Raw genomic sequence first — 72,089 nt, 5'->3', positions numbered from 1 at the left:
TTTCTCATACGACCTTTTTTTGGGCGTCCTTAATATCCATGAAGTCAAGGGAACATAACATATTCAAATATTTTATCCATAACTCTCATATATAATTAATGCAAAAAATTTATTTTTAACATCACCAATATATTTAATTTGTGTTTGTTTTTTATTCAATCTTCAACGGTAGACGGTTTGAGCAGTTTGGGATGTTCTAAAGAAAATTATAAATATAATATAATTAATATACATTATAAACATCAAGTTACATACAATTGGTCATTAATACCTAGCTGTTTGTGGTAGTTTGACCGTCGGGCCGTGATCAATTTTTACCAGTCTTACATTATTCCCCGATTGAGAGGAATTTTGTCCTAAAATTCAACGTGTAGGTAAAATTTTATAAAAAAATTGGTGGGGATTTCGTTTTGCTTGATCCATACATGGTCTTTCTAAAGTAGATTTAAGTCGCCTAACTCAAGATCAGATAATCGACCTAATAGGTGGCTTTACTATAAGACTGTATCCAAACACAAAATAGGGAAATGAGGTCAAATCAAGTATTTTTAAATTATCGAATTTTATACATAATTCTATCATGTGTACTTTCACAAACCAGAAACTTTATCATTATTTCTTATTACATCTAATTGAAAGATAAAACAAGTTTGTCACCAGGTCGACATTCCTTGAGATTTGGCGTATGAAAAGCGTTGTGCACGTCATTTAGTTTTCAAGATAAATTGATATAAATAACAGGACCAAATTTTATCTAGAATTTCTAAGTTCTTTTGAGTTGTGGTTCAACTTGCCTTGTTCTCTAAGCCGAATCATTTCTTTAAAAGAGTAGGCATTTAAAAAGCTACATAGTCTCCGACTTGGAAGTCGAAAGTCTTGCATTTTTTTTCTTTTCACATAATCCCATTGTCGTTCGTGTATGGTGTGTAATCATTCTCGGATTATGCAGTCTTTTCTTTAATCCCATGAGTGATTATTCAATTATAATGCAACATATCACTTGCATCCTCTTTGTTCAGTTTTGCATCTTCAATCAGTACTCCACATATCGATTATTGGTGCGTTCATTCGGTCTAACCGCTGGGGATATTAAGTTATACTTTTGTCTAAGAATATACTCATGGATTTTAATGACTGACTACTAAGTGAATCTACTATCTTGAAGAAAGATGATAGGGGTTTGCACCTCGTAGTTTGAATATATTCTCGGTTTAAGCTTGATAATTTTTGACTTAGGTGGCAATCTCTGTTTTCATACATGTTCATAAAGTATTGCATCCCGCCATTCCGGAGCTTAACTTGTTTTATACTGTCTTCACAAAGCTTCACTTGTGAATCTTTTCTTTCTCAGAGTCTCGAGTTAAACTTTTTGGATTTGAGTTGTAGGAATGGATATTCGTAGTTAATTTTTGTACTCAGAGGGGTTCGGTACATCCTTTTCGGCTCAATATATTTGCTACAATGTCAATCTCATTACCATGTTAACGAAACTCTCGCATCATGATGATAGTAAATTTCTCATTTATGTCATTCGATCAAAAACATTAGCAAAAACCACCTCAATTTATCCATGTGCACCTCAATCCTTTATGTACATGTCATTGTATATAAACAAGTTCTCTGTTCTTTTAGAAAGTTAGGACTGGTGTGTTACACCATAGTTTCTCTAACTTCTGGAATACAATCTATTGCTTATCCTTCTAGTTGGACTTTGTTTCCTTTTGATCTTAACACATTTGGCAGTTGGTCTATAGTAGAGGAGTTCATAATGGATCATTAGTAGTGGTCAACATAAACTCTTTTGTAGTTAAAATTCCAACGCTCATTTCTTGGGAATACGTTTTTACTTAAACTTCTACATTTGATTAAATCCTTCACAAGGTTGTTTGAATCACGGTGAGCCGAGAAGTGCACAACAGTCCATTGTTCGATTTTTAGGGTGGGAAGGAAACTTTAGGGTTTTCTCCGACTTGTCATCATAGATGACCATGGCTTTCTTGTGGGAACATTTGTTACGACTTTCTTGTAGTACAAATCTAGACACAATAGGGAAGTAGTCGATTCATACCAATGGTAATGTCTAAGCTTCCACTCATAATTGGTATGAATCCTATGAGTAAAGGTCAATCATTCATGGTTACTTATCAGTTAAAGGGGGGTAGTATGATAACTTGGCATGATACAAACAAAATTGTGTCATACAGACAATGATATCAAACTTTCGGTGACATACTCACGATATTGACGTGACGAACATGATTCGGTAAGTGCTAGAATGAAATTTATTAAAATTTTGTGATTCGGTTTTCGACAGAGAAACGTGCCAATTACTACTGATGGTTATGGATTCTATTCCTTGTTCTGATCACGATTGCTCTGAATTGAGTTGTCACTTCCTGGTTCTTAAGTCTTGGGCAGTTTCACCATCTCAAGTCGTGGCTTAAGCAGGACCGATGTCCATGATTTACGCATAATAGTTCTTCTTGGTAAAATTTGTGTTCTTAAAAGTGTAGGTGCCCTTCTTTTGTACTTGAATGGTTCAAACATAAGTCGGATAGTTCACAGCAGGAAGTAATAGATTGATTGAATACCTAAGCTAAATTCGAAATGATTTATGAAGGTGCGTATTTTACAAGGTATTCATGAAATGTATAACATAAGTATTCGTACATTATCCTAGCCAAGAAATTAGTATTCATAGATAAATATCAGACATGGTTTCTATTTATGATACTTATAGTTTCATGCATATTTGAGGTAAATATTTTCCAAATATTCGTAAGTGTTCACTAAAATTTATGAGAGTTCTTAAGCTTTTTCGAACTGTGATTTTCTTTAAATATTCTGGATTCCAAGCCTTTAAGTCTGCCAACAACTGAATCCTAGCTTGATTGTGCATGGGTCTAACCATAATTAAACATAGGTGATCAGTCTACGTCTAGTTGTGGTTTGGCCCACATACAATCAATTTAGCTAAGGTGTTTGACCTAAAACCTTACATTATATTGGCATTTGAGGGTTTGAGTTTATATAATATGTATGTATATATCTGCAATTCTATACTTATGGATTAAGGAATATACCTAACCTAAGAGAGTAAGCCCTAGGATATAGAAGCAATTTCCTAAGAAAGTACTAGTTCGCTATACCCAATAGCTCTGATACCAATCTGTCACACCCACGGCCACTGGCGGAAGCGCTGAGGTGCGCGATGTCAATCAGTAATCACAGTTGTTGAAAATCCATGGAATAGTAAAAGTATAATCTTCAATTATTAACAAAATAGAAATTACATTAACAATGACTATTACTAATTTATGACACAAGTCTCTCATTTGACGTTTACAAAGGTGTAGTATAATTAACATAGAGTCTTCTGAATAAACACTTCTGACCTGTTAAATAGCATGAAAATAAATGCATTAAGATACGTCAACAAAATTGTTGGTGAGTTCTATAGGTTTTGACATATATTACTTTTATAATCAAAAGTGTTTTTGTAACGATTCTCTGGTTAACCAATTTATATATATATATATATATATATATATATATATATAGACACACACACACACACGTCTTTTGATTAAAAGTATAAAAACAAAAGAGTTTTAAAAGTGTATTTGTACTCATTTATAAATATTGTTGCTCAAATCTAAATATAACCATTTGTTGAATATATATATATATATATATATATATATATATATATACATACATATATATATATATATATATATATATATATATATATATATATATATATATATATATATATATATATATATATGCGTCGGGGCCAACCTCTACTCTGGCAACTGTAACACAATCTCAAGCTATCATCGCCTAGCTGCCTCCTGTAACTCCAACAATGTATCACAACGCTGGGTAGCAACAAACTGTTGGATATTGGTCTTGAGCATGCTCAGATAACGTGTCAGATGAACTTGCTCGGAAGCAAACACTAGGAAAAAAATCTCCCTCTCATTGAACATGCGGGTGATCTCCGTCACCGACTTCGTAACCTGCCTCAAAACCAAAAACTCATGTGCCAGCCGCTTGCGCTCCTCTAGCTAAATGTAGCATGCGCAGAACATCTCCCTGAAATGATCCCTAGTGTCTGCAACTCTCTGATCATCAGTATACGACCCGGTTATCAAGCTCCACCAGTCCTTTGCTCCGGACCTCAACAGGTTTAGACCACACGTGACCTTCTGGTCAATAGGACATGAGCATGTTAAGAAGCGTCCATCCACGTCAGATAGGCACCTTATGGATATGATTGGGGTCCTGAACCCCATTAAAAGTCAGGGGCTTCGTGTTATCGAAGTCTCGATATTGAATAGCCCGACAGTTCCCACCACCAATGGTTGCTACAGCGGCAGAGGCTGCAGCGGCAGCCGTCTCAGCAATGGTTGCATAGCGCTCATAAAAGTACTCAACCATGGAGGTATTGATAAACCCAAACATCTCCAATAATTGTGCCCGAACCAGTATAGCAACCTCATCCTGTAGGATCTCCTGAATCTTGGCGTCCAACTCATCCGACCTCATCTGGCCAATGGTCTCAGGCACTACTGGTCCACCCTAACTGTCAGCTCATGATCCTGACCCAGATCCAGTTACAAAGCACCTCGTAACCACCATATTGAAAATATACCAAAATAATATAAAAACTCCCATATAATAACGGGGAACCAACTCCCAACAAATCCCTAGGGGTTGTGACTTCCTTGCTACGCGTATGGGTCATGTGCTTTCAGTAGTACGGGCCCACACTACTTTCCACACCTACCCATATTTTTCTCAAGTATCATAACAACACCCTAACAATATACATAAGCATAGGAGAGCACTTAATCCTCACTCCTAGAGGAAGGCTAAATATATCATAACTGGCTGTCTGACCCCGCACAACTTATCCATGAAACTTCCACCAACCCTGCAACACTTGTGTATGCTAGTCATACATAACGATGAAACTTATAGACTTTTAAGTATCTGATCCTACCCTAAGCCCTTCATCAAACAAGAACACGAAATAAGGCCAAACCAAACATTCTCAGGCTATATGATCTTAATTATGTACAACTATGGTTCATACACTAAGCAACTACAGTAATGATGTCAATTTCATATAAGGAAAACCCTAGGCTATCAAGCATCATATAATCAGGAAATTCCATCATGCAATTCCCGAAGATCCCTAGCCTATCACTAGCATGTTGTTATAACATATCACGTTATCAAATATCCGTATGGTATTTTGCGATCTACTTACTGGCTCCGACTGATCGTACACTCTGCATCCTCCTTTAGTATTTTGAAAACCATTTGAAAATCATTTTAGAAATCTTTTCCTTAGTTAGATATTGGATTCACACGAGTGTACCACCAATTCACTCAAACCAAGGCTATGATACCAACTTGTAACATCCATAAAATTCATAAAAATTTAAAAGTTTTTAAAGCATTCAAAAACCAATATTTATTACAAAATGTTTTTAAGATAGTATCATATCATAGTATCCCATAGTCAAAATCAAAAAAATGCGAGGAGGTGCATAATCACCCTTCGCCTTCCCGCAATCATTTGAAGTACCTGAAACCAAATCCAAAACTGGAAGCCCGATGCTTAGTGAGTTCCCCCAAAATACCAGCGTCATACAAATCATAACCATATCATAGCAAGTAACAACATGCATATAGAGTCTACATTAAGACCGTATTGCCCCTACTGGGCCTGTAGTCTATCTGGTCTACTCTTAGAACCTTTAGCATGTCTGATCTACCCACCCGGGCCTTCAGCCTGTCTGGACCGTTCTCCGAGCCTTTGGCCTAACAGATATGCCCTCATGGGTCTTTAGTCTATCTGGTCTACCCTAGGTTTGTTGGCCTTCAGCACAAAGCAAGTCCGCCTTATCCTGACCCCACATACACAATCAACACATAGATATCATAAGCTAGCTAGCTTGTACAAACAGTCAGACCGATCTAACAGCTCACTAATCATAACATCATCCCATATACCAGGATACCAACCTAACAGGTTACTAACATATCATCCTATCTACAAGGATACCGACCTAACAGGTCATTAAGCATATCATCATGCAATAACCAGGATAACAATCCAATAAGAGCTAACATTGGTGCCTTCGACCCTATTAGTATAGTGAGGACAACTCACCTTACAATGTCGAACTATACTAAACTAAAAAGATCAACTCCTGAAGGAGGTATCCAAACTCAAACACCTACAACCACCATTGATACAATTCCATATATTCCTAAATTACCAAAATATCCTCAGAAGTTAAACTTGGTCAACCCCTGGTCAAAGTCAAGGTCAACAATCCATGTTGACACAACTCGTCAAGTGCAGCTTATAGACTCGTCGAGTTCCTTCATAACTCATAAAGTCAGGAAAACCCCAGTTAACTCACCGAGTTACCGAGTAACTCGTTGAGTCCATGCAACATCCAGAATGTCGAGAAAACCCTAACCAACTCGTCGAGTCACCTTGCTAACTCGCCGAGTTCATGCAATATCCAGAAAGCGGGAAACCCTCATCCAACTCGTCAAGTTGACTATGCAACTCATTGATCTCCTTCATCAATTTCGCATTCAGCTCATTTCATTCGAGTTCATGACTCCAAACTCCAGATTTAGCTTTCTAGGGTGAAGTTACCATGTAAAGTTGCCAACTTTACATGCATGCAAGGTCTCAAAAGGCTTAAAACACCAAAACTAATTCTAAGGAGAAGTTTAGGGCATGAAGAAGGGCCAAATCTTAATAAATCTTGAGGCTTTATGTCAAAGAGATCCTAGAGGAGTCTTGGTCTGAATCCATGTCCTTGTTACAAGATCAAACCCGAGAATGACCCCTATTTTGCACCCAAATGCCCATAAACTTGTATAAGAATAGATCTAAGGAATGGAAGGCCAAGGTAAAGAGTTTTTACCTCCAAATTGATGCCAACACGATGTAGATGCTGGATCTTCAAGCTTCCTCTCATTCCAAGCCTCTAAATCTTCAAGCCTTTTTCAAGAAATGCACCCAACACACACTTTAGCCTCACACACACTCAAATAGGGTTTAGTTTGCTTAGGTTTGCTCTATGGATGTGAAAGGTGGTAAAGAGGCTGAAGGAGAGGGCTTAAGGTTTTCATGAGTTTTTTTAAGTCCAAATACTTTATAAAATATTTAGGATTTTCTTGGGGTATTGAAGTAATTGATAAACAAGATGGACTATGTTTAACTTATAGAAAATATTCTTTAGCGTGGCTTCATGAGTTTAAAATGTTATCCTCCACACCTGTTTGTAAAACCTTCCATCTTGGTATCAATCCAAATCACGAGATTGGTGCGGAATCCCAATCAAGTGAACGCCACAAAAAGTAAATATGAGTTAAGAACACAATGATGAATCTTCAATGCACACTATATTAATCAATAGTCTATTACATAAGACTATATGTCTCTCGGTTCTCTCTATCTGTCTGTCTATCTCTCTCTCTCTCTCTCTCTCTCTCTCTCTCTCTCTCTCTCTCTTCTCCAAATCAACAATTAGAATGACCAACCTTGAACACGATTGAATCAATACTATATATATATATATATACCTAGACCTAAATACATGAGGCCAATCTAAAGCTCAACTGAAATCACTTAAGGATTTTGGTCCAAACACCACCGAATTCAAGGTGTTTTCGGTCCTAGACTGAGATCTCTAAAAGCTATGTAAAGTAAATTATAAACCACAAATCATGTCCCACCAATCTTCCCTTTGGTTTATAGATTTCTTTTCTTTTCAATCTTTTTATTGTACTTGGATTTCAACTTTTATCTTTGATTTCTTCACGACTTCAATGAACATATGAATATCTACATGAATGACTTCATGTTGAATAGTTAGACTTCCTTTAAAATTTGACTTTGAATGCACATTGGGTATAGAGGCTTCTTGTATAGATTCTTGAAAATTAGCACTTTCAGCTTTGAAATACTTTAGAGAGAATTACGAAGAGACCAATTCTTCTGTATCACTTCAGCAGGTTCATAGATAGCAACAAATTGATTGAGGGGCTTCAATGCAATTTGTCGCATAACTTTAAATACACTTTCACCTTGCTTCTGGGGAGTAAGAATTAGTAGTCTTATTGAGACTAGAACTCATAGGGAATCAAATCGATTTATGGATGGAATCAGGTATGCAGTATTTACAGACAAAAGTATTCAGTTATTGGGGAAAAATCGTTGTTTGTTGAAAAATAATATTCACTTCTTGTTCCTTCGAATGAATATTCTTCATCGATCACATTTGTGTCTTGAAAAGTAACCATGACTAAAAGTCCCTATGGATCACAGAGTCATAAAGATCCATCTCACCACAGTTGTTTAAGGACCTAGCCTTGTCTCAAATGGAGACTACTCGCATTATCTATGTGAACATGGAGGAACACACTGCGATTTGTTGAGTATCAGAGAACTACTCGTGGCTATTTTTGATGTTAGCTCCTGCATATCCTTGATCAAAGATCTCAATACAGTTTTTCAAGTTAACAAGTTAACCTGGCCCTTTGCGAGAAGTTCAATGGTTTCTGAATCTCAGCTGAGTGTACCATTCTAGTGCCAGTGAGAGTTAATGAGGAATAACTCACAAAACCATTCCAGCGACAAATGTATTTGAAGACATATTTACACAGTTTAGCATGACACGAGGTCAAGGCCCTTGGCAGGACATTTAGCGATAATCGTGCCTTGTGAGGTTTATCACCCTGGTGCCAATGTCGTTAATTCCTTACCTACAGAGAATGTATCGAAGAATACATTTGAGTCTCCGTAGTTTTGCATGACAAAAATAATGCCAAGACCCTAGGCAGGATGTTCAGTGGTATTTATTTCCCGGTTGGGTGAATCGGCCTAGTTTCATGATAGTTCTTAGCTAAAGATAACCAACAAGACCAAATTTGACAATTTGTACAATTTCAAACTTTCAATTCCTTAAATATGACAGTTCTTATGAAGATACTGCCTAACTGACAGTTTGTACAGTTTCATGCGTTCAATTCCTTGTAAAAGTAGTGTGAAGTGTAATGACCGTCAATTCCTTTCAGGTATCTTCTCCTTGCTAAGAAAATTTCAACATAGTCTCCTTGGGTCTTTTCTTCTTTTGAGTTTGTGTTCTTAAGACAAATGAAAATTTTGAGATAAAAATAAAAATAAAATAAAATTAGCACACAGTAAAATAACTAAGAATAAAAATAAAATTAAAATACGCTAAAAAAACTATAAAATATTTGTGAGTTTTTGATTTTTCTTAAAAAGAAATAAAAACAGAAATAAACATATTTTTGGAATTTTGAATTTTATGATTTTTGTTTGATTTTAATTCTCCCCCTAATTTTATGCATAAAGGAGAAAAAAATATATGAACAAATTTAAGAAAAACAAAAATAAAATACAAAATGTACAAAAAATTTGTCAGTCTTCCAAACGAATCATTTTAAGAAAACTCACAAGCACATCAAAACGAGCTCTACCAAAAGGTTTTGTACAAACCGGCCACATTATATCATTGTGGATTTGTTCCAAATGAACAAGTTTACGCTCAAAACAATCTCGTATAAAATGAACTTTAATGTTTATGTGCTTGGTTTAGGAATGTTGAACTGGATTTTTAACAATTTGAATAGCAACATCATTATCACAGAAGATATGAGTGCCAAGAAAATTCAAACCATAATCCATCAGTTGATATTGCATCCAGATGACCTGAGAATAAAAAGCAGATGCAAAATTGTATTCAGCCTTAGTTGTAGAAGTGAATACAGTTTGTTGTTTCTTGCATTGGCACGAGATTAGTCTGTCTCCCAAAAATTGACATCCAACACGTGTAGATTTTATGCCAATGTCACAACCCCCATAGTTACTGATAGCAAAAGCATAAAGATCAAATTCATGATTTTTATGATAACAAATACCCAATTTAGGTCTCCTTTTAAGATACCTAAAAATTTGTTTGATAGAAATTAAATGAGAAAGTTTAGGATTAGCCTGATGGCGCGTGCATTGACAGACTGCAAAGAGTATATCCGGTATGCTAGCGGTCAGATACATTAGAGAACCAATCATGGATCTATATAGAGTTTGATTAACTGATGCTCCATCCGGATCTGATGTCAACAGTGGGCGTTCAACCATGGGAATAAAAGCAATTTTAGCATCCTTGAACACGAATGTCTCCAAAATGTCATCAACATATTTTCCTTGATGCATCAGAATGCCCGAAGAATCCTGACACACTTGCAATCCTAACAACATTGTCATTTCACCTAGAGAACTCATCTCAAACCTCATCTTCATGACCTTTTCAAAATCTTTGCATAGTTCATCATTTGTTAACCCAAAAATGATATCATCCACATAGATTTGAACAACAATAAGGTCTTTCGTCATTCTTTTGATGAACAACGTCTGATTAATCGTGCCTCTTGTGTACCCATGAGTTAACAAATGCTCGGTTAACGTAGCGTACCAAGCTCGAGGGGCTTGATGAAGATCATAGAGTGCCTTGTCCAGCTTGTACACATGATTTGGAAATTTTGAGTTAACAAAACATGGAGGTTGATCAACGTAGATTTCCTCTTTTACTTCTCTGTACAAGAAGGATGTTTTGACATCCATCTGATATACAGTGAAACCTATGTAGGAGGCGTATGCTAAAAAGATATGAATTGATTCCAGTCGAGCCACGGGAGCATATACCTCTGTGTAATCAAGACCTTCTATTTTCCTGAAACCACGAACAACCAACACGCCCTATTTCGCACAATCACCCTGCTATCATCTTGCTTATTGCGAAAAACCCGTCTTGTGTCAAGAGACTTCTTTCCTTCAGGAAGTTTTACCAGTTGCCAAACCTTCAGCTTCCCAAATTGATTCAACTCTTCATGCATGGCATCCACCCAAATTGGTTCATTAAGAGCCATCTCAATGTTCATTGGCTCGATTTTGGGATATGAACCACAAATATAGACATTCGTTGATACATACGCTCTGGCTTCTGGTTTTGACTGCATCTGTCCAGGAACCTATAACATTTTTAATGGGTGGTCGCGCTGAACCCTTGAAGAAATCTCATGATTTCTATCTTGCATGTGGCTGAATCACTTATATCCGATGATTGAAAGTCGTATGAAGTAGTCGCCACATACTCATCAAGAATTCTCTCAGGAAAGAGAAAATCCATAAAAGTAGAATCAAAAGTTTCTGCAAAGTTATAGGTTACATTTTTAGTTGAGGTAACATTTCCTTCCAGAACTAGTGAATCGTCAGTCCCTTTTGAAGTCTCAGCAGGTGTGTCATCATCTGTTGGTTGGGGATCCGAAGTGCCATCATTCAAGCTTGTAGATTCATCCTGCAGTATCAATGGTTTGATAGGTTCAGTAATGATCACTTCTTCTTCATCATCCCTACTTGATCCACACGATTTTGGATAAGTACCTAAAACATTATCAGAAAACACATAAAATGCTTTAAACAATTCAGCAAAATCAAATAACCAATCAGGACCGACTCGAGCATATGTTTCATTTTCTTCTAGCCAACAGACATCAAAGGACTGCACGATCTACTTAGTAGCTTTATTGTAGACCTGATAAGCAGTGCGTCCAACATAACCGACGAAGTTGCGGTGGTCAGCCATTGAATTGAACTTTGGAGTGGCTTTGAGATGAAGAAGAGTGCATGGGCATCTAAAAGTGTGGAAATGAGCAACAGTTGGTTTATGGTCATAGAGAATTTCATACAGAGTCTTCATGTGATTTTTGTTGATTAGGATCCGGTTTTGAACATAACATGTCGTATTGATAACCTCATCTTAGAAGAACATCGATAATTTTGAGTCACACATCATTGTTCTAGCAGTGTTAATTGGGGTTCTATTCCTTCTCTCAGCAACACCGTTTTGTTGTGGTTAGCGAGTAGCACTTTATTGATGTTGCACCTCCTTTTCAGCACAAAAATGGTCCAGAATAGCATTCTTGAATTATATCCCATTTTCACATTGGATGCCTTTAACCTTCTTATTTGTCTGGTTCTCAATTAGGACGATGAACCTCTTTATCAAATCTATTGTCTCATTCTTATTCTTTAGAAAGAATACCCAGGTAAACTGTGAGTGATCATCTATTATAACCAGACATTATGAGCTTTTGTTAATTCTAAAAACATTGACAGGTCCAAAGAGATCCATGTGAAGAAATTGAAGAAGTGTATCGATTATGTTCACCAGTTTTGGATTGTGTGGTTTTTGTTGATGCTTTTCCCATGCACATGCCACACACTTCCCGAAGGTGACAAAATATTTGATAGGAAACCCTTGAACAGGATCATTTTTGGCAAGACGATTTAGATTCTTTGCGTTTGCGTGATTGAGGCGACGATGCTAGAGTATATCATTTTGTTCAGAAGTCTTTAAGAACAGGCAAGTAACATTCTCCGAAATGTTGTGATTCATGTCAATGATATAGGAGTTTTTTGACATTAGGATCTCACCAAGATCCATTCTTCTAGTATGAACAAACTATGTTTTAATTTAGGAATGAAGTTGACGTTCTCAAAATTCAACACACCATTTGTAACGGTCCCCATTTGTGTGCTATTTCCCTTTCTCCTCCGCAAAGTACACATAACCACCATTAATGTTTTGAATGATGTTAGCATATCTTCTAAGGTTTGGATGGTCCTCTCACTCTGCCCATATATCTGGGGATGCTAGGCAGTGCTCATATCGAGCTGGTCCCTAGTGACCTCTGAAGCAACTGCCAAAAACCAAGAGGTAAATCTACTATCTCTATCTGAGATAATAGATATTGGCATGCTGTGTAATCTCACAACCTCCTTTATGTAGATAATGGTTAACCTTTCCATTTTATCAGTTTCCCTTATTGGCAGGAAGTGAGCGGATTTGGTCAATCGATCCACGATGACCTAAATGGTGTCAAGTCCGCCCGTTGTCTTGGTAAATTTGGTTATGAAGCCATTGTTATCCATTCCCACTTCCAATCGGGTATTTCTGGCTCTTTTCGTATACCTGAGGGCTTCTGATACTCTACATTTACTTTAGCGCAAGTCAGGCACTTGCTCACGTAGGTCGCTATATCAACTTTCATATTCGGCCACCAATAATGTTGTTTGAGATGCAGGTACATTTTTTCAGAATCTGGATGAACGAAGTACTTTGTTTTATGGGCTTCGTTCATGACCATGTCTCTGAAACCACCAAACATAGGGGTCCAGATCTAGTCCATGAGGTAGTAGCCTTCGTTATCCTTGATTGTGTGGTTCATCCCATGCAAGGCATCGTTCGTGATGTTTTTCGGTTTCAAGGCTTCCAGTTGAGCCTGCTTGATTTATGAAGACAAATGGGAAAGGATGGTAATTGTTAGCATTCTTACTTGGCGACCCGAGTATTCCTTTCTGATTAGGGCGTCTGCCACCACGTTGGCTTTGCCCGGGTGGTAACGGATCTCGGACTCATTATCGTTCAACAAATTAACCCATCGTCGCTGCCTCATGTTAAGTTCTTTCTAGTTCAAGATGTGTTGGAGGATTTCGTGGTCCATGAAGATAGTGCACTTCGTCTCGTAAAGGTAGTGCCTCCAAAATTTTAAAGCGAAGACCACAGCTCCCAACTCCATATCGTGAGTGGTATAGTTAACCTCACGGGTCTTCAGTTGTCTTGACGCATAGGCTATAACCTTTCCGCGCAGCATAAGTACACAACATAACCCATGATTGGAAGCATCACAATATACCATGAAATCCTTTATTCCCTCTGGGGGAGATAGTATCAGAGCATTGTAGAGAGCTTGTTTCAAAGTTTATAAAGCAGCCTCTTGTTTCTTCTCCCAGATGAAAGGTACACCCTTCTGAGTTAATGTAGTGAGTGGCTTGGCTATCTTGGAGAGTGTTGAGAGAAAACCTTTTGAGAAACACTTGAACAAACGTTAGTACAAGTAATATATTGTGGAAATTAGTTAATATCAAAGGATCATAAAGCTCAACAATAATAAGAAGTTAGAGTTCTTAGATGGTTAGATGCGGAAATGCAAGTGCAGAAAAGTAAAGGAAATGTAAATGATAACAAATTATATATCAAGTAAACACTAAGTTGCTTCTTAACAAGGTTTGCAATCAAAACGAGTTAGTTCACGTGATCAGCTTAAAGTGAATGAAGTCACAAGGACTTGCTCCGAAGGAGATATGAGAGTTTGATCTAAATATATTTGAGAGTAAGTTTAGTAAGATCTTAGAAGATGAGAAGATATGAATTCAGAGAAATTCAAATATAGAGAGAATGGAGATGTGTATTTTTTTCATGAGGTTCAGTACTTTATTTATAGAGACTCGAGAAGTTACATAGAGAATAAACAAAGACTAAAAGTCCTACTTTCAGTGACTACGAATGTTCATTGGGTAATATAATGTAAACAAATAAGTCAAAAACATATTAACTAGTCTTTGTTGCGGATGAGGGCATTGTGGATGACTTCTCTCTCTCTCTCTCTCTCTCTCTCTCTCTCTCTCTCTAGGGACATTGGTTTTCATCTCTTCTTTCCCTATCGTTTTCATCCTCTCGAACCTCTATTTTCCCACCATATCAAAAATCAAATCGCTTATGAATCTTCCTTAGGCATCCACTACAATTAAATCGACATAAAAAGGGGGATCATTTCTTCGTAGGCATCATTTGATTTGGTTATTCCCCAATTTGTTAGGGTTTTTCTGAGTTATCGAAACCTCAATCGATAAATCCTTATTAGGTCATCTTTGTTATATAATAAAGATCATCAGACGACGTGCTTTTAGTTTTGGTTTGAGTTTGGGTTCCGTCTCCGTTTTGGTAAAGGAGTGAAGCAAGAATGGTGATGACATCTATGGCTCAAGTTTCCAGTAAGACGATGGTTGCTCCGGTGAAACTGGCTTTGGAAACCCTCGGGGGGGGGGGGGGGGGGGGGGGGTGGTTTGATGCATTTCCGATCTTCGACTTCAAAAACCATTTTCCCAAATCCATAAAACCTTCTAGTTTGTGATCACCACCTTCGAAAGCCCTCCCCGCCGCTACAAACCCTAGCAGCTCGACGAAGATGATGGTTGAGCCGCTGCAAACCCTAGCGACCATTTTCCTAGATCCATTTAACCGGTTCTTTCGAATAAATATATTTTCGAAAGAACTTGTTAAATGTAAAGGTTTTTTCAGATAAAATTAAAAGTAAAAGGTTTTTTTTTTCTAAAATATAAAAAAGGTTTAATATGGAAAAATATAATGTTTTATGTTTGCGTATGTATAACCTTTATCACCTATTAGGTGACCCATATGAAAAAAGTTCAATACTATGTTACAAATAATAAAGAGTAAAAATAAAAAATAAAAAACTCTTAATTATTTAGCAAAGGTTCCCCTTTCACATGTTGCCATTGATTCACTCTATTTCTTGCTTGGTCCACCTGTAAATTTTATAAACACGGTTACAATATTCACAATAAACAAAGAAAATAACATAAATAATCCAGAACTTTATATTCTTAAATATTTCACCTCTTTATACCAATCCGTTCGAAAAGTAACCCACAGTAAAATAGTTGTTTGCATTGTCATACCACCCACCAGGCCCGACCATATTCCCTACATTTTATATATATATATATATATATATATATATATATATATATATATATATATATATATATATATATATATATATATATATATATATATATATATATATATATATATATATATATATATATATATATATATATATATAAACACATTATCCAAATGATTGATATTTACTCTTATATGAATAACAATTTTTTGTATACCTTAGCACCAAAATTAAACTTGAATGCCAACAAAACACCAAGTGGAACTCCAACCACATAATAACATCCAACATTCACATATGCTACAAATGCTTGCCATCCACATCCAACCGCAACCCCTATATATATTTTCATTTTCACTTTAATTTGTCATTTACACTGCATTTGTTACGGGACGATACTACACCTGACCAGACAAGCTTTCTAGAGCTATTTTTTTTTTATTATCAGTTTGAGAAGAATTTTCATATCGTTTCCACATAAATATCGAGTGAGTCTCTGTCTCATCTTGTTCCACCTTTTTGGTGGGACAAAAATTGACATCAGTCACAATGTTCAATTCAAACACAAACACAGCACAGTCTGTTCAGACGTGTAAATTACCTGAAAGGACAGGTTGAATGCCATTTAGGAGGATAGAAACCGCAAGGAGAGGAGTAAGTTCAGAGACAGCATTTGCAACAGCTTCTCCTTCGGTAAAAGCATAACTTATGACATGCCGCGTAGCTAAGAGAATGATAGCGCATATCAAAGCCACCACAAAAGAGCTCAGTGTCACCACTACAACAGCAAATGCTGCTGATTTTGGATGTCCTGCACCTAATTCGTTGCTAACTCTCACACTGTCATATATATACATATTTTAGGTAAGACAGAGAATATACGCGTAACAAAAAACAACAATAAGAACCTTCCGATAAAGTATGGACCAAACATGTAAATTAACCTATACCATAAGGATCATTCGTGTAATTTACTCTAAATTAATTAAACGAACACTCACAGCATCGGTCCAATAATTCAAATCCTCCCAACTTTGTGGACACGGTTTAAGACCAAACCGGCGGTCCAACCCGGTCCATATATGAATAATTTGAACTTTGAAGTTTGGATCATAATCAAACAATCATAGTATCATACCTTGCAGCAGCATTAAACCCGATTGAAATCATCAAAACCCATCCAAGAATCGTTCCACAAACAGCCAACGAATCCAATGCAATTTCCGGGTTCGGAAGCAAACCGGCGATCAAAATCAGAATCTGAAAATACCACGTCTCCAGACACAACATCACCGCTGACGCCGTCGACAGCTTCAGAAACGCCCAAAGTCCCGAAAACGCCTGCACACTAAACCCAGTCCAAGTCTCCTTAGTCCGATCACTCTTCACGATGTACACAAATTGCGCCACCACAATCGCCCACCATGAAAAACTCAAAACCAGAGAGGCGCCCAATAACCCCCAACCCCATATGTACAGTGCGACATAGGAGAAGATAACGTGAACGACGAGCATTGCTGCGGCGATGTAGGCGCTAGGGTTGACGATGCTTTGGGCTTGGAGGAATTTTTGGATTGGGAAATTGGCGGCGTAGGCGAAGATCTGGGGGATGAGGCCGTAGATGAAGAGGGAGGCTGCGGCGGCGATTTCTTTGGATTGGCCGATTAGGAGGAGGAGGGGCTTGGAGAAGATGTAGAGAAACATGAGGGGAATGGCTGTCGCCATTAAAAGGATTGTGGATCTTTGGAGGTAAATGCCGAGCATTTCGAATTGTTGAGCTCCGTATGCTTGGCCGCAGAGTGTCTCCACTGCACTTCCCATTCCAAGCTACACAAAATAATTACAAAGAATTAGCATTTGTTTAGGAGAAATTAAATATCTTCCTCAATAATAATAAAAAAACTATGATATTTTATTATTTTTTATAGTTTAACCGTCAAAATTTTATTTGTGCTAAAAATTCATTCTATTTGTGAAAAAAAAAATCTACCGCAACCACTATGACCTGTATTTATATTAAAAAAACAACCAATTTTTATTTTGTGTTTTTAAACTGAATTTTCGGAAATATAGTTTTTTTTCTAAATTAAAACTGCTTCTAATATATAGGGTTAATATCATAAAAACTCTCAAGTTTACAGGATTTTATCGGTTTTGCCCAAAGTTGAATTTTATGTTCGTTTTTATCCTAACATTTTCGAAAAAATGTTCGATTTTACCATTTCACCGGTAATAACAGGTTTTCCAGGTTACCATTATTTAAATTCGTAGAAAAACCCTTAAGTTTACCTTTTTTTTACGTTTTTACTCTTAAGTTTATAATTTTTTTACACTTTTACCCTAAGTATTTTTTTCATAATATACGTATTCATGTAAAAAAATCGTATTTATACATGAAAAAATGTTTAATTAAATATTGTATTTATATTTTTTTAATGTTATATATATATATATATATATATATATATATATATATATATATATATATATATATATATATATATATATATATATATGTTTGTTTGTGTTTGCAAGGTTATACCATTTAAAAAGATAAATAATATTTTTAGAATTATGAATATGTGTTTTATAGATATAGTTTTTAGAAGTATAAATACATATTTTTACATTATTATATATAAATATCTATATATACTTCTAAAAATATACTTATATTTAAAAAAAAACATATATCAAAATACATATTTACACTTCTAAGATTATATGTATCTACATATATAAACATGTTTATGATTCAACAAGTTTTTTTTATTGACATGTATATTTTTAAATGAATAAAAATATGTACTTGTAGTTCTAAAAACATATTAATTTGCGTTTTTTTACATCTTAAATGGTTTATAACGATGTTTTAAAAAATCAATTTTTTAATTGAATTTGTTTAATGATCCGTTTCTAACATCTAGCGGTGAGGTCCTCTTCAAATTATGTACACTCCCAAAGTGTTCATTTTGTTTTGGAAATAGTTTTTTTTAACTGTTTAAGTGAAATCAAAATATACAATTCAAATAAACTAGTTCAAATGGGTTTACTGATTTTATAATACCGATTCAACTCAGTTTTTAAAGAAACTGTTCGGTTCAAGCTGGTTTAGAAATTAATATAAAACCTGACGTTATTGAGCCGCTCTTGTTCCTAGTTCCTAGTTGGACCGGTTCCACTGACCGGTTCGAACCGGTTTTTAAAATATTGGTTTATAAATTATGATTATGTTTCAAAATAAATCTATTATTGTTTTAGTTGTTTTAAGAATATATACATATATTGAGAAATATTTATGAATTCATGTTAAAAGATATAACACTTGAAAATAACAACATAAAATATGCAGATGTTGAAATAGAATTCTAAATTGTTTTGCTATAGATCATATTACATCTAAGACCTATAGATAGTTTATAACCATCCAAGGTCATCATTGTTATTGACATGTTTACTTTTCCACAACCTAAATTTTCCATAAACTTGTATACCAATTTCCTCCCCTTCTTAGAAAAATATAAAATGAAGAAGACTATGAAAATATAATTAAATAACTAAAAATCATCCCATTGGCTGATATTTAAAAACACTAACAATAATTTAATTTAATTATTTATAATAAAATACTAATTAATGTTCTTTTTTGAAAAAACAAAAACCTATTTGATACTTTTGGACTTCTTGCATCTAAAACGGTGAAGCTCCTCAACAGAGTCCAACAGACCATGCATTCTAATGTTATATGTTTAAGATTCACCGATATTGTTTTCAAAACAATTAATTTTGTCATCAAGAAAGGACTAGGGCCGCAACTTGTTATCCGTTTCATGGATGTGTATTGAACTATATTTGATTTTTATGCAGTTCTGTTTCTTGGTTTAAAAAAAAATTTAAAAATTGAAAAAAAAATCACAAAAAGATAAATATGTAGAACGTTGATATATATTTTTTTTGTTTGAACCCGGTTTCAAGTTGTACAAAACTAGATTCAGAACACATGGTCCGGACCGATCTATCCCTGGATTTTTTTTTTTTTCACAGGCAGTTTTAGTCTTTGAGACCATGTTGGATACCAAGTAAAAACAAAACACTTTTTTTTTTTTTTTTAAAAAAAACGTATGATTAATTTTTTACCGAAAAAAAAAAGTATTATTGAAAAAGCAAATAAGTATCAGATTAATTTAAAATTTTCTCATTATTATGAAAAAATAAATAGAATGAGATTCTTAAAATTTTCTAAATCAGGTGTTCCTTTTCGGATATTTGTGGCCACAATAAATTTTAAAAGGAATATTAATTACTAAAAGCAATTGTTACCATAACACCATAGGCAAAAAGTTGGACGCCATTGTTGCCGAGGGACGCCGCCGCCAGCTGAAGGTTACCAAGGTGGCCGCAGAAGATTTGGGTGGACATCGACGTCACGTTGTTCAGCAAATAAACTATGATCGCCGGACCTGCTAGCCGGAATAAACTATACAGTTCGATGGCCACAGCCTTCTGTTGTCGCCGGAAGAAACTTAAACTCGTGTCAGATAGTATCTCCTCCAGCTCCGAGCTCACTGCGTCCCCCGGCGGCAGCTGAACCGCCGGTGAGCTCCGGTGATTTGACAAGATGGGGTGGGTCAGCTCACCTTCTTGGGCGGAGCTTGAATCCATGGCCAAGGCTGAGCCCTGTCTAGAATATGGTAAAATGCTTTCACGGGAGCTCATGATTACATTACTGTCACCATTATATATTATTTAAATTTACATAAAAGGATATGTTGTTTTTGTTAATTACAGTACCAACCCCTAAATATTTGTAGTAAGTTAAACTTATTATTATGTTTGTTAAACAAAGAAAATGTTACACTACTATAAATAAGCCTTGAATGACATGGAGCACACACTAGTTTTATGACACGTAAAAGCATATTTCAAATATGTCAATTTTTTGTTATAATTGAAGGATTACGACATGCGGATTACGTCATATCTTTTAGTCAAATACCTAAAAATCCTCAATTAAAGAACCGCACCCAATCCTATTTTATCCCACACCAGCATCACACCGCTACTCAACCTTTGATCTCGCACAACCAATTGTCTAACTGTTGTCTACACCCATTCTTTGTTGTTGCACAACTGTGACAATGAAACTCCCATCATGATCTATCATAATTCTAATTTTGATATTCCAATTTTCATGGAAGTCGAGGAGCCAACTAGGAAAATTAAAGTGAATAGAGGAAAAGTTTGAATTAGAAGAAGAGAAAAAGACGAGGATAAGCATTACGTTGTTAACAGTAATCAAAATCCTTGGAAATTGAATTCATCTTTCACAAAATCTCTCTCACTATAAATTGATTCTCTTTATCATCTACCCCTCTATCATTTCCTGATGCTCCACCCAATTATTGCCCCTAATCACTGCCTCACCCGTGTCTTCCACTGATAATGCCCTTATACATTTCTTCTTGCTAAATAAGATATCCTTCTCTTTCAAGTCCTCCGCTTCTATTGATTGTTTCCAGATTTAAGGGTTGATAGTGGTATTGTGGTACCAATTGAATAACTAAATCTCTTTCTAATTCTGATGAAGAAGATTAGTTTATTTTAATATGCTTTGAGAATTCATTGTTTATGTAATGTCCCAAAAATACCGAATAAAAATTTCATTTTAAATAAGTTAAAGCCATTCATCAATTGTTCCAAAGACGTTCAGAGTCAAAGTATTCTTAAAATATCAATGTAATTTGTAAACATTCAGTACAGAGTAAACTCCAGGGGATGTAGTGCGATCAAGTCGGGTCCTTCGTTTTGAAAACAAAAGTACCTGAAACCATAAACATAAATTGTAAGCACAAAGCTTAATGAGTTCCCCAAAGTACTACATATCAAACATACAAATATGGGCCCCACCCTGGGGTATATTTCAACCCAATAAACAAATATGGGCCCCGCCTTAGGGTATGTTTCAACCCAATAAAAAAAAATATGTGCCCTGGCCTGGGGTATGTTTCAACCCGATAACATGATACTTGTAATGCTGAGGGCCAAATCTTGGTCTTACATACAAGTTCAATGGACTACCCCCATGGTCTTTCCTTGTAATGTCCAAGGCCAAATCCAAGTCTTACATATAAGGGCCATGGGACACCCCCATGGTCTTTCATGCAAGTATCACAAAGATAACTAGTATTCTACAATATAATTTCTAGTAGGACGAAATTGGTGCCTTGGACCCACGGGTATAGTGAGGAAACTCACCTGAACTACTCAACAGAAGCCCAACAGCTACCTAAGCATCAGAACAACCAATTTAACCTTCCTAAAACCAAATCGAGACCAATCCTTAGCCAAATACTCCATTCTACCCAAGTTTGACCAAAAGTCAAATTGGTCAAAAAGTCAACGTTCAAAGTCAATCCAGTTGGCACCCACATCGTGGCCAACCCATGGCCACCCAATGCAGTCCTGACAAAATTTGCTACCATGTTATGGCATACATGCCACCATGTTGTTGTCATGTCCAGATAAAACAAACGTGATACGTCCTGCAACCATGTCGTGGCCTTTCTTGGCCACATCGTGGTCCTTACTATAAAAGGCTTTCCTTCAAAAAGAGCTTAATTCATACGGACCAAAGTTAATGTAACATCCATAAACTTCATAAAAAAAATTAAAGCTTTTTCAAGCATTCAAAAACCAATATTTATTACAAAATTTTTTCAAAATAGTTTTATATCAGAGTATCCCAGAGAAAAAATCATAAAAATGCAAGGAGATGCATGATCACGCCTTCACCTTCCCATACATCCGAAGTACCTGAAACAAAATCTGAAACTGTAAGCCCAAAGCTTAGTGGGTTCCCCCAAAATACCAACGCCATACAAATCATAACCATATCATAGCAAGTAAACAAGATGCATATAGAGTCTACAGTAAGACCGGATTGCCCCTACTGGGCCTGCAGTCTAACTAGCCCACTCTCAGAACCTTTAGAATGTCTGGTCCGCCCACCCGGGCCTTCAGCATATCTGGACCGTTCTCCGAGCCTTCATCCTAACTGATATGCCCTAGGTTTGTTGGCCTTCAGCACAAAGCAAGTCCGCCTCAACCCAACCCTACATACACAATCAACACATAATATCATAGGCTAGCTAGCATATAAAAATAGTCAGACCGATCTAACAGATCACTAAACATAACACCATCCTATATACCAGGATACCGACCTAACAGGTCACTAAAATATCATCCTATATACCAGGATACCGACCTAATAGTTCACTAAGCATATCATCATACGATAACCAGGATAACAATCTAATAAGGGTCGGCATTGGTGCCTTCGACCCTGTTAGTATAGTGAAGACAACTCACCTCACAATGTCGAACTGTACTGAACAAAAAAGATCAATTGCCGAAGCACGACTCCAAACTCAAACACCGACAACCACCAATGATCCACTTCCATTAATACCAAAGTTACCAAAATACCCTTAAAAGTCAAACTGATCAACCCTTGGTTAATGTCAAAGTCAACGGTCAAGGGTAACAGTCCATGTTGACCCAACTTGTCGAGTGCAGCTTACAGACTCGACGAGTTTCCTTCAAAACTCAGAAAATCTCAAAAACCCCCAGTCAACTTATCAAGTTATCAAGTAACTCGTCGAGTCCATGCAACATCCCAAATATGGGGAAAACCCTAACCAACTCTTCGATTCGCCTTGCTAACTCACCGAGTTCATGCACAATCCAAAAAAAGTAATCCATAACCAATTCGTCGAGTTCCTTCAGTCATTTCACATTCAGCTCATTCCAGTCAAGTTCATAGCTCCAAACTCCAGATCTGGCTTTCTAGGGTGAACTTACCATGTAAAGTTGCCAACTTTACGTGCATGTAAGGTCTCAAAAGGCTTAAAACACCAAAACTAAGTCTAAGAAGAAGCTTACGGCATGAAGAAGGGCCAAAGCTTCATAAAGCTTGAGGTTTTATATCAAATAGGGCCTAGAGGAGTCTAGATCTGAAGCCATGTCCTTTCGACAAGCTCAAACCCAAGAATAATCCCCATTTTGCACCAAAATGCCTGTATAAGAAGATATTTAAGGAATGAAAAGTCAAGGTATTAGCTTTATACCTCAGTTTGGTTGCCAACACCAAGTAGATAATGGATCTACAGCCTTCTTCTTGATCCAAGCTCCACAACCTTCAAGCTTCTTCAAGAAATGCACCAAAAACACACTATTAGCGTCACACACACACTTAAAATATAGATTTGTTTTCTTAGGGTTTGCTCTCTGGAAATGAAAGTGGAAAGGGTGGATGGGGGAAGGACTTAAGGTACTTTAAATAAGGTGTAAACCCTAAAAATTAGGGTTTCCATGCAAAGTCTCGACTCATCGAGTTGGTTCCTCCAACTTGTCGAGTAGATTCTAGAATCCACACCACTTTATCAATTTCTACACGACGAGTTGGGGCAACAAACTCGTCGAGCAGGTCCAAAATTTTGAATATGAAAGCATTAAATAAATACTTGGGAGTCAGGATGCTATAATTCACCCGCCACTTGAACTAGACTTTGTCCTCGAAGTCCGCTGCAACAAACCAATCTGAGTATTGCTCCCGTATCTCAGCCTTCGGCTCCTAAGTCCACTCAGATCCCCACCTGTGCTCCCACTGTACCTTTACCACATGTACCTCCTTGTTTCGTAGAACGTTCACTTTCGTATCTAGAATTGCCACATGCCTCTCCACGTAATTCAGGCCCTCATCGACCTGAATATCGTCTAATGACACTACCGCCCCTCATCAAGTATGCACTTTCTTAACTGGGAGAAGTGAAAAGTGATGTCAATTTGACTGAGCTCCTCCGGGAGATCCAGTCTATATGCCACTTTGCCAACCCTGTAAATAACCCGAAAGGGACCAATGTATCGGGGACCCAACTTTCCCCTCTTCCTAAAGCAAATCACACCCTTCCAGGGTGAGACCTTCAGCAATACCATGTCGTGAACGTGGAACTCCAACTCGGATCGGCGTCGGTCGGCATTCCTCTTCTGCTGACTCTGAGCAGTCTGCAACCGCTGCCTGACCAGCTGAATCTTTTTGGTAGTTTGCAGAACTACCTCGGTCTGACCCATCACCCTGTGGCTAACCTCACCCCAACAGACCATGGTACGACATCTCCCCCCGTACAACAACTCGAAATGTGGAGCACCAATATTGGAATGATAGTTGTTGTAGGAGAACTCCACGAGGGGTAGGTGGGAATCCCAGCTCCCACAAAAGTCAATGACACAGACCCTCAACATGTCTTCGAGGGTCTGTATGGTCCGCTCACTCTCATCCGTCTGTGGATGATAAGATGTCCTAAAATGCAGCCGCGCGCCCATCTCTTCGTGGAACTTATACCAGAATCAGGAGGTGAACCTAACATCACGGTTGCAAAACAATAGAGACCGGAACTCCATGACGAGCAACAATTTCACAGACATACACATCGGTCAGCTTCTCTGTGACATCCCCATATTTTCTGGCCAGAAAAGACCGATTTAGTTTATTCTTTTAAAATAAAATAAGAGTAATCTTACAAAAGTTGTTGCGGAATTTGTTCCCCAAACAAAATATAATAAAATTTATCAAAGCATTTCTTAAAGAAATATATTTTCATTATATAACAAAAACCACGGGATGTCAGGTTCCGATACAGACCAAAAGCATAAAAAGTAAATTATAATTCTTACAACAGTTATTTACAACTACTGGCTTATAATCCAAAAATCCCTCTTCAACCTCCAAACTATGCTCTAGATCCACTACCTATAATAAATAAAATAAAATAAAAAAAACTGAGTGGGTCAGACTTGGGAGCCTGGTGAGCATATAGGGTTTTCAATCCACGAATAATAAATAATAAATATACACATAGCATGTATTTTATAGAAAATACTTCATATCTATGTGTAAGATGAAAGTGACTACACATTCACTTGATTTAATGATAATCGGGCAGCACCTCGTTTCTTAAAACGATTGTTCCTGATAAAACGTGATGTTTTCTAAAAAACCGGACTTCACATAGGCAGAGTTTCGGCTCGAAAACTATTTTTCTCTAGATCTCCGGGCTCTCCGGGGCTTGCTTACGATGCTAGGATCATTTAATGGTCTGGGGGGGGGGGTAATTGTTTCAATATTGAAGAAAGTATAGGGGTGAGAGGATGAAAGTTGTAACCTAAAATCGGATGCCATCGATCACTATTTATAGGGGTTGAAAACTCGAGTTACGATGGGTGTAAGTGTAGAATACGATGGACGTACTCCTTCTTTAACCAGTACGGTGGACGTTCATCAAGTACGTTAGGCATACGAAGGTATCATCCTGGTCACGTCAAGGCTACGACAAATGTCCATCATGCAAAAGAGTAGGGCTACATGTCCAATCTTGGACCATGAACACGAGTACGTTGGGCGTACTCCGAATTTTCAAATTTAAAAAATTAATAACTTTCACATATGAGCTCTATTTTTGACATTCTTTACATCCACGCGTAGGTGAGACCGTGCTCTACAACTTTCATTTTAACTCTATCAGCTAACTTTGACTTTATTTTTAAAGTTATATTTTTAATAGACCGGGACTGAAAAAGTCTGTTAAAAATTCATAACTTCTTCATCCGACGTCCGGTTTTGTCTAACGTTTTACTGTTGAACTACTATTAACAAAATCTTCGATTCTCGTTTAGGTTGTTTTAGCTAAAATTCACTCGATCTAAAATTCGAGTTTTGGGCTGCATTCTGCTATGTCAAATCTTAGAAAATTCATAACTTTCTCATACGAAGTCAGATTTGGACTTTCTTTTTGTGAACGCTCTCGGTTTAATGAACACCACGACTTTCATTTAGATCGCTAAGCCTAAAAAGCACTTTATCATAAATTTACTTTTTACGTCACACAGCGTGGTGCCGGTTCTGTCGCGAAACTTCGACAGGTCATAAATTTTTCGTTATAAGTCGGATTTCGGTATTATTTATATCTACGACATCCTTGTTTCAACCGCTACAACTTTCTTCATAGATATCGGGTTTATCTAACGTTTATTTTCGACGCTTATTTTTATTCTTAACTTATTAAATCATAATAATTAAGCAATAAACACATAATAATCAAATAATACATCCTTATTATTTCGAAACAAATTACAAAGGTTGACATAGACTATTACATCATCATTAATTCTTAACCTAGAAACAGGGGTGTTTCAATCCCCCCCCCCCCCCCTTATGATGATTTCGTCCCCGGAATCATACATCAGCAAACAAATGTGGGTAGCGACTCATAATGTCACTCTCCATTTCCCATGTAAGATTTGACCCATTCGCATGTTTCTATCGTACAAGCACTAAATCGACCATCTTACATCACAACTTCTTAGTCGTATGGTCAACGATTGCCTCTGGTTCTTCGATTAACCTCTTGCTTTCATCCAACCCTAATTCAGAAATTGGAATTATATCGGGAACTTCTCCCGTGAACTTTCTCAAATAACACACGTGGAAAGTGTTATGAATACCATCTAGTTCTTCTGGTAGTTCTAGCTTGTAAGCTTGATTCTCAATCTTCTGAAGAACTTTAAATGGTCCAATAAACCTTGGACTCAACTTTCCCCTTTTACCAAATCTTATAAGTCCCTTCCACGGTGAGAATTTAAGTAAAACTGAATCTCCAACTTCGAATGATATCGGTTGTCTTTTCTTGTCAGCATAACTCTTTTGACGATCCTGAGCTGCTAAAATCATTTCCCTAATTACTTTCAGTTTTTCAGCAGTCTGATGGACTATCTCAGGTCGCATAAACTACTTTTCTCCAGCTTCAAGCCAGCATGATGGCGTTCGACACTTTTGTCCATACAAAGCTTGATAAGATACCATCTTAATTCTTGAGTGGAAACTATTATTATAGGAAAATTATAACGAAGGTAAATGTTCATCCAAATTACCTTGGAATTCTAAGGTACATGCTCTCAACACATCCTCCAATGTTTGAATTGTTCGTTCGCTCTGACCATCGGTTTGTGGATGGTAAGCTGTACTTAGACACAATTTCGTACCCAATTCCTCTTGTAGACTTCTCCAAAACCTCGACGTAAAACGACTATCATGATCTGATACAATCATTAGAGGATCACCATGAAGTCTCACTGTCTCCTTCACGTAAGCATTTGCAAGCTTATCCATAGACTATTTTTCATTGGCTCCTATGAAGTGTGCACTTTTAGTAAACCGATCAATGACCACCCAAATCATATCGTGACCGCGTTTCGTTATGGGCAGTTTAGTCACAAAATACATGGTGATGTCTTCCTATTTACCCATGGGTACTAGGAATTGCAACGGGGCGGGTTCGGGGCGGGGCATGGTTTCCCAAACCCGAACCCGATATCTACATATGTGCCCGAACCCGACCCGATACCCGACGGGTTTCTTATCGGGGCGCCCCGTCGGGGCTAAAACTCTCCCCGAACCCGACCCTAAACCCGAAACTCGATAATTACCCGAAAACCCGACCCTAAAACCCGAAATATGGCAGAAAAAAAAAGAAGGAAAAACTATAAATACAGAATGATAAATTAAGACGATGCATAAACTTAAAATACCAAATAAGTTCTTAAATCATTTAACCAAATAGAAATTACTAATAGTCTAATATTGTAACATCAACCAATCAACCAAAACACCCAAGTACACAACATTAAAAACTAATTTATCACAATAATACATTACCACTTAACATTAAAACAAAGTTACAAACTCAAAATCAAACAAAATCATCCAAACTTGTTGTCCCGCTTTCTTTAGTGTTTTCCTACAAAATATTAAACAAACTCAAAATCAAACCAAATCATGGAAACTATATAAAATTAATATTTTTAGGAGTTTTGTTTGACCTCTTCCACATCATAATCAAATTCAACAGAACGACAATATGCCTCCGTCTCTTCAGAACAAGTTGCTGTGTAAAATTAATATTATTAATATGCAAAAAAAATTCACAATTTCATATAATTAATATAAAATAGTATACTACCTCGAATTTCATTCAACAACCAACTTTGAGCACACATTAAAGCCTCCAATGTCTTTGGATGAAGTCGACTACGATGAGGACTTACGAATCTTCCACTTGTGCTGAAAGCTGATTCCGAGGCAACAGTGGAAACAGGAACAACTAATATATCTTTAGCTATCCTTTGTAGTGTCGGGTACTTAATCCCATTTGTTTTCCACCATGCCAACAAATCAAGTTCCATGTCTTTAGGCAACAATTTCTCCTTCAAGTAGTTATCCAACTCACTCATACCTCCTGATTCATCATCATCTCTAGTAATAGAAGTAATATCCGATAAGAGCTTTTTGAATCCAACACGATGACCAGAAGAGATACTAGAACCAAATGAAGATGAACCAGGAACTGAACCACCACAAACACGTAATGTTTAGTATAAAAATGTTAATAATTTAAGATAATGTTCTATTTATTATATAAACAATAAGAAGAATACAATACCTTCACTCTTCCTTTTTTTAGATGCATTACTTGACTCATACTCTTGAAACAAAGTTGTGACAAACCCCTCTAAAATTTGAAATTCAATCTTTGCCTTTTCTTCTCCATAAAGCACAGGCAAAAGTAACTCCACAAACTTTAACTTGTATCGTGGATCTAAAACTGCTGCCATTCCCATTATCCCATGAATTACAGACGAATACTTATTGAACTTAGAAAGCATTTGGTTAGCCATCACCTTAATCTCCTCAATAGGAGATTTCGTCCACTCACGCAAAGAATATCCAATCTCACATATCAAAGGAAAAAAAACATTAGCTGTAGGATACTTTGAACCAGAGAACATATCAGTCACCTCATAAAAAAGCTGTAATCTTTCACAAATCTCACTAGCCAACTCCCAATCCTGGTCTGTAGGAAAACATATATACTTGGGGTCTCTTGTCTTCACGCGATCGAAAGCCTCTTTGTAGCTTATAGCAACACTCAACATCAAGAATGTAGAGTTCCATCGTGTCTTGCAGTCAAGTATCAACTTCTTTGAGTATGGTATTCCCAACTGCTCTGCTGTTGTCACAAAATTTTGCTCCCTCTTTGGTGATGCAGACCAAAATGCAACACTCTCTCTGATTCTCTCAATCTCAAATTTAATGAGAGATAAGCCATCTTGGACAATAAGATTGAGAATATGTGCGCAGCAACGCATATGAAACAAATCACCATTCATCATTAGTGATTTTAGAGGAAGTTTCTCTAATAATATCCTAATAATTGCATCATTTGTGGTGCAATTATCCACAGTAAGAGTTGACACTTTCCTATCAAGATTCCAATCACACAAAGTAGCATAAAGTATGTCGGCAAGAACATCAGATGTATGCGGACAAGGCACGTAAATAAACCTGTTTAAAAATATATAAATATATATATATATATATATATGTTAATATTAACATATAAATAATAAGTACGTATAAATTGTAGTTAAATAAGTATAATATACCTCATAATTCTGCTTTGCAAGTTCCAGTTTTGATCTACAAAATGTGTTGTGATTGCCATAAACCCTTTTTTTTTTGATGATTAGATGTCCACATATCAGTAGTAACTGCAATTCTGCTTTTGTTCTTTGCTAACAAACTCATAGTTTTATCCCTTTCATAATCATAAATTCTTTTGATGTCCTCCTTGATGGTGTTTCGACAAGGAACCTTAAACAAAGGTTGAAGACCTCCCACAAACTTCCTAAATCCATGATGTTCTACAATTGAAAGCGGATACTCATGCAAAATAATCATTTCAGCCAAATCCTTCCTAGAAGTATCAGCATTAAATGTATAATTTGAAACATGCATTGTAGTACCATCTACTTTCTTTTTTTCTTGCACCAAGATAGATTGACGGATATCTGTAAAAGGTTTGTGTATACAATGCTTATGATGTGCAAGTAAATGTTTTGTGCCATTCTTGCTATCTGCACCCAACACTTTAGAGCAATATTTACATCTTGCTTTAACTTCACCATTCAAATTAAATTTTATAAAATGTTTCCATGTCGGTGAACGCGTTGCCCTTTTCGAACCAACAACTTCATCTCCATCTTCATCAAAAACTGTATCATTAATATTTGTCCCATCTTGTTGATCCACAGAATCGGTAATTTGTTGATTAGAACCCGAACCTCCCACATCTTGACTACTTGCAGTTGGAGCATGATTTTGATCGGTTGAGTTCATATTTCCTGAAAAATAACCAATGTCATATCATATTCAACAATTCTAATGTATCAAAAAGCCAAAGTTGACAACATCTTAGTCTTCATTAAAGGAATCCAAATCAATGTCTAATAATACAGCCGGATATCAAATAAAAATTTAATCTTAACAAAACTTAAATTCAATTAGAAGGTTAATAATAACATTGCTAAACGAGTCCCGGGTGTTTGTTTATCTTTATTATATCTATATTTGTAATATCATTCAAGTATCTAGACCAAAATTTTCATGGAAGCCAATAAATACTTTTATATTCTAATAGCAAAGATAGTTAGATACAAATTCATAGTTCAGACCCAAATGATGCAATCTAAGGAAATGAAATATCAATAAACATATTACATATACCATGTGTAGAGAAATCAGACTTGGTGAATAAGCTATTAAGCTGTGATCGAAATTAATACCTAAGATCAATAAGTTATTAAGCTATTAATACCTATGATCAATAAACATATTACAAATGGTGCAATCGAAATTAATACCACAAACAGATTTTAATGTTCATATGGATTTCAAGAATCGAAATTACAAGCTGTGATCGATTTCAAGAATTGAAATTTCAATGTTCATACCGAAATTACAAGCTGTGATCGATTTCCAGAATCGAAATTTCAATGTTCATGCCGAAATTACAAGCTGTGATCGATTTCAAGAATCAAAATTTCAATGGATTTCAAGAATCGAAATTACCTCTTGTACGTGGCGTCGATCGAAGTTGGAAGAGAAAGAAAGTCGATTTCTTCGTGAATCGTGTGGGTTGCGTATCCGTCTAACTGGTCGGAAGAGAAAGAACGTCGATTTCAATGGATTTCACTGCTTCCCTAGTCGTCGCGTGTTGCTGAGTCGATGCTTCGCTCTTCGCTGCTGAGTCGCTGCTTCGCTCTTCGCTGCTTCCCTTGTGGTATATCGCTGCTTCGCTCTTCGCTGCTTCCCTTGTGGTGTATCAATTTGTGGTGTATCGATTTTTGGGTGTGTCAGCTGGAGTAGAAGAATGATTGAACGAAGAGAAGTGTAAGGAGGGTACTGGAGTGGAAACGTGATTTTAGGGTTATGTGTTCAAGGGGCAGCAATGTAATTTCATATATATATATATATATATATATATATATATATATATATATATATATATATATATATATATATATATATATATATATATATATATATATATTCGGGGCGGGTCGGGTCGGGGCGCGCATACCCACTCCCTGCCCCGAACCCGAATAAAATACCCAATAAAGACCCGTTACCCGACCCGAAACCCGATAAGAGCGACCCGACCCGACCCGAAATATTCGGGAATCGGGTTTCCCCGTCGGGTTCGGGTTTTTTTGCCATCCCTAATGGGTACATGTAAAGGTTCATCATTGGCCACCTGCAGTAGGGTTTCCGATCCCTATAAGTACATGGTCTTTTGAGCTTCCTCCATCAGAAGATCTCTTAATTCTCCCATATTAGGTACCCAAATCTTGTCTTGGAATACCTTCAATCCTTGACCGTTTGTAGCAAACATTAACATTTTGCGCAAACGTTCTTCCTTTCAGTCATTTTTCTCTGAAGCTTCCTCCTGAGCTTTCTTTATGCTTTCCACACTTGTCGAGACAACTTCAATTCTCAACGCTGACTTTTTCCTTTCAAGGTTTACCTTCCGACTGAGAGCATCAGCAACAACATTTGCTTTACCAGGGTGGTAAAGTAACTCGCAATCGTAGTCCTTGAGTAACTCTACCCAACGTTGTTGCCTCATGTTCAATTCCTTCTGATTAAAGAGGTACTAAAGACTCTTATAATTAGTGAAAAGTTTTCACTTTGTGCCATAAAGATAATGCCTCCGCATCTTTAGGGTAATACTACCGCTGCCAACTCCAGATCATTAGTGGGGTAGTTCTTTTCATGCTCTTTCAATTGTCGATATGCATATGCTATCACATTTTCTCTTTGAGTTAGAACACATCCCAACCCAACTCTAGATGCATCGCTATAAACTATGAAGTCTTACACTCCTTCAGGAAAAGAAAGAATTGGTGCTTCATATAATTTCTTCTTTAATTGCTCAAAGGCTTCCTTATGGTTTTCACTCCAAGTATAAGTTGCTCCTTTATGGGTCAAAGTTGTTAATGGAGCAGTTATCGAAGAAAATCATTGGATAAAGCTTCGATAATATCCAGCTAATCCTAAAAAGCTTCAGATTTCCGTAGGAGTCTTTGGTTGTTCCCACTTTGTTATAGCTTCAATCTTAACTGGGTCAACCATAATCCCTTCTTGGTTAACCACATGACCTAAAAATTGGGCTTCTTGAATCCAAAATCATATTTGGAGAACTTTGCATACAACTTCTCCTTCTTTAATACTTCTAACACTTCTCGCAAGTGTCTGCCATGCTCCTTTTGGCTTTTTGAGTAATCAGAATGTCATATATGAACACTATCACGGATTTATCGAGGAATGGTTTACAAACCATGTTCATCAAATCCATGAATGCTGCTGGAGCATTGGTTAGTCCAAATGACATAACCAAAAACTCGTAGTGTCTATATCTTCTTCTGAATGCATTCTTCTCAATATCATGCTCTCTCACCTTTAGCTGATGATATCCTGACCTAATATTGATCTTCGAGAAATAACTATAAGCTTGCAACTGATCAAACAGTTCATCAATCCTTGGCAACGGGTACTTGTTCTTCATTATTGCCTTATTCAGCTCTCTATAATTTATGCACATTCTCATTCTCGCATCTTTCTTCTTTACGAATAACACTAGAGCTCCCCACGGGGATGAATTGGGTTTAATGAAAGTATTTTCCAATAACTCCTGAAGTTGTGTCATAAGATCCTTCATCTCTGTCAGTGTTAATCAATATAGGGCTTTTGTTATTGGTGTTGTTCCTGGTAACAAGTCTATTCTTAACTCCACTTGTCTATGAGCGGTCAATCCAGGATGATTTTCAGGAAAGACTTTTGGATAGTCACACACCACTGGTATGCTGTGCATTTCCATCTTCTCCTTCTTGGCATCGATCACAAACGCTAAGTATGGTTTACATCCTTTAGACAAACATTTTCTAGCTTTTATTAGGGAAATGATTCTAGATTTCACTCTGCGCTTGTCTCCGTACACCATAAATGACTCTTTTCCAGTCGGGTTTACCCTTACTATCTTTTTCTTCCATAGTATGTCGGCATCATTGGCGATAAGCCAATCCATTCCTAGAACGATATCGAAACCATTCAACTCAATGGGTAACAACTTCTCTTGGAATTTGTTTCCGTTTAAATCGATGACAGTGTTCTTAATACAATTGCTAACAGGTATGAATATGGCATCCATAGCACACCCTTTTATTGGTTATTTAATTGTTGGCGTAGTGCCCTAGTTTTCCACTTTTAAAACAAGTGACTTCTCCGTCACATTTTCCATGGTTCTTCTTCTTGCATTTGTCACACCATTTGGTTTCACCACCTCCATAATTCTTCGTACCAAATTTTGAGAACTTGCTTTTCTTTCTAAAATTTGACGACCCATCAAATTTCCTTTTCTCACCAACCTCCGCTCTCTCCAGAACCTTCTCCCATATCTGGGTCTTCACATTTTTAGCAGCCCAGATGGCGAATTTAGATCAATACACCAAATAAGGTGAATTTAGATGTTGAACACTCCGAAACATTACATGCTAGTTCTAATATTGTAGTTATACGCTTAGAATCCTGAACACGTAAGGTTTCCAGATCCGGTCGGCAACAGACCATAGATCCGAACAACTAATGGCATACATGCAAACATATAACATTTAGCACATAAAAGCATTTTAGGCATCTTTCCTAAAATATATTAGTGCTCATGTCAAAAATATGATAGACACTCATCTCACAATCATCACCTACCATTCTAAGTTTAAGTCTAGAAATCCTACAAATTCCTAGTTCGCTTAAACTAATGCTCTGATACCAACTGTGACATCTGTCACACCCCAAAACCAAGAATGGCGGAAACGTTCTGGGGCGGAGGACGTCATGTAAGTATCACAACACAGTAAATGTAAATAAGCAAACAACATCATCCATTGCATTAAATATATAATTCTAATACAAGCGTGTTCTGTACATTATAGACACCAAAACTAACGCATATCAAAATAATAAGATGAGTCTTGAATGCGCTCCATCTTCTCAAAAGCTGGCCTCGGTACCTGTCTACCGATGACCTGAGAATACAAGTTATTTTGAAAGAGTTTATCAGCATTAAGCTGGTGAGTTCATAAGTATTTTAGTGTCGGTATTTGTCATCCAAAAATGTTTGAACATGTATAAAGTATAAGTTTGTAAAATGTATGTAAAGATTTGCAATTGTTCGTAAAAGTTTGAATCTCTCAGAAAAACCTATATTTTCTATTAAAGTAGCCTTCTACCAAGGCTTAACTGTTTTGTATGCTCGTTTGATGTAAAAATGTGTAATTTCCCAAATGTAACTATCATTTAACAAAATATAGTTTGTACATAAACGTTTAAGTGAGGTTATCACTAAAAATATGTAATGGGTAAATTATTGTAGTACTGTAGCCTTGTATTATAAGAGCTACTATTGTACTAACTACCTTAAACCGGATTTATATTAAGGCATTACGTGATAAATTGCACCATACTATTGACTAGTAACAACGACAAATGAATGGTCGTAATAACGGAATGACGTTTGGCACCCGCAGACCTGCAGGTCCGGCTGTAGCTAGCAGCAAGGTGTAGGATTGTCAATCCAGTATAGATCTATACGCAAACTCACGCTCTCCCTTCAAGAGAATTCTGGCTACAACTCGAGCCATGACAGTTAAGTCATGCTCCGATTTAAATCACAATAATAAAGTATTCATGTATATGTACTGTTTCTCGTTCTAGTATATGTATATGTATTGTTTCTAGCATCATTGTATATGTATTATTTCTAGTATATGTATATGTATTGTTTCTAGCATCATTGTATATGTATTGTTTCTAGTATATGTATATGTATTGTTTCTAGTATCATTGTATATGTATTGTTTCTAGTATCATTGTATATGTATTGTTTCTAGTATCATTGTATATGTATAGTACTGTGTTACCCCGATGGTAACAAGCTATGATGTACTGATAAATATGAATCTGGAAGTACTTTTATGTCTATACATGTATATATTATATATAACTAATGTTGAAACGACTTTCGGATGGTCACCCGAAGCTCCACCAGACCACATCCAAATCGAGGAAAAGGAAATAGGATAGGTGGCTTTCCTAAGCCTTTTAAACATTATTTATACATCTATACGTATATGGGCATGCAATTTATAAGAAGTAGAACAAAGTTTAATAAAAGCATTTGATAAGTAAAAAGAGTTTGTAAAACGTTTGAAGTGAAACAGTTTGATAAACAGTTTGAACATTGGTAAAAATCGTTGTTTTCCTAGTTATTAATCACATGTGATTAAAGGCAATCACATGTGATTGAAGCAATAACTATAAGTATTTGACTTGTATCCCCCCCCCCCCCCCCCCCGCATAAAGTGTTTAAAACATTTAAAATCATTTCAAAGGTTGATTCAAGGGGTATGAACTCAGATGTGGTGAGTCGCTTGAATTGAGGTATCGGGTACCGTGCTAAGTGTCAAACGGAGACTTGTTCACACGTACGAGCCTAGTTATCATATAATAAGCATATATATAACTAATTAGCCACATAATAACTTAACAAAGTAAGTAAATACAATTAGGAACATGTAAGCGCTCTTATGAGTGTTTAAGGTTCAAATGGTTGCATCTAAGTTGTTACGGGACAAGGCAAAAGGGTTTGAAACATCAAATGGCCTTGTATAGGAGTTTACCACCCAACAAACCCCACATCTTGGAGTTTACGGCCGTAAACTCATGGGTTTATGGCCGTGAACTCCTCAAAGGTTGGTTTTGGGTGTTTTATGGTGCTATCTTGGTCCTAGCTCACTCCTAGCTTGGTTGGAATAACACATGAAGTAGTTTAAGGCTCTAGAACACTCCATATGGGATTTTATGGCCTAAAGGCATTCACCCTAGAGTTTATGGCCGTAAACTCTTGGAATTAAATTGATTTGAGGCTTTTAAACATCAAGGATGGCTTCCATGAATTTATCCAAGGCTTATGGGGACAAGATGCACACATTTAGGGCATCACTTGGAGTTTACGGCCCAAGATGTGTTCATTGGCCGTAAACTCTTTTCAAGGAGTAGTTTTGATGTGTTCTACTCTCCATTCTAGTCCCAAGTATGCAAGGTAAATTGTCTTAAGGCCTTAGGTGTGCTTGGAATGATTTTTACTTAAGGAAGAGGGGTTTACGGCCCAAGATCCTTTCCTTGGCCGTAAACTCCTAAAACCTTATCATTTGGGAGTGTTTTCAAGTCCAAAACAAGCACAAGTACTAGTGGTTAAAGTCCTTAGGCTCAAGGAGGCAAGTTAGGGCATGTTTGTCCATTAAAAAGGGGTTTACGGCCCAAGAGTTCTTTGGCCGTAAACTCCTCTAACTTTGTTGATTTTTGTTGCTTTTTGGTCCATAAAGATCATACACAAGGTCCTTTACTCGTTGTCTAAGACGGAATCGGGACTAGGAAGCCATTTGGCTTCGTTTTGGAGTTTACTCCCCAAGAACGTTCTTGGGTGGTAAACTCACGGATCTTGTGTTTTGGACATATATATGATGTTATAAGGCATATAGGAAGCATTAAAACATGTTTAGGAAAGCAGACTCACAATCCGGGATGAAAACCCGAAGATCCGTCGGAGAGAATTGGCTTTTCTCTAGTTGGAATTGTAAATAATGAATTAATTTAGTTCTGAAAACTATTTATAGTCCTGGAATATTTTGACAGAAAATATTTTTATTCCGGGAGTCGGACTATAATATTGTGAAACTTACAGTGTTCAAGTTTCACGATCATAGGAGCATTCATTCTCCAGATATGTCCAGAAACGTAAACCCTAATGTACACAAACTTGTTCGGACAAGTCTGAAATTTACAGAAATTGGACTAGCTTCTATTGAATAGATGATGTTCGTACAAATGAAAATTTTGGGTTGTCACATCATCCCCCCGTTAGAAGGAATTTCGTCCCGAAATTAGAATTTAAGCAAATAAGAAGTTACAAATAACTAAGCGAAGAGATGAGGATGTTTCAGTTTCATCTGATCCTCGCGTTCCCAAGTGAATTCTGGTCCTCGCTTGGCGTTCCAGCGAACCTTCACGATAGGGATACGACTTTGCTTCGTCTGCTTGACCTCACGGTCCATGATCTCTACAGGTTCTTCCACGAAGTTGAGGCTCTCGTTGATCTCGATTTCGTCGAGTGGGATTACGAGAGTCTCGTCGGACAGACACTTTTTCAAGTTAGATATGTGGAATGTAGAATGTACGTTACGAAGTGTGTCGGGTAGATCAAGTTTGTAAGCTACGGGGCTGACTCTTGCTAGAATCTCGAAAGGCCCTATGTACCTAGGATTAAGCTTCCCACGCTTACCGAAGCGTATTAAGCCCTTCCAGGGTGAGACTTTGAGAAGGACCCGGTCTCCTACCTGAAATTCCAAAGGTTTTCTGCGTTTATCAGCGTAGCTCTTTTGTCGGTCCCTAGAGGCTTTCAATCGTTCACGAATCTGAATGATCTTCTCTGTCGTTTCCCGGATGATTTCCGGACCAGTGAGAGTACTGTCGGAAGCTTGCCCTCTCGCTAATTGGGTATCACCCACCTCAGCCCAGCACAGAGGGGATCTGCACTTTCGGCCGTAGAGAGCTTCAAATGGTGCTGCTTTTATGCTCGTGTGATAACTGTTGTTGTAGTAAAATTCGACGAGGGGTAAATGAGTATCCCATGCTTTTCCAAAGTCAATTACACAAGCACGCAACATATCTTCTAAAGTCTGGATTGTTCTCTCACTCTGTCCGTCAGTCTGTGGATGGTAGGCTGTGCTCATGTCCAGCCTTGTTCCTAGGGAATGTTGTAGTGATTGCCAAAATCTTGAGGTGAACCTACTATCTCGATCGGAGATAATGGATATAGGTACACCATGTAATCGTACGACTTCCCTAATGTATGTTCTCGTAAGTTTCTCCATTTTGTCGGTTTCTTTGATAGGTAGGAAGTGTGCAGACTTGGTCAATCTATCAACGATGACCCATATGGTATCAAGTCCACCCGTTGTCTTGGGCAACTTGGTTATGAAATCCATAGTGATCTGCTCCCACTTCCACTCTGGAATTTATGGTTGTTGCAGTAAACCAGAGGGCTTCTGGTATTCGACCTTTACCTTTGCGCAAGTAAGGCATTTACTTACGAAGGTAGCAATCTCTGCTTTCATATTAGGCCACCAGTATAGCTTTTTAAGATCCAGATACATCTTATCTGAACCTGGGTGGACGGAATACCGAGTGTTGTGCACCTCGGTCATGACTAGGTCTCGGAAACCACCGTGTTTCGGTGTCCAAATCCGATTCATGAAGTATAAGGCTCCGTCACCCTTGGCTTCTAAGTTCTTGTCCATTCCTCTAAGGGATTCACCCGTCACATTTTCAGGTTTCATGGCTTCAAGTTGGGCCGCCTGAATTTGGTTAGACAAGTGTGAATGGATGGTTATTGATAGTGACTTGACCTTGCGACCAGAATATTCTTTCCGACTCAGGGCGTCTGCTACTACGTTGGCTTTACCCGGATGATAACGAATATTGCATTCGTAATCACTGAGTAGCTCGACCCACTGTCGTTGCCTCATGTTGAGCTCCTTCTGATCGAATATGTGTTGTAGACTCTTGTGGTCGGTAAAGATAGTGCTCTTCGTTCCATACAAGTAATGTCTCCAGATCTTCAGAGCAAACACTACTGCTCCCAGTTCAAGATCGTGTGTCGTATAGTTAACTTCGTGTGTCTTCAACTGTCGGGAGGCGTAGGCGATGACCTTACCTCGTTGCATCAGAACACACCCGAGCCCTTGGTTCGATGCATCGCAAAATACTACGAAGTCTTCTATCCCTTCGGGGAGAGATAGTATTGGCGCGGTGCACAAGGCTCGTTTGAGCGTTTGGAACGCTCTCTCTTGTTTCTCTTCCCAGTCAAAGGCCACACCTTTCTGGGTAAGGGTTGTAAGAGGTTTCGCTATTCGGGAGAAGTTCTGAATGAATCTGCGGTAGTAGCCAGCAAGACCTAGAAATTGACGAATTTCTGTCAGCGTTTTCGGTGCTGACCAGTTCTCAATGGTTTTAATTTTGGAGGGGTCCACGTGGATTCCCTCTTCGCTTACCACGTGTCCTAAGAATTCGACTCTTCGGATCCAAAATTCACATTTCGAGAACTTCGCATAAAGTTTCTCCGTTCGTAGAGTTCCTAAAACTAGTTGGAGGTGATCGCCATGCTCTTCCTTACTCCGGGAGTAGATCAGGATTTCGTCAATGAAAACGATGACGAACTGATCCAAGTAAGGTCGGCATACTCTGTTCATCAGGTCCATGAAAACTGCTGGCGCATTGGTCAATCCGAATGGCATCACCACGAACTCGTAGTGTCCGTAACGAGTTCGGAAGGCTGTCTTTGGAACATCCTCCTCTAGTACTCGTAACTAGTGATATCCGGATCTTAGATCAATTTTAGAAAAATAGTTCGCCCCTTGCAGTTGGTCAAATAAATCGTCTATGCGAGGTAGAGGGTAACGATTTTTGACCGTCAGTTTGTTGAGTTCCCTGTAGTCGATACACATACGGAATGATCCGTCTTTCTTCTTAACAAACAAGACCGGTGCTCCCCAAGGTGAGAAGCTTGGTCTTATGAAGCCCTTGCTGAGTAGTTCGTTAAGTTGACCAGATAATTCCTGCATCTCTGCTGGTGCTAATCGGTAGGGAGACTTGGCTACTGGGGTAGCTCCTGGGACTAAGTCGATACGGAATTCGACCTGTCGTTGCGGAGGTAATCCAGGTAGTTCTTCTGGGAAAATGTCGGGAAAGTCGCTCACTACTGGAATGTTCTTGAGTTCTTTCGTTTCGAGGTTCGTGTCGACGACGTGAGCAAGGAATGCGTGGTATTCCTTGCGCAGATATTTTTGTGCTTGAATACTTGATATAATGCGAAGACTCGCACCAGGTTTGTCGCCGTAGACTATAAGAGTTTCGTTAGACGGAAGGTTTAGTCGGATTGCTTTCTCGAAGCACATGATGTCGGCGTGATGTAGACTCAACCAATCCATGCCGATGATGACGTCGAAACTTTTTATTGAGACCGACATGAGGTCGATTGGGAATGAATGGTTATCTAGGGTTAGGATACACCCTAAGTATATGCTACTGGTGTTTTCTGTTTTGCCATTAGCCATTTCTACTGTGAATTGTTCTTTAAGTGCGTGTGGTTGTGGTTTAAGCATGCGAGCAAATTTGTGGTTTACGAAGCTTCGCTCCGCTCCACTATCGAACAGAATGCATGCATAGGAGTTATCGAGGAGGAACGTACCAGTCACCACTGTCGGGTCAGCGACTGCTTCCCCGTGGCCTATAACTAGTACCCTCCCTGCTCCTCCAGTATTCCTTGCTTTAGGGCAGTCCCTCTTATAGTGGCCTGTTTCGCCACATCCATAACAAGTTGGGCTCGCGCCAGAGCCAGGGACTTGCGTGATTGGTTGCGCCGGAAATTTACAGAAACGGACGGTGTGTCCTTTCCTGTTGCAGTTAGAGCACTGCATTTCACGGCAGGGGCCGTTGTGGTGGAAGTTGCATTTGTTGCACTTCGGCAAACTTCCAGCATACTGCTTCGTCAGTGCAGTAGCAGCAGGGGTTACTGCGGCATGTACAGCCACAGTTTGCTGCTTCTTGGCAGCTCGCTGCCTCTTCTTGTCATCCCAGAACTTCCGCTTGGTGTCAGCGGGTTTGGATGGTTCTGAGATGGCTAGGGTTGTTGTGGTTGTAGGGATTTTGACACCATGGTCAATGAGTCACTGTGCCAGTCGCTTGGCACTGTCGAAGGTAGCGGGGTTGGATGCTAAGACATTCCCCTGATACGGAGGAACTAGCCCCCATATGTACCTTTCAATCTTCTTCCCTTCAGTGGGAACCATATTCGGGCAGAGGGCCACCAGTTCGCTAAACCGGGCAGTGTAAGCGATAATGTTGGTGCCCTTCATGGTCAGGCTCCAAAGTTCCTGTTCCAGTTTTTGGATCTCGCCCCTCGGGCAGTATTCCTCAACCATGAGGTCTTTCATCGTATCCCAGCCTATTTCGTTGGCCACGACGAGAGTTAGAGATTTAACGTGGCTGTTCCACCACGTCAGTGCCTTCTCTTCGAAGGTGCATGCGGCATATTTGACTTTGCACGCAGCAGGGCAAGAACAGATTTCGAAGAGTGATTCAGTCTTCTCGAACCATTGCGAAAGGGCAATGACTCCGCTGGTCCCATGGAAGGGTTTCGGCTTACAGTTGGTGAAATCCTTGTAAGAGCACTCTCTCGAGCGCACAGGAGTTTCCACCGGAATGGAGTTAACCGGGGTTCCACCTCTGCTAGCATCCGATGAGTGATACTGAGCCATGGCAGTTGCCACTGCTGCAGCTACGGCAGCGTTCAGAGCGGCAGTATCGATGACTGCAGGTGGAGGAGGCGGTGGAGGCACAGGATTATTCCTAGCCCTGGGAGATTTACGAGGAGGCATCTTTCAACTATAAGTTTATAAAGATGAGAAAAGCGGTAAGAATCAATTTGTAAGAAATGTGCGAATGACACATGGACTAACTAACCATAGCCCAACAATTGAATGAGTGTTTGTGTTCATAACCAGAATGATGTGTAAGAAAACCCAGATGCAAAGATTTATCCCACAGAGTAGGTAGTTGTCAAATAATACTGGTATTACTGATGTAACGAGTTCAATGAAAATTGACCTAACAGTAGGTCTTACATCATACCATACAGAAAGTTTGACAGTTCCTAGATTCCTAGTTAGAGTACTGAAAGTTAGGAATATTTTATAGATAAGTGCTACTTAGAGCACAGATGTTAAAAGACTAATCCTTAACCCAAAAGATAATAATGTACTAGACATCATCTAACGGCGATGAGTATTCCTCGGGAGAACCCTGAGGTCTCTCATTTGACGTACCACCTCTTGAAGGTGTCGTTCATGAGCTCTTTGACGAGATCGAAGTTCCATGACCTCAGCTTGAGAGGCAACCAGACGTTGCTGCAGAGTTTCATTGGTTCTCCGGGTCCGTTCCATATTTTCTTCGAGACGGCGAATGCGGACTGTGTTGACACCAGAGTTGGCATCAATCTCCACGACTCGGTCGATGGCTGCTCGACCTTGCTCGACATTACGAGATATCCTACGGATAAGGACAGGTAGAGCTCGGTCAGCAGAGCCACCATCGCTGACGTTGTAAAAGGTTCGGTCCCCAAAGTATGGTAAGGGTTGACCCTGTTCGTCACTCCAGCGATTCAAGTTATCTACCCACAAGGGAGTGGGACTTAGAAAAGCTGGTCGAGGGTTGTTGTCCGGGGCTTGACCTACTAGAGGTAGGTTGTTGACTTCTGGCTCAGAGTCTGATCCATCTGAGAAGCCTTCAGCTTGATGATCATCCAATGGAATTGGGTGTTCATCGTCAAACTCTGCTTCGAGCCATCCTGCGTTACCTTCGTCTGGAAAGTACGGGTCGCCGTGATGGAATCCAGCCATCTAAATCTACGCGAGAAGAGAGGTATAAAGATATAGTATACAAGTAGTTGGTAGTACAAAATACACCTATAGTATTTTAAGTTTAAGTTTTATTGAATCTTCTTGTGGTATTGTTGGTAAGTTTTTAGACTTGTTAACACATCACAACCATTCTAGGGCATATGCTAATCACTCCTCGGACCAGCATAGTTGATCAGGCTATGCCATTCCCAGGGTTGACCATATATCCCCGAGCTTACCTGTGATATTTAACAATCGTAATACTTTTGTTCTTGTCGTTGTGACACTGGTTTTAGTATGAATGTAGACTAGTATACTTAATTAAATATTTTAGTATTTTAAGTATAGACTCTTGGTCAGAGTGTTTTAATCCCAAATGGGTTTATAGTTTAGTATATCTTTTATGGGTTGATAAACTTGATTCACTATAAACAATGCTCTGATACCAATCTGTCACACCCCAAAACCAAGAACGACGGAAACGTTCTGGGGCGGAGGACGTCATGTAAGTATCACAACACAATAAATGTAAATAAGCAAACAACATCATCCATTGCATTAAATATATAATTCTAATACAAGCGTGTTCTGTACATTATAGACACCAAAAATAACGCATATCAAAATAATAAGATGAGTCTTGAATGCGCTCCATCTTCTCAAAAGCTGGCCTCGGTACCTGTCTACTGATGACCTGAGAATACAAGTTATTTTGAAAGAGTTTATCAGCATTAAGCTGGTGAGTTCATAAGTATTTTAGTGTCGGTATTTGTCATCCAAAAATGTTTGAACATGTATAAAGTATAAGTTTGTAAAATGTATGTAAAGATTTGCAATTGTTCGTAAAAGTTTGAATCTCTCAGAAAAACCTATATTTTCTATTAAAGTAGCCTTCTACCAAGGCTTAACTGTTTTGTATGCTCGTTTGATGTAAAAATGTGTAATTTCCTAAATGTAACTATCATTTAACAAAATATAGTTTGTACATAAACGTTTAAGTGAGGTTATCACTAAAAATATGTAATGGGTAAATTATTGTAGTACTGTAGCCTTGTATTATAAGAACTACTATTGTACTAACTACCTTAAACCGGATTTATATTAAGGCATTACGTGATAAATTGCACCATACTATTGACTAGTAACAACGACAAATGAATGGTCGTAATAACGGAATGACGTTTGGCACCCGCAGACCTGCAGGTCCGGCTGTAGCTAGCAGCAAGGTGTAGGATTGTCAATCCAGTATAGATCTATACGCAAACTCACGCTCTCCCTTCAAGAGAATTCTGGCTACAACTCGAGCCATGACAGTTAATTCATGCTCCGATTTAAATCACAATAATAAAGTATTCATGTATATGTATTGTTTCTCGTTCTAGTATATGTATATGTATTGTTTCTAGCATCATTGTATATGTATTGTTTCTAGTATATGTATATGTATTGTTTCTAGCATCATTGTATATGTATTGTTTCTAGTATATGTATATGTATTGTTTCTAGTATCATTGTATATGTATTGTTTCTAGTATCATTGTATATGTATTGTTTCTAGTATCATTGTATATGTATAGTACTGTGTTACCCCGATGGTAACAAGCTATGATGTACTGATAAATATGAATCTGGAAGTACTTTTATGTCTATACATGTATATATTATATATAACTAATGTTGAAACGACTTTCGGATGGTCACCCGAAGCTCCACCAGACCACATCCAAATCGAGGAAAAGGAAATAGGATAGGTGGCTTTCCTAAGCCTTTTAAACATTATTTATACATCTATACGTATATGGGCATGCAATTTATAAGAAGTAGAACAAAGTTTAATAAAAGCATTTGATAAGTAAAAAGAGTTTGTAAAACATTTGAAGTGAAACAGTTTGATAAACAGTTTGAACATTGGTAAAAATCATTGTTTTCCTAGTTATTAATCACATGTGATTAAAGGCAATCACATGTGATTGAAGCAATAACTATAAGTATTTGACTTGTATCCCCCCCCATAAAGTGTTTAAAACATTTAAAATCATTTCAAAGGTTGATTCAAGGGGTATGAACTCACATGTGGTGAGTCTCTTGAATTGAGGTATCGGGTACCGTGCTAAGTGTCAAACGGAGACTTGTTCACACGTACGAGCCTAGTTATCATATAATAAGCATATATATAACTAATTAGCCACATAATAACTTAACAAAGTAAGTTAATACAATTAGGAACATGTAAGCACTCTTATGAGTGTTTAAGGTTCAAATGGTTGCATCTAAGTTGTTACGGGACAAGGCAAAAGGGTTTGAAACATCAAATGGCCTTGTATAGGAGTTTACCACCCAACATACCCCACATCTTGGAGTTTACGGCCGTAAACTCATGGGTTTATGGCCGTGAACTCCTCAAAGGTTGGTTTTGGGTGTTTTATGGTGCTATCTTGGTCCTAGCTCACTCCTAGCTTTGTTGGAATAACACATGAAGTAGTTTAAGGCTCTAGAACACTCCATATGGGATTTTACGGCCTAAAGGCATTCACCCTAGAGTTTACGGCCGTAAACTCTTGGAATTAAATTGATTTGAGGCTTTTAAACATCAAGGATGGCTTCCATGAATTTATCCAAGGCTTATGGGGACAAGATGCACACATTTAGGGCATCACTTGGAGTTTACGGCCCAAGATGTCTTCATTGGCCGTAAACTCTTTTCAAGGAGTAGTTTTGATGTGTTCTACTCTCCATTCTAGTCCCAAGTATGCAAGGTAAATTGTCTTAAGGCCTTAGGTGTGCTTGGAATGATTTTTACTTAAGGAAGAGGGGTTTACGGCCCAAGATCCTTTCCTTGGCCGTAAACTCCTAAAACCTTATCATTTGGGAGTGTTTTCAAGTCCAAAACAAGCACAAGTACTAGTGGTTAATGTCCTTAGGCTCAAGGAGGCAAGTTAGGGCATGTTTGTCCATTAAAAAGGGGTTTACGGCCCAAGAGTTCTTTGGCCGTAAACTCCTCTAACTTTGTTGATTTTTGTTGCTTTTTGGTCCATAAAGATCATACACAAGGTCCTTTACTCGTTGTCTAAGACGGAATCGGGACTAGGAAGCCATTTGGCTTCGTTTTGGAGTTTACTCCCCAAGAACGTTCTTGGGCGGTAAACTCACGGATCTTGTGTTTTGGACATATATATGATGTTATAAGGCATATAGGAAGCATTAAAACATGTTTAGGAAAGCAGACTCACAATCCGGGATGAAAACCCGAAGATCCGTCGGAGAGAATTGGCTTTTCTCTAGTTGGAATTGTAAATAATGAACTAATTTAGTTCTGAAAACTATTTATAGTCCTGGAATATTTTGACAGAAAATATTTTTATTCCGGGAGTCAGACTATAATATTGTGAAACTTACAGTGTTCAAGTTTCACGATCATAGGAGCATTCATTCTCCAGATATGTCCAGAAACGTAAACCCTAATGTACACAAACTTGTTCGGACAAGTCTGAAATTTACAGAAATTGGACTAGCTTCTATTGAATAGATGATGTTCGTACAATCGGGTTGTCACAACATCCCCAAATTTCTTATCCAGAAAAGTCCAATTTAGTTTATGCTTTTAAAATAAAATCAGAGTAATCTTCCAAACGATGTTGCAGAATTTGTTCCATAAATAAAATATAATAAAAATTTATCAAAAGATTTCTTAAAGAAATATATTTTCATTATATAACAAAAACTTCGAGATGTCATGTTTTGCTACAAACCAAAAACATAACCAGTAAATTATAAGTATTACAACAGTTATTTACAACTACTGGCTTATAATCCAAAACTCCATCTTCAACCTCCAAACTATGCTCTGGTCCACTACCTGTAATAAATAAATAAAATTGAGTAGGTTAGGCTTGGGGGCCTGGTGAGCATATATGGTTTTCAACCCACAAATAATAAATTTATTAATTTTCATCAACCAACAATAAATTTATTAATTTCATCAACCAACAATAACTCTGATTACCCATTCCCGTTATCCTCACTTTACGTCCCTAAACACTATCACAAGGGACCTAGTCTAAGGATTTTCATCGGGGTGACAACACGGCTTTAGGGGATTCCTCAGCAATTTATGTCAAATAAGGCAACCATGTTGGGGATGCACTATACCATTGAACACTAAGTTTACAAACACCTATAAGTTGCGAGCCTGCTACTGTTCCACTGGACTATCTAGAAAACTTTGTGGCGTCATCTATACTCCGTTAGATGACTGAAACAACAACAATATCGAGGCATCTCATCATTTTAACACACATCAACTATTTCATCTACCCATGTTATATCCAACATATTTACAGAAAAAAATACATATACAGTTTAAATCATTTTAAAACCTGTATAAAATATTCATTCAACACCCATCTCAAATAGACAAACAATAAATATACGCATAACACGTATTTTATAGAAAATACTTCATATCTACATGTAATATAAAAGTGACTATGCACTTACTTGATTTAACGATAATCGGGCAGCACCTCGTTTCTTTAAATGATTGTTTCTGATAAAACCGGGATGTTTTCTCAAAAACGGGCTTCACGTGGGTAGAGTTTCGGCTTGAAAACTATCTTTCTAGGTATCTTCGGGATCTCCGGGGCTTGCTTATGATGCTAGGATGATATAATAGGCTTGGGGGTAATTGTTGCAATATTGAACAAAGTATAGGGGTGAGAGGATGAAAGTTGTAACCTAAAATCAGATGCCATCGGTCACTATTTATAGGGGATGAAAACTCGAGTTACGTTGGGCATACATCGAGTACATTGGGCGTATGAAGGGATCAGCCCGGATGTGTCAAGGCTACGACACGTGTGCATCATGCAAAAGAGTAGGGCTACGTGGCCAATCTCGGACCGTGAACATGAGTACACTGGGCGTACTCCGAATTTTCAAATTTCAAAAATTGGTAACTTTCGTATACAAGCTCCATTTTTTACGTTCTTTATATCCACGCGTAGGTGAGACCGTGCTCTACAACTTTCGTTTAGACTTCACCGGCTAATATTGACTTTATTTTTAAAGTTGTATTTTTAATAGGCCGGGACAAGAAAAGTTCTTTAAAATTTCATAACTTCTTCATCCGACGTCTGTTTTTGTCTATATTTTTAGCGTTGAACTACTATCAACAAGATCTTCGATTCTCGTTTAGGTTTTTTCGGCTAAAAATCACTCGATCTAAAATTCGAGTTTCGGACTGCATACTGCTATGTCAAATCTTATAAAATTCATAACTTACTCATACAAAGTCAGATTTGGACATTTTGTTTATGCACGCTCTCAGTTTAATGAACACTACGACTTTCATTTAGTTTGCTAAGGCTAAAAAGCTCTTCATCGTAAATTCACTTTTTACATCACACAACGTCGTGCTGGTTCTGTCGCGAAACTTCGAAATGTCATAACTTCTTCGTTATAACTCGGATTTTGGTATTCTTTATATCTCCGGAATCCTTGTTTCAACCACTACAACTTTCTTCATAGATATCGGGTTTAACTAACGTTTATTTTTTACGCTTATTTTTATTCTTAACTTATTAAATCATAAGAATTAAACAATAAACACATAATAATCAAATAATACATCTTTATTATTTCAAAACAAATTACAATGGTTGACCTAGACTATTACGTCATCATTAATGCCTAGCTTAGAAACACAGGAGTTACATTCTCGGTCGAAGAGCTCTCCCAAATGGGCAGAAATGGGCACTCTTGGTCAATCGATCCACGATGACCCATATACCATCAAATCCCTTCGCCATCCTCGACAACTTGGTAATGATGTCCATCGTGATCTGTTCCCATTTCCACATGGGAATCTCTAGAGGTTGCACCTTGCCATGCGGCCTGTGATGTTCATCCTTGCCCATCCTACAAGTCAAGCTCCTCTCGACATACCAAGCAATCTCTCGCTTCATGCACGACCACCAGTAGCTGAAACTCAGATCCTGATACATATTGCTGGCCCCATGATGAATAGAGAAGTGAGACTTCTAAACCTCCTCCAGAACCATCTGTCTGACCCCACCAAACATCAGAACCCATACCCGACCGCAACAGGTCAATAATCCCCGACTGTCATGTCTGAATCTGGTGATCTCGCCTCTAATCCTCTCCAACTTCTAGTTCTCTGGCTTCACACCCTTGGCTTGAGCCTCCCTAATCAATCCCACCAGTGGAGAATCCACATATATCCTCATAGATTTCGCTGGTACAAAAGATCCAGCTAACTTGCGGCTCAAGGCATCCGCAACCACATTCGCTTTACCCTAATTGTAAAGGATCTCACAATCGTTGTCCTTAACTACGTCCAGCCACCTGCGTTGTCTCATGTTCAGGTTCGGTTGATCCATGATGTGTATCAAACTCTTGTGTTCTGTGTATATGGTATGGCGGACCACATAGAGATAGTGTCTCCAAATCTTGAGAGCGAATACGACCGCTCCCAGCTCCAAATCGTGTGTAGGGTATCTTGTCTTGTGCGGCTTCAGCTGCTGCGATGCATAGGCTATCACCTATCCTTTCTACACAAGGATTACACCTAATTTGGTGATCGATGCATCACAGAATACCATAAAATCCTCCACACCCTCAAGGAGTGTCACCACCGGCACCTCGCACAGTCGTTGTCGCAGAGTCTCGAATGTAGTTACTGCTCAGGGCCCCACCGATACTCCACCCCCTTCCTCACAGGACGAGTGAGGGGTACTGCAATCTTGTATAAATTTTCGATAGCACCCTACCAATCCTAAAAAGCTCCTGATATCCGAGGGAGATTTCGGAACCTCTCATTGCATAACCGCCTCAATCTTGGTCGGATTGACCAAAATCCCATCCTGGTTAACGAGATGTCCAAGGAACTGAACCTCTCGCAACCAAAACTCACATTTCAAGAATTTGGCATAAAGCCGCTCTCACCTCAAAACTCTGAATATCTCACGAAGATGCTCCTGATGTTGCTCCATGGTCTTGGAATACACCAAGCCATCATCTATAAACACAATGACCAAGCGATCGAGCATCTGTCTGCATACCTGATTTATCAGGTCCATAAATATGGTCGGTGCATTGGTGATCCCAAACGGCATCACCACTAACTCGTATTGTCCATAACAAGCCTAAAATGCGGTCTTCTCCATGCCATCTTCCTTAACCCAAACCTGATGGTAGTCGGACCTCAGGTCTATCTTGGAGAGCCAAGATGCTCCTTATAACTAATCAAAGAGATCATCTATCTGTGGGAGGAGGTAACGGTTCTTCACCGTCAACTTGTTCAGCTCTCTGCAGTCAACGCACATCTGGTGTGAACCATCCTTCTTTTTAACGAAGAGAATCGATGCTCCCCATGGAGAACTGTTTGGTCGGATGAATTGCTTACTCAGCAGCTCCTGTAACCGAGATGATAGCTCTTGCATCTTGTGTGGTGCCAATCGGTATGGCCCCTTGGCGATAGGGGCCACACCTAGAACTAGGTCGATATTTATCTCAACTTGCCTCTCAGGAGGCACTCCGGGTAACTCCTCCGGAAACTCGTCAGCAAACTCTCTGATCACTTGAATCTCAAAAACCGAGACCTGATCCCTGACACGTGTATCCATAATGTACACTGAATAACCCGCACACGCGTGCTGAATATACTGTCGAGCCCTAGCGGCTGAGAAACATCCTAAACCTATCTTGGTTCCCTCGCTGTAGATAACCAATTCTCCCCCACTTGGGGTTCGAACTACTACCGCTGACCCTCACAGTCGATCATGGCACCAAAGTGACTCAGCCAATCGATACCCACAATCACACATACATCCCCCATGGGGATTAGAATCAAGTCTATCAGGAAGGATACCCCGAATATCTCTAGAACGCAACCCCAATAGACTAAAGAAGAAGAAATCTTGTCTTCGTTGGTGATAGAGATTGGCAACGGACACTCAAGCTCTCCTATAGGGTAATAGAACTCCCTACCGAATGATCGAGAAAAAAAATGACCGACTCGCCTTAGATTGAAATAATACCAATGCAGGTAAGGAGTTCACTTAAAACATATCTAACATATGCACAAACACATACACATATATAGATATAATCAATAACATAAAATGATGGAAACATACCAACCAGCACATTTGGTGATGCCCTGGCCTCCTCGGTTGTAAGCTGGAAGGTGTGTCCTTGAGCCCTCGGGGGTTCTGCTCTACCCTATCTCCCATTAGTAATCCTTAGTGTAGCCGGCGTTGGAGCCTGCGCCGGCCAGGTAGCAAGCAATGGACAGTTGGTCTTTATGTGACCAACCTGATCGTAGTGGTAGCAGATCCTCATATCCTGAACCGGGACAGGCTAGCGACAATCCCTCACAAAGTTCCCATCCTTGCCGCATTTTCCGTACACACTACTTGATCTACAAACTACTGAATGACCCTTCCTGCACTTTCTACAAGTGTGGCCACACTAGCCCCCAAACCTGGAATACGCAGTCTTGGATCACTTTGGCGCAAGCTGCGATTGCGCTGGGGCCTACCTCTGCTCCCACAGATGTAACTCAATCTCCAGCTCACGCCGCCTAGCAGCCACCTGTTACTCCAACAATGTATCACAACGTTGGGTTGTGTAACATCAGTTTCAGGTACAAAGTAAATTACATGATTTCTTTTGGGTGTTGTGCATCGACTCGGCGATTTGGATGCCCCAACTCATCGAGTAGAGGCCACCTTATGGACGTGGGGGTCAAGACCTACTCAACGAGTTAGAAGACCCGACTTGGCAAGTAGGAGTTGTAAAGACAAAACCCTAATGTGAGGGTTTGCACCATATGTAAGGATCATAACCTGCCCTTGTGGCCTCCCTTAGCACCTTATTACCCCAAAGAAATTCGTTTTTGGCCGTGAACCCCCTTAAGTGAGAGTAAGAGCTTTGATTAACATACTTGGTGTGTTGGAGAATGGTTTTAGAAGAAGGAGCAAGAAGGAAGGCAGTAGATTTGACATTTTCACTGTATTGACCACCATTTTAAGGTAAAAAGTCGTTACCTTGAGCTGTAGATTCTTAGATCTCTTCTCTTAAAAGTAAAGGAACATTTTGGGGGCAAAAAGGGAGTCTACTCACCATACTAATGGGTCCAAGGCACCAAGGGTGCTATTTTATGATAGTTGGTATACTTGATTTGTAGAGGTGTGTGACATACTTGTTGTAGAGATACGTGGTATGATAGTTTGAAATAATTTGTATTATGCTATATATATATATATATATATATATATATATATATATATATATATATGTGTGTGTGTGTGTGTGTGTGTATGTGTGATACTTGCAGGGAAAGACCATGGGGGAGCCCATGGCATCCTTATGCAGGGATATGTCGTAGAGATAGCTATTAGAGCTAGTGTTATGTAGTAGAGATATATTTTATAGCTAATATTATATGTGGTATGTGGTAAAGATAGCTTTTACAGCTAATGTGATATATGTTATGTGGTAGAGATAGCTTTTATAGCTAATATGATACGTGTTATGTGGCTTGTGTGTGAGGTATGCTCTGGGGAACTCACTAAGCGTTAGCTTACAACATATGGTTTTGTTTAAAGTACATTTGAGCCTAAGGGTAAGGTCAAAGATTGATAACATGATGTGTACTCTCTCTCTCTCTCTCTCTCTCTCTCTCTCTCAGGCATTTCATGGGACACTCTTCTGATTGGAAATAAATTATAATGGTTATGAATTTTGGAAACAATTTCATTTGGAAATCTCATGGGTTGTGAAATATTTTAGTTAATTAAAAATGAAAAAAAGTTCTTTGAAAACTTAGGTTGTTACAGGTAGCAACAAACTGACGAATGCCGGTCGTGAGCATGCTCAGATAACATGTCATCTGAGCCTGCTCGGAAGCAAACTCCGGGCAAAACATCCGCCTCTCAATGAACATACGTGTGATCTTCGTCACTAACTCTGTAACCACCCGCAGATCCGAAAACTCTTGTGCCAGCCGCTCGCGCTCAACCTGCAGAATATAGCGAGCGCGGAACATATCCCTGAATTGGTCCCAAGTAACTGCAACTCTCTGATCATTAGTATACGACCCTATCATCAACCTCCACCAGTCCTTTGCTTCGGACCTCAGTAGGTTCAGAGCACACTGGACCTTCTGCTTAGTAGGACATGAGCATATGAAGAAGCATCCCTCACGTCAGATATCCACCTCATGACTATGATCGGGTCATGAATCCCATCAAAATCTGGGGGCTTCGTGTTCTCGAAGTCCTGATACTGAAAAGCCCGACTGGTCCCACCACCAGCGGCTGCTACAGCGGGAGAAGCTGCAGCGGCAACCGTCTCAACAATGGTTGCATAACGCTCATCAAAGTACTCAACCATGGCGGTCTTGATAAACCCAAAAATCTATGGTAACTGAGCTCAGAACATTGTAGCAACCTCATCCTACAGGATCTCCCGAATCCTGGCATCCAACTCATTCGGTCTCATCTGAACGATATTCTCAGGCGCTGTTGGTCAATTCTTACTGCCAGTTCATGATCCGGACCCGGATCCAGTCACAAATTGTCGCGTAACCACCATGTTGAAAATATACTAGGAAGATATCAGACATCCCATATAATAACGGGGAACCAACTCCCAACAAATCCCTAGGGGTTGCTACGTTTATGGGTCCTGTGCTTTCTGTAGTATCGGGCCCATACTACGTTTCACACGTACCAATATTTGTCTCAAGTGTCATCACAACCCCTAACAATATACTTAAACATAGGAGAGCGCTCAATCCTCACTCTTAGAGGAAGGCTAAATATCTTATAACTGGCTGTCTGACCCTGTAAAACTCATCCTACCACAATCGCCACCCGATCCTACATTTGTGCCAGATAACTATTGCATGAATACAATCACATACCCTGCATCTTAAATAATCTTAGACTACGAGATACAATCCTACAACAGTTGGAATCAGACAAGAGTTGCGCAGCAGTACCAAATCCCTCATCCTAAGATCATTTAACCTATGTAGGATGTGACTTAGCACATTCACTCAATAACTAGTTCACACGCGAAAGATTCACACAACAGTCAAACAAGAAAACACTATAGGAACTATGGTGTCACATAATCAGGCAGTTCTATCATGTAATTCCTGAAGATCCCTAGCCTATCACTAGCATGCTATTCTAACAATATCAGATAACTTTATGGTATTTTGTGGTCTACTTACTGGATCCGGCTGATCGTACACTTCGCATCCTCCTTTAGTATTTTGAAAACCATTTGAAAATAATTTTAAAAATATTTTCCTTAGTTTGAGACTGGATTCACACGAGTGTTTCTCTAATTCACTCAAACCAAGGCTCTGAAACCAACTTGTGACATCCATAAAATTCATAAAATTTTAAAACTTTTTCAAGCATTCAAAACCAATATTTATTACAAAAAAATTTTAAACTAATTTCATATCATAGTATCCTAGAGAAAAAATCATAAAAATACGAGGAGATGCATGATCACGCCTTCACCTTCTCGTGATCATCCGAAGTACCTGAAACAAAATCCAAAACTGTAAGCCCAAAGCTTAATGAGTTCCCCCAAAATAACAACGTCAAACAACATGCATATAGAGTCTAAAGTAAGACTAGATTGTTGCTACCAGGCCTGCAATATAACTAGCCCACTCTCAGAACCGTCAGCCTGTTTGCTCCGCCCACCCAGGCCTTCAACCTGTGTGGACCTTTCTCCGGGAATTTAGATTAATTGATATGCCCTAATGGGTCTGCAGTATATCCGGTCCACCCTGGGTTTTTTGGCCTTCAGCACAAAGCAAGTCCTCCTCAACCCAACCCCACATACAGAATCAACACATAATATCATAAGCTAGCTAGCATATACAAACACTCAGACCGATCTAACAGATCACTAATCATAACATCATCCTATATACCAGGATACCGACCTAACGGGTCATGAACATATCATCCTATATACCATGATACCAACCTAACAGGTCACTAAGTATATCATCATACAATAACTAGGATAACAATCCAATAAGGGTCGGCAATGGTGCCTTCGACCCTGTTAGTATAGTGAGGAAAACTCACCTCATAATGTCGAACTGTACTGAACTGAAGAGATCAACTCCCGAAGCACGGCTCCAAACTCAAACACCTACAACCACCAACGATCCACTTCCATAAATACCCAAATTACCAAAATACCCTTAGAAGTTAAACTGGTCAACCATTGGTCAAATTCAAAGTCAATGGTCAAGGTCAACAGTCCATGTTGACCCAACTTGTCTAGTTTAGCTTACAGACTCATCGAGTTTCCTTCAAAAAAACTCTTGAAAACCCCAGTCAACGTGTTGAGTTAACAAGTAACTCGTTGAGTCCATGCAACATCCAAAATTACGGGTAAACCCTAACCAACTCATCGAATTGACTATGCAAATCGTCGAGTTCCTTCAGCCATTTCACATTCAACTCATTCCAGTCGAGTTCATAGCTCCAAACTCAAAATCTGGCTTTCTAGGGTGTACTTACCACGTAAAGTTGCCAACCGTACGTGCATGAAAGGTCTCAAAAGGCTTAAAACACCAAAACTAATTCTAAGAAGAAGCCTAGGCATGAAGAAGGGCCAAAGCTTCATAAAGCTTGAGGCTTTATGTCAAATAGGGCCTAGAGGAGTCCAGATTTGAAGCCATGTCCTTTTGACAAGCTCAAAACCGAGAATGACCCCCATTTTGCACCAAAATGCCCATAAACTTGTATAAGAAGAGATCTAAGGAATGAAAAGTCAAGATATTAGCTTTATACCTCAGATTGGTTACAACCACCAAGTAGATAACGGATCTACAACCTTCTTCTTGATCTAAGCTCCTCAACCCTCAAGCTTCTTCAAGAAATGCACCAAAAACACAGTATTAGCATCACACACACTCAACATATGGATTTGTTTTCTTAAGGTTTGCTCTTTGGACATGAGAGTGGCAAGGGTGGCTAGGGGAAAGGACTTAAGGTCCTTCAAATAGGGTGCAAACCCTAAAAATTATGGTTTCCATGCACATCCTCTACTCGTCGAGTTGGGTACTCTAACTCGTCGAGTAGATTCTAGGATCCACGCAGTTTATCAGTTTCTACACGACGAGTTGGGGAAACCAACTCGTTGAGTAGGACCAAAATTTTGAATATGAAAGTTTTAAATAAATACCTAGGAGTCGGGATGTTACAATTTTCCCCCACCTGAACTAGATTCTATCCTTGAAGTCTGATGTAACAAATAGATCCGGGTAATGCTCCCGCATCTCAGCCTCCGACTCCCAAGTCCACTCACATCCCCGCCTGTGCTCCCATTGTACCTTTATTAAAGGTACATTCTTGTCCTATAGAACCTTCAATTTCCTCTCCAGAACTGCAACATGCCTCTCCACGTAACAGGTCACCTGAAGAATAGTCTAACAATGCATTGCTTTGATTACCGGCTCTATAGGTCACTTATTCAACAGATATAGACCAAGGCTTAGCTATAGCTCAAAATACCTAAAATACCCTGAATTCAAACTTGATCAACCCTGGTCAAAGTCAACGGTCAAGGTCTAATAGTCAATATTTCATCCCAGCGGAATACGCCCTGCGTACCAAGAGAGTACACCCAGCGTACGCTGATAGGGATGAGATTTAGAACCGAAAAACTAGACAAGAACCAGAATCGGACCGGAACTGGAACCGTTAAAACCGGAATATATAGTACCAGTTCCGGTTCCAAGTTTAAAAATAGGATTTTTTCGGGTTCCGGGTAATCCGAGTTTGGGTCCATCGGGTCCGAGATATCAAACCGGGTCTAAAAACCGGAAATGGTGTTAGGAACCAAAACCACTTTTTAGGGACAAAACCGGTTTTTGTAAAACGTTTAAAAGATGCATATCTCATTCGTTTCAACTCTGATTGACATGAAGTTTTTTCCAACATGTATTTTAGAGTTTATACATGATATGCATGATTTTAGACTATGAATTTGCCATTTTTAGTTTTATACTCATTGACTTACAGTCCCCTAAAGTAGAGATATCAAAGCTGGAATTTTTTAGTTTGTCAGTTTTTTGTATTCGGTGAAAGTTTTCAAACATGCATATCTAATTTGTTTGAAGTCAGATTGACATGTGGTTTTTTCCAACTTGTGGTTTACAGTTTGTACAAGAGTTTAGACGATAATTTTGTCATTTTCGGTTTAATATTCAATGATTTATAGTCATCCAAAGTCGGGATATCAAAACTAAAAATTTTCAACTTTTCAGCTATTTGTTTTTGAACTTTGTATTCTATAAAAATGTAAACAGATGCATAACTCATTCATTTAAAGTCAGATTGACATGCGGTTTTTAGAGTGTATTTTAGAGTTTGTACATGATTTTAGACTATAATTGTGTTAATTTTGGTTACATATTCAATGAGCTACAGTCCCCCAAAGTCGGGATATCAATATGAAAATTTTCAAACCTCAACCCACTAAGTAGTATGTAATTACCAAAAAATTCCAGTTTTTCCAGTTCTAAACCCACTTTATCCGGTTCCAACATACCCACTTTGATGTTTCCGGGTTTTCCAATTCTAGACCCACTTTACCCGGTACTATACTCGGAACCAGCTCCTAGATACCGGTCTGGTTTCCAATTCTACAAAATCTTCTTAACCGTTTCTAGGTTTTTCGAGTCCATCTTTGGACCCACTTTCATCCCTATACGCTGATGTTGACCAAAAGTGGGGCGCTAACTGTGTACATAGCGTACCACCGGGTACACCCAACATATGCAACGTAGTCCCAAAACTTCATTAAGAGCTTATTGCATTAAGACCTTACTTCCAAAACTCATATCCAAACCCAAAATGATGTCCTAAGTCATAAAGTTTCCAACTGTATGATTTGCATGGTTATAAAGTGCTTAATGTCCAAAACCCTGAGTTCTTAACCCAATAATACATCAAAACTCTTGCATGGAAGGGATAAAAAGGCCAAGATCACATTTTGATGGTTCATAATAGTTCCATAATGGATAAAGTTTCCAACTTTATCCATTAGAATTGTCCCAACAAATAAGATCTAGTCTTTAAGTCTCAAAGGGACCCAAAATTGCATCCTTTTCAACTTAATATGTTAAGTCCAAGTCTCCAAGCTTTAGATCTAAATAAAAATGATGTTTAGATAGATTATGTTCCTAACTTTATCCATAACAAGGTCATAAACTGTCAAGATCTAAACTTTATGCACTTAAATTGACCAAAAGCTCATAACATCCAAAACTAACTAGATCTATCAATTTCGTCTTGAAGATTCAAACTTTATACCTCTAGAAGAAAGATCAATGTAGTCTGGATGTAAAAGATCCAATGCACTAAACACTTCTTCAATGAGTTCCTTCTTCTCCAAGGTGCACGAAGAACACTCCAAAGCACTTAAAACACCTTCTTTTTGCTCAAAAGACTCAATCTAGGGTTAGGATTTCAAGAGAGGGGGTTGGAGAGTTGGAGGCTAAGAATGGAATAGGTTTGGGGAAGTTAATGTTGGATTGGGTGTCTAAGCCCATAATTATAATTGGTATAAACATTAATTGATGGTATCATAGTCCTTTTTGGTTGCCCTCAACCTAACAACTAAATAGGATACCTTATATATATATATATATATATATATATATATATATATATATATATATATATATATATATATATATATTAGATGATTAATAATTTAATAAGAAATCAAAATAAATATTTATTTAATATATTACGAGAATAATATATTAATTGGAAATAGTGTTATTTAATTAATAATTAATCAAAAATTAATTGGAATTAATTAGATTAATTAAAAGTAGGAGGACTAAAGGTAACAATGTTCAATAGTTGAGCATTAAGGAATTCTAGCACCTTCCATAGGGTGCAAGAAATATAGATGCCTTCTAGGGTTTCTTTGGGCTCTAAGGGTACCTTAGATGCCTTAGGAAAGAAGCTAAAGGATTAGGGTTGTCTTGGAGATACCTGTCTTATCCAACACCTTGTTAGACTCCTATATAAACCCCTAAGGTTTAAGAGTTTTGTGTATGACTCTTCCTAGAGGATTAGGACAAAAATTCTCTCTCTCTCTCTCTATCTATCTATCTTCAAGCTCCTTGGTTGCTAGGATTTGGATGTGAACCATTAGAGGCGTGACACTTGTGGTGCTTGCTTCCAATAGATCAACAATAAGGTTTCTTTGTTAACCAATATAATAACAATCAATGTATGTTTCTCCTAACACTAGTTAGTATAATTTTGAAAATATATGTAACGCCCAGTTCCGAATCACTTCATAATTTGAGGCCCTGACCCTAGGATTTGTTACCATGAGACTTAGGAGCCTTGGGAAAGAGACCTATACCCTCCCTTTGAGTGTGATTAATGTAGTTTAGATGATCTGGGAGTTCGGTTTGTGTTTTGGAGTCCAATGGTATATTAGCAAAGTGGCTGTTTGGTCTTTTATGAATTTTGGATTTTAGTTCGAAACGTTTTATGTCAAGGGGGGTTATAGAAGTGTAGAGCTTCTCATTACCTTTCCGTGGATATAAAGATCGTCAAAATCGGAGTTGAAATGAAGAAGTTATGGTTGTTCAAAGTTGGAAAGGATTTAGGGGAAAACTAATCTCATGACATGAGCAGTTAGAGCTTAGGACGTGAGAAGCAATTAAATGGAAATGCTAGTTTAGATGGTTCTCACAACGTGAGCATTATAGCTCATGGCATGAGAACTGTGCAGCCCAATCCCACAATTTTTTTAGGGTTTTCAACACATATAAATGTTGGTTGCGTGTTTTGGGGGCATTTTATAAGCATCCACCATATCTAGATCATCTTGAGAGAAAATCTTGCCCCCCTTTCACCATTTGAGCCTCCCCTTTACTCTTTCATCCATTAATGAAGATTTTGGTGCTTTGAAAAGGAAAAATATGTTCTTGGTGCTTAGATTTAGCAAGCAAGTTCACTCACCACCATAAAGATCATACCTTAGACCATGGTAAGTCCACAAGATCCAACCTTTATGTGTTATTCTTCTAAGATCTAGACTTTTATGCCTTTTTCTTCTTGTTGGAGGTGGTTTGAGTGGTTGGATTCCATAAAGTTGGCAACTTTATGGATCCATGACGTCCCTTTAAGGTTTTGTGTGCTAGATTTATGGTTTGGTTGAGTTTTGGTCCCATGAATGAGATTTGGATCTCATTTTTCACCATTTTAACATAATTAAGTTCAAGACATTCATTGGACATGCATTTCCATAAAGCAATGACTTTTATGTTGCTTTTGATGTAAGAAATCCCTCTAGAAAGTTAGAATGGATGACTTAATGGATTAAGGACTTAAGACAATTGGATTTAGCATTAGACGTGGCTCACGACGTGGCACACGGAGTGTCACGACGTAAGAGTGGTTTTTACGCAATTATTTCGATTGAATGAGCTCATGACGTGACCAAGGAAGGTCCAATTCATGAGGTAAGTTGATTGGGTGATTAGGGACCGAGTTCGTTGAGTTAAAGCGAGTTAAGTTGGAATCCAGCCAACTGCGTTCTCACGACGTGACCAAGGATTGGTCACGACGTGAGTGTCAACTAATGGAAATGTTGAATGTTGACTGTTGACTTTGACCATCGACTTTGAGTGTTGACTTTTGGTGGAGTTGACTTTTGGTCAAATTGCTATTTTATAAGGTCGACTAAGGTTTTGACTTGTATGGTTTGTTACGTGGTGAATGGCACTCATTTGTTGGCTGTGTGAGCTATTAACTACGGATTTTGTTGGTGAGGTGAGTTTCCTCACTGTTATTACCGGGTCGAAGGCACCAATGCCGGCCCATGGTTTGTTATGATTAGGCGCTATATGTTTGTATGACTCTTGCATATGTTATGTGTTTATATATTTATTGGACGGGACCGATGTCAGGCAGTGCCCGATGACCATTCTGTATGTTATTTATCTTTGTGATTATTGTATGTGTTATGTGTTTATATATGTATATGTTTATATGTATATCAGTCGGGGTCCGGTGACTGACAGATCTGTATACCGAGGGGGGCTCGATGTCGGGTGGGGCTCGATGTCCGACGGGGTCCAATGTCGGGTGGGGCCTGAGGACAGGTTGGCCCGTTATATGCTTGATATGTATGGTATGTGGTATGTTAGGGAACTCACTAAGCTTTGTGCTTATGGTTTCAGTTTATGTTGTCAAGTACTTCTAGTTTGAAAGGGAAGAGCTCGGGATAATTGCATTGCACACACCACATTGTTCTCACTACTAGAAAATAGCCCTTTAATGATGTGCAAACTATGACATGCACATATTTATGATACGCAAAAGTGGGTGCCCTAAAAATAATGTCATCTGTCCCAAAATTAGAAGGATTTAGGACACTCATTTTTGCGTGCCCTAAAATTAGTGTTCCAACAGAAGGAACAAAACCACCGAGGGTACCTAAAAAATATGTGTGTCATGTAGAGGTGTCAATTTATATTTTTTTTACGGAACACACGTTTTGCTCAGAAGCTAGGCGGAAAAAGAAATCCTAAAAAAATCAAAAGACCCACCTTGTTATGATCTACCTTCATTTCGATCTTTCTCTTCCTCTTTCTACCAAGTATGTATCTCTTTTCTCAACCTCGATTAGTTTTATCTCCTACAGCAACAAGCATGTACAAGAAAGATACAATGGCTTTTTATCATTTCTTCCATTCTCTAGATCTCATTCCCATACCGTCTCCATCATTCTACCTCTTTAATATCATTACTATTTATAAAAGCCCTAATTTTCTCCGGCCACAAAAATCAAATTTAAGCTGTTTAGTGGATGCCAACCCAGTTACTTATAAATGACGCCATGCTATCAATGTCGATTCATCACATAATCTTCCACCACTTATTCTTCTTCTCTATGCTCATACCACGGCTTCCACGACTGCTTCCCTCTTCCGTCTTTTATTCGGGTCGCCTTTCTTTGCGTCTCTTGACTCTCTTCCCAACTCTCCAACCATCGTCTCTATTCAAAAGGATGAGGCGGGGGGAGGTGGAACGACACCAACTAAAATTTACATGAAAGGGTTGATCAAAGCAACTCCCTAAATGGAAGTGACATTTGGCCTTGAAAGACGACCGTTCTTCTACGCTCTTCTACCCAACAATATCGGTTGGTATGCACATTTATCCACTATCTCCATGAAGCCCAAAATCAATTTACGATTTTATATTTCATTTTTGTTTTTAGTTCCTAAACATCATAATGTTCTTAAATAGATATTGGGAACTATTTTTCTGGTTTGGGATATTCTAGGGAAAACTCTTTTCTTTAATCTTCAACCTTTTGTAGATTGATTTTTAGTAGGTTATGATATTTTTAACGATTTCATTTCTTGAAACTTGTGGGTTTTATTTTTTGTTAGATTTTTTCATTTTTAGGCATCTTCCACAATCAATCTTTAATTTCATTTGTTTTTCGATGAATACTCAACATCTGTTTCACAATTACAATAGTTTCAACATAGGTCGTTTAAGGGTATTTGTTATTTTAAATCGAAATGTGGTGTTTGTTAAAGACTTAATTGCCCTTCTCACCCTCATCATCTTGTTGTACATATTTCTTGTAGTTCAATGTGGGATTCTAGAACATCTATTAAGCAGATTTGATATTCTTAACTCATTATATCGTGTAAATTTGTTTGTTTGTTTTTATTATAATAATCTATATATGACTGATGTGGTTGGTTGATTAATAGTCAAAGAAAGTTGAAGATAGAGTTAAGCTGCCATTGAAGACTAGCTAGAGTGACATCTATACAATCATGTATTTTATTGATTTGTTATAAAAAAAGATTCTATTGATTTGTTATAAAAAAATATTATATGAAAGGATGGCTCATATTCATGGGGTCTAATTGACATACATGTTGGAGAAGTTGATCATTCCAATTACTTCCTAGCCCCAACTTTTAAATTCGAGCAAGTAAGTTTTATTTCGTGGTTTCCTCATGTTTTGAAGCCCTAATTTAAACTAAATTATTTTCTACCATCAATTAGTGTTAACTTATGAATTCAGTGATGGTGTTTCGGACATTCAAATCATGAGGGTGGCTCTTTACGAAGAGCAATGGGTCAGTACTACTCATCTTTCTGATAAAAGGTAATCTGCATTTACTTAATGGACAACACAGGTCTCTCACTTTTCTATCTAGATAGACATCATTATTTACCTATGTTAAGGGGGGAAAAGGAGCAAGGGCATACTTAGTTTTTAGTTTTGACCTTGTTTTTTTAATAAATTACAGGTGGTTCCGTTGTTAATGAAAGCTATCGGATGACAAGGAGGAAGTATACTAGCCCTTGAGACACTAAAACGTGTGGTGGTTGTTGGAAATAGGGAATGGGATGCACTTGTTGCACAAGGTCTTAGGTCAGTAATCATGTTGTGTATCTAAAATCCAATCGTCGCCATCAATCCAAGTCGACCTCGATCAGGATGAAGGTAACCGAAGGTTGTTAGTTTTATAGGAATGTATAACCCATGTTAGCAAAGTATTATTTTTGTTTAACATTTGATTGATTATTTGTGTGACATATTATAATTTGTACAATTTATTTTACTTTTTGTGTATGAAATTTTATTTTATATTATGACACATTAAATGTGTGATGTAATTTGAAAATTAGTAAATTTACAATATATATATATATATTAACACATTTAAACTTTATGACACGCAAAAATGTGTGTCGTCTTTCTTTATGACATGGGATTTAATGATACGCAATGCAAGTCATAAATGTGCATCATATCACGACACGCGAATGCATGTCGTATTCTTTATGACATGGCCTTCCTTGACACGCATTGCGCGTCGTAAACGTGCGTCATAAGGTTACGATGTGCAAAAGTGTGTCGTCTCTCGTTATGGCAGGGCCTTCCTTGACACGCATTTGTGCGTCATCTAAGTGTTTTACGACACACATTGCGCGTCGTAAAAGGCTGTTTTTCTACTAGTGTCTGCATATTACATGACTCTGATGTACTTGGATGTTTATTGATATACTCTGATTCACAATAGTTTTCATGATATTGTTTTGGATAATGGTTTTTATTAATTTAAAAATCTAAGGTTTTAGTCTTAAATTATGGGAAGTTACAATATGCTACGTATCCTAGGGTTTGTTATTTGTTGTTCAAAGTTGTATGTTCAATTAGAGAAAGCATAGATCAAGAACTAGGGTTGTACTAACATATAGGATTTTATATATTTTGCATTATACCATTAGTGGTATTAGAGTGTAGGGTTTGTTTTCTATTGAATTGTTGCAATTGTTCAACTTGAATAAGGAGAAGCAAAATAGAATCGACATTCTATTCTGCGACCACAACGTGGTGGCTTCAACCATGACATGGTGACCTACAAATTCGTCCGACCATGACATGGTAATTGCTTACCACGACGTGGTGGACTGCTAGATCCATATAAATCGGATTTTTTGCTTATCTCATTAATTGATTAGGATAATTACCTGAAATAATGTTTTAAATAAGTAAAACTGAATTATCATCCAAGTTATTGGATATCCTTATCTTGAATTCATGATTGGTTTATTTTTAAATTAAAATTACTTTCTTAATTTTTGAAATTGCAAATATAAACTTGAATATTTTGAAAAGCTTAAAAAACATCCTTATGGATCTTATTATTAATTTAATTAAGTGATTAATTAAAAGATAATCAATAAATCGATAAAATGGTTTAAATTTAATTAAATTAAAAGTTTAATTTATTAAAAGATTAAACCCTTGGAAATTTTAAATGTTTTAAAATACACCTTATATTACGTATATAATTAAAAGTGTAATATATATATATATATATATATATATATATATATATATATATATATATATATATATATTATATGTACAAGAATACCCAGTCAAATCTCTAGTACGCCTCACTCAGGAAACTATGCTATAACTAGGGTATAAAGAAGCGCCTTATAAAATGGTTGTTGAATGGGTGTCCATTCTCACCCACCGCTCTCCTGTATAGTGGAGCGTTGTTAGACGAATGGATTTGATAGGACATAACCTCATTAAAAGTACAATGATGTAAAGTAACTAAACTATTTTCTAAAATCCCACTCTTAGTCACTTTAGGAAAAATGTAAATTTGTATGCTAATCCATGAAACTGCACATTACATTTTATGCCTCGTTAGTGTAGCATGTGTGGTTAACCGACACACTAATGGGGGACTAATAAAGGGCGGTAATGGTCATCTCAAAAATTATCATTGATTAATGGTGTGTGTGGGGTTAACCGGCACATTAAAATGAGATGATAAATGACATCGAGAGTACAAAGCTAATTTGCATGGTTATTCACATCTCATTTGTGATCCTCGGCATCCTAATCACAAAACTGAGAGCATAATGGGGATTAAAAATGCGATTGATTATATTCAATGAATCTCAAGTTATCTAGGAGTTTCATAAGATTGAAAATGGTAAAATCCTTACCTTCTTAAAAGAGATTCGAATTTGATTACAACATCCCTCTTCGAAGTTCGAATCAACTAACTTGAATTCTCTTTTCTCCATTTATAGATGTCAAGTCAAGACAACAGTGATCTTCCTAGTTCTTTTGGAAATGGTTTTCCTCTACCATCTGAAGATGATCTTCCATATTCTGATCAAAGTGAAAGTATGTTCCCTTCATCGAGCAGTGGTGGAAATAAATATCATGCTTCTCCAACTCTACCTTCTCTTCCATTGACGCTGCCTATTTCACGACTTGAAAGACACAAAACTACTCAATCCCTATTGGCATCCAAGCATCGAGATGAAAATTATGTGTGTATGCATGTTCTGGAAATAAAATTATACATTGACAAATTGGACAGAATGTGTGTCGTTTTCCCAAGGGATCAATCTATTGATTTGGTTCTCCTTTCGCTTATCATAGAATCAGTTCTTTAAGAATTTTTATATGAGACACCACGATGTGACCCTAATTGATTTGATACATATGTTGATTGTTGCTAAAGCAGAAATACTTAAGAGCACAAGTGATCCAAAAGTGTTTGAAGGATGTAATTCCAAAGATTCCATGGACATTGACAATGGTGGTCCAGAAAATATTTCTTTTCCCAATGGAAAGTGATCGACCAAGGTCAAACTATTTGATTGTAAGGTAAAGAGAAAGGCGAGTTCTGAGATAGTTCCATGTGTTGATCCTAAAGAGTCCATATGCTTCTATTGCCAATTGAAGGGACATTGGTTGCGAAGCTGGCTAGACTACCTGAAAGATCTTAAAGATGGTAAAGTCAAGTCGTGTGATTCTACTTCAGGTACATCCATTATCTAACTCCATTATTTAAATAAGTTTCTATTCATAGACTCTTAATGCATGATGTAATAATCACATTTTAATGGTATTACAGGATATAAGAGAAAGAATGAAGCTTAAGAAGAGTGAGTTGAATCTGATCGTGAGATATGGATTTTGATCGCATGGTTCAATGATCAGATTTTGGAAGCTACTACTTAGGATTTATGATAATTTAATTCATTGCTTGGAAAATTTATAGAAACATTGTTTTCATTTGTGCATTGTAAGGAAAAGTTCCAATTTTTTGTTTATTATCAATAAAAGTGAAATTTTGGTTTATATAGATGGTTTAATTTATATTTCCTTGTAATGGAATCTATGAAAGTGTTGGTTACATTTCTATTATTATTAGCAATATTAATTGTGGATTTGATTCTTATTATTCCTCTTATGGTAAATTTCATAATTGACTAAGTGATAAAGAATTCTCATCACCCAAGTTTCAATTGGATAAGAAATTGGAGTCATGCTATTTGAATGGTGTGATGTATGAGAATCTTAATCGTTAGAAGATTATCACTAATTCATTGATCACATGTTTATGTGAGTCAAGTGAAGGACTAATATATCTAGTTCATGTTGATATGGACTGTTTGGATCCACCACAAAGGATGATAACACTATTCATCATGTTTTATTGATGTTTCAATAAACATGGTTGTGTTTATAGGATTAAACATAATTTTGATACTTTGAAAAGTTTCAAAATAGTACAGAACGAATATGAAGAATCTATTAGGCAGAAAGATAAAAGTATCTCAAATATGAGAGGAAATGAGAGTACTTTAGTATCATGTTTTGTGATCATCTTAATGATTATGGAACTATATCACAATTGATCCTTGAAGAACATCTAAGCGCAATTGTTTGACTAAGAAGAGGAGTGAAATATTGTAAAAATGGTTCAATCAAATGATGAGTCAGACTTTATTTACAATCAAGTTTTTGAGTCATGCTCTAGTTACTAAAGATCTTATCTTGAAAGCTTATTTTATACTAAGTAGGTTTTTAACACCTCATGAAATATGGAGTAATAATGCTTTCTTACTATAACACATTTGGAATTGGTAGTCGTGATGTTTTGGTTAAAACACAGAATAAACTAAGACAAATTCCATGAAGTGTTTCTTATCGAGAATCCACACTAACTTTTGAATATTTTTTTTTGTTTGTCAAGGAATGTTCCTTGAGAGAAACTTATATTTCAAGAAGTCAGTAGGTGTCTTATTGATCTAGAGAGTTTCAGGAGTCAATCGAGAATAAACCTTTTAGTTATCACTAGCACACAAACTGAGGTTGATAATATATCGTGTTAATTGATGTATTCTTGTTTTTATGCACCTTCCAAGTTGAGTTGGAAATACTTATGAGTTCTATGGTTCTCATTTGACTGCAAAAGGAAGATCACATTGGTTAGTGAAAGTACATTGATCAATATGGGTAAGCTGATTACCAACATGGAAGCACTAGTAGGCCCTTGTGCTACCAGATGCTAAGAAATTAAGAATAAGCAAAGATCAGTCCATGAAAGTTAAATTTGAATTTGGTTTTTCATAAACCTTATCTTATGATTGTATGTTGGAAATGATAAATTCACATGGATGTGAACGTGTAACTTTCCATTTTCACAACCAAAAATTTTCATTTTTATTAAGGTAAAGCATCCTAATTTATTAATCCATTAATTAAGAAAATCATTTATTATGAATTACATTTATTAAAAAGTCAGAGTATTATAGAAAGTGGAATCTTCAATGTTGCTGATGAGTGTGTACAGTCCCGCTTTCGCCTACAGCAATAACCGATGATACCTAAAACCATAAACAACAGGGTAAGCATAAAGCTTAGTGAGTTTCCCCAAAAATACCACCATATAAACAGATCACATTTACAATCAAACATGTCGGTTCCAGTCAACCATCGGGTCAGAATACCCCAATCCCAGTCAACCTCCGGGTCCAGTCATCCTCATGATGGAATACCCCATGTTGGAATGCCAATATACAACATGTCCAATCAGCCATCGGGCTGGAATACCTAGGGTTTGTTGGCCTACCTCCTTAACCCCACCACTCTTCTCGAGCCTCCGTGCCTACAGCTTACAGCGGGACCACACCACATCAGTTATCTTAGCCTACCACACAAATCAAGATTGCATCAACCCAAACCAAACATAATATGTCGACATATAAACAATAAAGATCAAGCAGGCACATAATATATGAAAACAACAATCATACAACTCACTATTGCCTACTAATCCTCTCATAGTATACAGTCCCACTACTAGATAACCCCCATAGAATACTTAACCATAAGTAACCAGATATGAGATAGCCACCCGAACAGATGGTCCTACTTTAGAGCCACAACCAAAAAAGGAACAAACAAGAGAGCCTAGACCAAAAGTTCTTAGGCTATCCTACATGACCACCAACAATCCCTAAGGGAACTCCATAGATGATAACCATCAAACACATAACATACAATTCTACAGATTATTACCACAAGCAACATACTCCATACTAGGAGTCAGATGTAACAGATCACTACAACATAACAATATACTCAATACCAGAACACAGATCTAAGAGATCACTACAGCATAGTAACATACTTAATACCAGAACACATATCTAACAGATCACTACAGCATAACAATATACTTAATATCAACAATCCAAGGACTGCATGGTCATATATACTCAGAGGTGAGATAGTCACCCAGACAGATGATCCCACTCTAGAACCACAACCAAATGAGGAACAAATAAGAGAGTTTGGATCAAGAGTCCACAGTTTATCATCATACATGACTATACACGATCCCTAAGGTATCCCTCTACTAATAAATAACCAAAACTAATGGGTCGGCATTGGTGCCTTTGACCCACAAGTATACTGAGGCGAAACTCAGCTCGATATGCATGTAGATAACCACTGTAGAAATGAAGGGCTCTACTAGCTTCAACTCAAATTCAATCACCTATAGGAAGATACTTGAGTCAATACCCGAACACAGGTCATAGTCACTTGCAACAGTGACCACCTCACATGAAATGAAGATTAAGGTTTCACATAAAATGAAGATTAAGGTTAAGTAAGAACTCTTAACCCATTAAGGACATAATCATCTAAGGGTAGGACTGATTAAGGTTTGACTTAGTCATTCTTGTGTGTAATAATAATCTAATCAATAGCCCAAATGTGTTCCTGGTCATTGTCCAAAATAGAGCTCCCTGATTCTAGGTTTTTTAACATAAAATGATAACTAGGGTTAGTGTTCCACACTTAACCCCTTAAGGACTTAATCCATTAAGTCCAATATTGCATTAATTTAATTGTAAGGCATTATTAAGTATTATTTAGAATTTAATTAAAAGCTTTAACGTAGGTCCCAACCAACTCCAAAAACTAGTGTTTCTTGACATTAGGGTTTTCTAACTCCTAGAGTTAGATGATTAGCTAATTAAATAAATATATATTTAATAAATCGGGCACCACCCACTACCAGTTCGGGTGGTGGTGGTCGGTGGAGGTCTATGGCGGCAGCCACCCACACACGGAAGCGGTTCGAGTGAAAATTCCAATAATCCAAACACACATACAAGTTCTTACATCATTGTGACATCCCCAAAATCACGGCCAGAAAAGACCGGTTTTGTTTATACTTTATTTCAAAATCAGAGTTATCTTTTAATAAAAGGGTTGCGGAATTTGTCCCAAAACAATAATATGATAAAGATTTATCAAAAGCATTTCCATAGAAATGTATTTCATTAAAAGACTCGGGATGTCATGTTCGTACAGATCAAAAGTATAAACAGTACAATATAAGCCTTACTACATTATTTCATATCTATAGGCCTATATCCATAATCCCTCGTCCAAAACATCACACCTATGCTCATGCGCCACTACCTGTAATGCATAAAACTGAGCGGGTCAGGCTTGGGAGCCTGGTGAGCACATAGGGTTTTCAACCCACAATAAATAAGTTTATTAATTTCATCAATCAACAATAACCCGATTACCCGTTCCCGTTATCCTCACTTTACGTCCCTAAACACCTATCATAAGGGACCTAGCCTAAGGATCATCATCGGGACGAACACTACTGCTAAGGGGATTCCTCAGCAATAAATGTCCTAATAGGCAACCATGTGGGGGATGGAGTACACCGGTGAACACATCGTTCACAACACCTACAGGTTGCGAGCCTGCTAGTGTTCCACTGGACTGTCTAGAAGAGTCCGTGGTCGTCATCTATACTCCGCTAGATGACTGGATCAACAACAACAACATCGAGGCCTCTCATCATTTTATCACACATCACCTATTACATCTACCCATGTTTTACCCCAACATTTTCGTAGATATAAAATACATATACAGTTTAAATCATTGAAAACATGTATAACAACGTTCATCTAACATAGATAGCAAGTATTCATATAATATGCACACATAGCACGTAATTTATATAAAATACTTCATATCTATGTGTAAGCTGAAAGTAACTATGCACTCACCGGAAAAGGTGGTGATTCCGAACTCAGACAGCGCTTCGCTTCTTAAAAAGAATTTTTCTTCGACGAAACCTAGTATTATTACCACTAGAGTTTAGTTTATTATTCGTCGAGACTAATTAATAGTCTAGCTATTATTATTATTATATAAGCGTCAAAAAAAATACTTATATAACCCATAATAATAGCCCAAGTATTTATTATAAGTTCCTAATAACGTTACTATAATTAAATAAAAGTTATATTAAAAATAACGTAGGCGTAGCTCACTTACAGCGGGTTTTATAGAAAACCGGGCTTTGCTTGGAGCAGCGTTCCCGAGCTGAAAAGCTCTTCTTCTCAGAGCCTTCGAGCACTCCGGGGCTTCCGCCTCGT

The 72,089-nt window shown here is 37.8% G+C and overlaps 2 protein-coding genes across 2 annotated transcripts; both read right to left on the bottom strand.

The window, feature by feature from the left end:
* Positions 1–15,316: 15,316 nt before the first annotated feature.
* LOC145042153 (protein DETOXIFICATION 40-like) lies at positions 15,317–20,406 on the bottom strand. Its single transcript, XM_078990537.1, has 6 exons — positions 19,999–20,406; positions 16,817–17,505; positions 16,280–16,518; positions 15,896–16,014; positions 15,609–15,695; positions 15,317–15,517 (listed from the first exon to the last, which is right to left on the bottom strand). Exons 1-6 carry the CDS (start codon positions 20,392–20,394, stop codon positions 15,449–15,451), a joined length of 1,599 nt encoding a protein of 532 aa, XP_078846663.1. The 5' UTR covers positions 20,395–20,406; the 3' UTR covers positions 15,317–15,448.
* An 8,043-nt stretch (positions 20,407–28,449) lies between these two features.
* LOC145039770 (zinc finger BED domain-containing protein RICESLEEPER 2-like) lies at positions 28,450–54,120 on the bottom strand. Its single transcript, XM_078987782.1, has 6 exons — positions 53,883–54,120; positions 30,294–30,975; positions 29,235–30,136; positions 28,755–29,138; positions 28,615–28,679; positions 28,450–28,532 (listed from the first exon to the last, which is right to left on the bottom strand). Exons 1-6 carry the CDS (start codon positions 54,118–54,120, stop codon positions 28,485–28,487), a joined length of 2,319 nt encoding a protein of 772 aa, XP_078843908.1. The 3' UTR covers positions 28,450–28,484.
* Between the last annotated feature and the right edge of the window lie 17,969 nt (positions 54,121–72,089).

The sequence above is a fragment of the Lactuca saligna genome, chromosome 4, assembly GCF_052625555.1.
Source record: "Lactuca saligna cultivar CGN05327 chromosome 4, ASM5262555v1, whole genome shotgun sequence".
NCBI classification, from domain to species: domain Eukaryota; kingdom Viridiplantae; phylum Streptophyta; class Magnoliopsida; order Asterales; family Asteraceae; genus Lactuca; species Lactuca saligna.
This window is presented reverse-complemented; position numbering and strand designations above follow the sequence as displayed.

Excerpts from the sequence above, each read along its gene's own strand:
- LOC145042153 (XM_078990537.1), bottom strand. The coding sequence starts at position 20,394 with ATGAGCTCCCGTGAAAGCATTTTACCATATTCTAGACAGGGCTCAGCC. Across the intron at positions 17,506-19,998 it reads TTTTTGCCTATGGTGTTATG|CTTGGAATGGGAAGTGCAGT; the intron begins GTAACAATTGCT and ends TATTTTGTGTAG. Across the intron at positions 15,696-15,895 it reads AGTTTAATTTTGGTGCTAAG|GGAATATGGTCGGGCCTGGT; the intron begins GTATACAAAAAA and ends TATAAAATGTAG.
- LOC145039770 (XM_078987782.1), bottom strand. The coding sequence starts at position 54,120 with ATGGTTGAGTACTTTGATGAGCGTTATGCAACCATTGTTGAGACGGTT. Across the intron at positions 30,137-30,293 it reads CAAAAAAAAAAGGGTTTATG|GTTTATTTACGTGCCTTGTC; the intron begins GCAATCACAACA and ends ATTTTTAAACAG. Across the intron at positions 28,533-28,614 it reads TTGATTATGATGTGGAAGAG|GAAAACACTAAAGAAAGCGG; the intron begins GTCAAACAAAAC and ends AATATTTTGTAG.